Raw genomic sequence first — 71,515 nt, forward strand, 5'->3', positions numbered from 1 at the left:
TCTCGCATATACTCTCTTGTGTCGAGTGTGCGCGGACCGTGAAGAGAAGTTGCGTGCGGACAGTCCGACAGCTTGCAGCCCGATTCACTCAACATGTCTTCATCACGGTATCTTCAAATCTTGTGGATTTAATCAAATTTCATCAACTTTAAGATTATTTGGGTTTCTTCTCTGATCTGAAATTAAGCAGTGGGTTTCAAAATCTGATTGGTGGGATTGTTAGTTCCTCTCAATATCAATGCTATGCAAAATTTTCAACTTATTTGGCTGGGTATTATCTGCAAAACCATCAAATTGAACCCTTGTGGCGGCTAGGGTTCTTGGAGTCGCCCCTGGTCGGTCGCGGACCGTCCGCCTGGTGGATGCGGACCGTCCGGGCCTCTGGCGCGGACCGTCCGACCCCCTAGCGCGGACCGTCCGGACCCTGACAGAGTGTTACCATTCCATTCCTTCTTATAAGTGGCGATTGGTATCAAATATTTATCTCTGGTTGTCTGTCACCTTGTTGCAGTGGTTTTGGTGGTCTCCGCAAGAAACTTGCAGGACGCTTTAAATCAAAGCGCCCTCGTGGCAATGATGATGATTATACGCCGACCACTGATTCAGAGGCCCAATCCTCAGCTGGGGGCACTGAATCCATGGATGCTGAAGATTTTCTTCATGTTCATCCTGATTATCCCATTGATATCCAAGGATGGACTTATCCCAAGCGGCGATTTTCTACGGCTGAGTACTGCTCTAGACGAACTGTGAACCAATATGCTCTGCCATCAGATACCAATATTCAGTTTTTCCACACTCAGCTGCAGTTTGACGTCTTTTGGGGCACCCTGGTGGATACCAACTTCCATAAGCATCAGGTGATTGACTGGTCCTTCTTGCTCAGTCAATCAGTCATGGAGGGTCTTATCCCCAAATTTGAAACATGTGGGTTATACCAGTTTATGGGGCAGCGCACCGATGTCAATGAAATGGCAGTTAAGCAATTCTTGGCTACCTCAGAGATTGATATTGCAGAAGAAACTATCACCTGGATGACTGGCTTCAAGCGGTATTCTGCTTCTTTTGCTGACTTTGCCGCTGCCAATAGTCTGAACTATGGCACTATTTCTGCTGGGGTGGATCTATATACTGAAGATAACTTTGAGGATTTTGTGCAGTTTTATGAGCCAGCCAGGCTCGGTATACCCAGGAGATTTGGAGAAACAGCAGGACTCAGACATCATCCTGCTGTCATCAACAAGATTGCCAGAGTCACCATTCTTCCCAAGAGTGGTGATAAGAGTAAAATTCGAGATAAGTTCTGGAACATAATTCATCACATTATGAATGGAGAAGTTATGAACATTGTTCTTTTCATGATGAGGCAGCTTAATGATTTAAAGATGGACAAGAATCAAAACTTGGCATATGCTCCATACATTATGGCTCTTATCAAATCCAAGACAAGATTTGAGGGCCCATGTGAGATTGTCCACACTCCATTCCGGCCATTTAAGAATGAGATAGGGTTTCTAACCAGGCCACTCACTCCATTCCCAGATGATGAGGAAGACCCTGGCTATGAGGGTGGAGCAGCGCCTAATGTTGAGGAACAGCAGATGCCTCCTCCTCCACCTCCTCCTCAGCCTCAGCACTATTGGGAGCCTGCTCCAGGATATTTTGATTCTTATTTTCACAACATGCAGCAAGGGCTGGAGGCTCGTATTGATACTCGATTTGAGGGGTTGATGTCACATGTGGATCACCGCCTCGATGACATGCAGTCTCGCTTTGACAACAACTGTGATGTGCTCAACTCTGAATTTTCTGACCTTCGTGATCACATTCACACCAATGTCACTGATCCCATCATGTCAAGGCTGAATAATATGCAACAAAGCTTTCAAGACAACATGGGTGCTCTCTCCAGTCAGTTTGATAATCTTTCTACAACTGACAACATGCATGATATCAGTCAGAGGCAGCAGCAGCTCCAGCAGGACTTTGCCCAGTTCTCCTCCCTGTTTGACACCTTCAGCACTCATTGTTACAACATGCATCCTCCGCCGAATGATCAGTAAAGTCTCTCCTTTGTGGCAATTGATGCCAAAGGGGGAGAGAAGTGATGAGAAGTTGTCAGGCGTCTCCTTCAGGGGGAGTTGGTGGCTCTATGTGGACACTAAGACCATGCATATGCATTTTATCTTTTTTGTGCCGTTTTAGTTTATGTCTTATGCATTTGGAACTTGGTTCGACCTATTAACTCTATGTCGTATGTCTGTGGATTATTATCTGTAATATTCTGTGGGGTGAACTATGTTTTAGTTCAAATTACTCTGTGTGTGGTTAATCGAGATGTGATTATAATTGCTGCGCTCACTCTACGAATCATCGCTTGTATGTCTCGATAACCATGTTTGTAGGAAAGTCTCCATCAAGCTCCAATATATTATGTGTGTTATATCTTCAACTTCAAATAATCCTGCACACACTTAGGGGGAGCCTTTCTTGCATACTGAGTTTCTATTGGAATTTATCTATCTTTTGGACAGAACTTCAATTCAAGATAAGTCCTATGAAACTCATCTCCAAAATCTATTTTATACCTTAGGTATGAGAGAGATTTGGAGAAACTAAACTTCTCTTTAATATACTATGTGGTGTTGTCATCAATTACCAAAAAGGGGGAGATTGTGAATCATCTAGGCCTCTTTAGTAATGTTTTGGTAATTAATGACAACTACTTGTGGACTAACGATTCTTGGAGAAATAAGAATGCAGGGTTGGACCACATAGAACAGGAAATGTTGAAGAGTCATACGCATTGGTTGTGGATCAGATGAAGGCAAAGGTATAATATAGGTTTTACTTTTGCCGGTCTTGAGGAGTTTAGAGAAGATACCTGACCGGATTAGTAGGCTAGATAGCCGTACTATTAAGAGGGGTCAATGACTTAGATCTGTGTAAAACTTAGTGCCTCATAGAGCATCAAGTAGTTGCATTTACATGAGGACTAACAGCGCGTCTCATTTCGTGAGTTAAAAGTTCATTCAAAAGCATGTTTGAAATTTGAGAAGTATTGGTCGCGCGGACTGTCCGGCCCTTGGGGGCGGACCGTCCGCGATCCTCCAGAGGGTCCGAAGTCTGACCATTTGGGTTGGAACTGTGTTCTATTGCACTGCGGACCGTCCGGGATTTATAGCCGGACCGTCCGCAGTCCTGACCAGAAGAAGGTAGCTTCGGGTCAGTCCCTGAATTATAGGCGGACGGTCCGCCTGTGAGGGGCGGACGGTCCGCATGTGTCTATCTCGTTTTTGGACAGGAACTGTGTGTTTTTATTGAGCTGTACTACGGACGGTCCGGGAGACCAGTCCGGACAGTACTGTCTCAGGTCGCGGACGGTCCGGGATTTATAGCCGGACGGTCCGCGTGTGTTAACTCCGTTTGATCCGAGGCTTAGGGGTTTGAAGTTGCCTGGTCGCGGACGGTCCGACCTTGAAGGGCGGACTGTCCGGACCCACCTTTTGAGACGACTCTGACATGTTCCAACGGTCATTATAGCCGTTATGGTGTACGGCGGACCGTCCGGCCCTAGGGCGCGGACGGTCCGCGCATGCGCAGAACTGCCCTCCTTTGTGCATAACGGTTGGTTTTAGATGGGGGCCTATAAATAGAAGGGTAGCTCGTGTGTGAGAGCTCTCTTGGCCATTCCTTGCACACATTGAGCTCATTTGTGATCCTCCAACTCACTCTCTCACACTCTTTGCTTGAGATTGCATTCTAGTGAGAGATTGAGGGTTCCTAGTGCATTTGCATCATTTGGTGATTCTTGAGGCACTAGGTGGTACACCGAGCAAGCGTCGTTGGCTTGTTACTCTTGGAGGTTGCCGCCTCCTAGACGGCTCGGGTGATTGTCTCCGTCGAGCTCTTCAAGAAGATTGTGGAGAAGCCGCGGTGTTGATTGTGAGGGGTTCGCGCCTACCTCGCCGGAGCGGCAAAGGTGACATTAGTGAAATCGAGGTATTGAGTGATTTCTTGTCCACTTGGCTCAAAGATCAAGTCGTGTCTTGATAGAGGAGCAAGTGAGAGCTTGAAGTCCACCTCAACGTGGATTAGGGGTGATCGGCAAATCATCGATACCACGGGATAAATTTCGGTGTCTATTCCTTCTAGCATTACTTATTGCCTTGCAATTGATTAGTGTTTTGCTTATAGTTCTTCAAGTATTCAATCTCCGTAGTTGTCTTTCATACATTGTTTACTTATTGACACTAGTAAATTTATTCTCCTTGTTGTATTGATTAAATTTACTTAGTATTGTTGTTTTTAGTCAAAACCGTCTATTCACCCCCCCTCTAGCCGGTGTCCTAGATCCTACACTTGTATTGAATGCTAGCTCTTGTAAGTAGTTGGAAGGTGGAAAACTTGGATGACTTGAATGTGGGGGTGGTTGGGGTATTTATAGCCCCAACCACCAAACTAGTCGTTTGGTGGAGGCTGCTGTCGCATGGCGCACCGGACAGTCCGGTGCGCCATCGGACACTGTCCGGTGCGCCACCGGACACTGTCCGGTGCGCCAGCCACGTCACCAGGCCGTTGGGTTCCGACCGTTGGAGCTCTGACTTGTGGGCCCGCCTGGTTGTCCGGTGGCGCACCAGACAAGTCCTGTAGACTGTCCGGTGTGCCACCCGCGCGTGCTCTGTCCTCTGCGCGCGCAGGCGCGCATTTATTGTGTTGCAGTCGACCATTGCGCGCGAAGTAGCCGTTGCTCCGCTGGCTCATCGGACAGTCCGGTGTGCACCGGACATGTCCGGTGAATTATAGCGGAGCGGATTCCCGAAGCTGGCGAGTTCAGAGTCGCTCTCTCCTGGGGCACCGGACAGTCCGGTGAATTATAGCGAAGCGCCTTTGAGAATTCCTGAAGGTGAAGAGTTCAGCTTGGAGTCCCCTGGTGCACTGGACACTGTCCGGTGGTGCACCGGACACTGTCTGGTGGCACACCGGACAGTCCGGTGTGCCATACCAGGGTGCCTTCGGTTATCCCTTGCTCTCTTTGTTCGAACCCTTTTCTTGGTCTTTTTATTGGCTTATTGTGAACCTTTGGCACCTGTAGAACTTATAGACTAGAGCAAACTAGTTAGTCCAATTATTTGTGTTGGGCAATTCAACCACCAAAATCAATTAGGAAATAGGTGTAAGCTTAATTCCCTTTCAAGGAGTATACAAAACTAAGTCCTTGCTTGTAAAGAGTATTGCTTTCAAATAATGCGGAATTGATAGATCAATACTACTAATAAGTCTATAAGAATAAAGCAATAGGACTTAGATGAGAAGAGCAATAACACAAGTTCTTTCTTGCAATGTGTTGCTTCACTAAATGAGAATTTAACTTAAAGCAACACCAAATAAAATTAGTAAAGAGTAGTGCAAGAAAAACTTAGAAAGGGAAAGAACAAACAAATCACAAGCAATAAGCACACGAGACACGGGTGATTTGTTTTACCGAGGTTCGTCCCTCGAAGGCCTAGTCCCCGTTGAGGAGTCCACTAAGGACGGGTCTTTTTCAACCCTTTCCCTCTCTCCACCGATCACTCAAGATCGGCGAGCTCTTCTTCTTCTTAAGGATCACTTAAGACCCCACAAGGATCACAACACTCTTTGGTGTCTCTTGCTTAGCTTTTACAAGCCTCCAAAACTTTGGAGGAAGTTCAATGGGAGTCAAAACTCCACGCGCAAATGAACACAAATATGTAGCACACACTTCTCTCAAGGAATCTCACAAGGCACTAGTGCTAAACTCAAATGAGTAGCTCTCTCTTGCTTGCTTTCTCTTTTGTGGCACTTGTGATGGTTGTAGTGGTCTAAATCTTGTGTATAGGATGGATCAATGAATATATGTGGTTGGGAGGGCTTGAGTATGTCAACTAGATGACTTGGAATGTTGATTGGGCTCCCACTATTAAAGTGGCCGGTTGGGGTGGTATTTATAGCCACCAACCAAATGTAGCCGTTGGAGAAGGCTGCTGGCGATGGGCGCACCGGACAGTGTCCGGTGCGCCGACACGTCATCCTGTCGTTAGGTCTTGGAGCTGGTCGACCGTTGGAGGCTCTGTCTTCATGTGGCACCGGACAGTCCAGTGCCCCTCTGACCGCTGCTCTGACTTCTGTCGTGGTACTGTTCATCCGTCAGAGTCGACCGTTGCGCGCAGATAGCCGTTGCTCCGCTGGTGCACCGGACAGTCCGGTGAATTATAGCGGAGCTGCGCCTGGGAAACCCGAAGGTGAAGAGTTTGAGCTGATTCACCCTGGTGCACTGGACTGTCCGGTGCGCCAGACCAGGGCAGACTTCGGTTTGCTTTTTGCTCCTTTCTTTTGAGACCTAACTTGTTCTTTTGATTGGTTTGTGTTGAACCTTTGGCACCTGTAGAATGTATAATCTTGAACAAACTAGTTAGTCCAATTATTTGTGTTGGGCAATTCAACCACCAAAATCAATTAGGGAAAGGTTTGGCCCTATTTCCCTTTCATCCACCAATGAAAGCATCCAGGATATCCGTCAGAGGCAACAACAGCTCCAGAATGACTTCGGGCAGTTCTCCTCTCTCTTCGACACTTTCAGCACCCATTACTACAGCATGTACCCTCCACCTGGTGATCAGTGAGACCCCTCCTTTGTGGCAATTGATGCCAAAGGGGGAGAGAAGATAAGAGAAGTTGGGGAAGAGAGGTTGGGGATGTCATATTCAGGGGAGCTCATGTGGACATTGAGACTTTGCATATGCATGTTTACCTTTTGAACTTATGCATTTAGTGAACTTTGTCTTATGTTTGTGGACAAATGTTTGTAATATTTTGTGGATTGAACTATGTTTGTTAAATCTTATGTTTCTATTAGTTCGAAATATTCAGTGAATGGTTGATCAAGGAGTGATTAAATTTGTTGCGCTTATTTTACATATTACTTCTTGTATGCCTCGATAACCATGATTGTAGGAAGATCTCCATCAAAACTCTGATCGATTATGTGCGTCATATCTTCAACTAGAAATATCATGCACACATATAGGGGGAGCTATTCCTACACTCTGAGTTTTGTTGAGACTTATCTATCTCTCGGACGGAACTTCAAATCAAGATAAGTCTTACGAAACTCATCTCTAAAATCCTTCTTATACCTAAGGTATGAGGAAGATTTGAAAATCAAAACTTCTCTTGAATAAAATGTGTAGTGTTGTCATCAATTACTAAAAAGGGGGAGATTATGAATCGTCTAGGCCCCTTAGTGATGTTTTGGTAGTTAATGACAACTATTTGTGGACTAACGGTTCTTGGAGAAATAAGAATGCAGGTTGGACCACACAGAACAGAAAATCTTGGAGACTTATAAGCATTGGTTGTGGATCAAGTAAAGGCAAAGGTATAACATAGGTTTTTGTTTTTGCTAGTCTCCTGGAGTTTAGAGAAGATACTTGACCAGATTAGTAGGCTATATGGCCATACTATTAAGAGGGGTCAATGACTTTGGTATGTGTAAAACTTAGTGTCTCATAGAGCATCTAGTGGTTGCATTTGCATGAGGTCTAACAACGCTTCCAGTTTCGAGAGTTAAAAATCTTTTTGAAAGCGTGATGGAAAAGGTGGTAAGTCATGGGTTCAGCGGACCGTCCGGGTGGCCGGACCGTCTGCGATCTATCCAGAGGGATCCAAAGTATGTTCACTTTGAACTGGTCCTGCATGTTTGTACTGCGGACCGTCCGCAGTCCTGACCAGAGAGGGTTGCCTTCTGCACAGTCCCTGTATAATTGTGTGGACTGTCCGGCTGGGGTCGACAGACCGTCCGCAGGTGCCAAATTGGTTTGGGCAGGGACTGTGTGTTTTTGGGTGTTTGTATTACAGACTGTCCAGGGCCTAAGCCCAAACAGCACTGACTCCCATTCGCAGACTGTTCGGCCTTGTATGGCGGACAGTCCGCGTATGCTGTCTCAATATAGTCAGGGCTCTGGTGCTCCATGCTGCCAGGTGTCAGACGGTCCGGCCAAGGTTGGCGGACTGTCTGGATCTCGCTTTTCTGACAACTCTGACATATTTCAAACGGGAAAACTAGATGTTACTTGTACGGCGGACCGTCCATCCTAAGGGCGCAGACCGTCAGCGTGTGCGCAGAAACTATGCTAGTTGTGCATAACGATTAGAATTTTGAGGTGGACTATAAATAGAAGGGGAGCTCGTGTGTGAGGGTTACCTTGGCCATTCCTTGCACACATTGAGCTCATTTGTGATCCTCCCACTCATTCTCTCACACTCCTTGCTTGAGATTGCATTCTAGTGTGAGATTGAGAGTTCCTAGTGCATTTGCATCCATTGGTGATTCTTGAGACACTAGGTGGTACACTGAGCAAGCATCATCGACTTGTTACTCTTGGAGGTTGCCGCCTCCTAGACGGCTCGGGTGTTGTCTCCGTCGAGCTCTCCAAGAAGATTGTGGAGAAGCTGCGGTGTCGATTGTGAGGGGTTCGCGCCTACCTCACCGGAGCGGCAAAGGCGACACTAGTAGAAACGAGGTATTGAGTGATTTCTTGTCCACTTGGCTCAAAGATCAAGTCGTGGCTTGATAGAGGAGCAAGTGAGAGCTTGAAGTCCACCTCAACGTGGATTAGGGGTGATCGGCAAATCACCGATACCACGGGATAAAATCCGGTGTCTTTCTCTTCTCGCATTACTTATTACCGTGCAAGTAATTAGTATTTCACATATTGTCTTTCTCGTATACAATTACCATAGTTGTTTCTCATAGATTGCTTACTTGTTGTCACTGGAGAATTTATACCTCTTGTCATATTGATTAAATTTCTCAAGTGTTTTTTATTTTAGTCAAAATCGTCTATTCACCCCCTCTGGCCGGTGTCCTAGATGCTACAACTGATCACCGATCATTGCGAGCAAGTGCATGGGGATGCCCCACCGGTGCAATTTACAATGAATGTAACATTCATAACATGGATTACTACTTAGCATGTGACATTTATTCTAACTGGTCGACCTTTGTCAATATAGTGTGGCAACATTTAACACACAAGATCCCTCTTAATCTTGCATCGTCTCAACGACATTTAAGCCAAAAGGGTTCCTAATGAATCACTAGCTCTTATACTGATTGAAAGGAACGTGAACATCTAGGAGGGAGTGATATAGGACTTATATTTCTCGCACTAATCTAGATCTCTAATTTTACCTCCTAAACAAAATCTATGCAAACAACCAAACAAGCTAGTGAAAATAAGGTTTTGTCTAAGTGTTGCTATCTTTACCGCAGAACGGAGCTATGCAACTTATGTTCTAGTCCTACCAAATAGCCTATAGTCTAGGCTAGGAATGGTAAAGCACATAGCTAAAGGAAGAAATATAAATGCAGAAGCTTAAATGAGATAAAGATGCAAACTCCTATTGATGTGCTAGTATTTTTACCAATGTACCAAGAACCACACAAGGTTCTTACTGATCCTCGTTGGTGCCCATACGTAAAGGAAGCTTATGCGAGGGCTAAAACATCGGGCAGATAATTACATAGATAGCCACATGCCTTCTTCTACATGCAAGTGGTGATCCACTTTTGGCCTCTCTTGCATGCTCCTCTCTGTCTTCACTATTGAGCTTATGGCTTAAATGTTGTGGACCTTGTTCCCTCCGGTATACGGTTGTGGTCACACCACAAACGCGATTGGTATCGTCTCACAAAACTCTTGGTCCGCTCGGTATAATTACAATGACTCACGCAAGAGCCGCTGGTTATGTAGGTGTTTAACCTCACTTTAATCAACTATGAACAAACCTAGAGCAAGCTTTATGCAACGGTCTAACTAACCTAATTACTTCGCGAAGCACCTATGCTAATCATAATGTGATTCTATTAAGCACTTAGGTGTTTTGAGCTATGGAACGTGTCGGAGAGGGAATTCTCCAGCTGGGTGGCGGAACGCACCCGCCCTAAATCCTAAGATGAGGAGGGGCCTAAGCATTTTGCCTGTTAGGTGGAAACGGGAAGAACACAAGAACACACAAGGGTTTAGAGTGGTTCAGGCCGCCGGAGCGTAATACACTACTCCACTGTGTGATGTATTGAGCTTGAGAGCTTGTATGAACTTGTGAGTTTGAGTGAGTGTGTGAGCCTAAGTTGGGTCTGAGTCTGCCTACCTTGCAACGCTGTGTGCCCTCCCTTTTATAGCTCAAGGGGGGCACGTACAAGGATAATGAGCCCCGACATGTGGGCCCAGGGACAAATGGAAGGAAGCAACTAATGCTTGTAATGCCAGGGTGAATTCCGAGCGCCATAATGTCCGTAGCGCCTACAGTGTTGATATGACGCCGCAGCTTCCTCGGTACGCGCGCATCATGATGAGTGCAGCGCATGCGGCAGCATGGGCGTATTACCTGGCAATGGAATGGACAGGCACGCTGCCTGTAAGATGGCCTGGTCGTCGTCCGTCAGCAGAGTGGACAAGGCACATTTAATGCTGAGGCGGTACATCGCCTGCTAGTGGAGTGACAGGGCTCATTAAATGCTGAGGCGACACATCGCCTGCCAGTGGAATGGACAGGCGCGCGGCTTATCCGCAATAAATGCAGAGGCCGCGTGGCCCAGAGGCCTTACGTCAGGCTCCGCTCGCTGGCTTACGTCACGGGCAGTGGGCCACGTGGCAGCATCGGGACTCCGCCTGAGCGGGGAGCAAAAGCGTACATGGCATGGTCCGGACACACGTCGGTCCGGACCCCGCCTTATCTTGAACAAGGTCCGGGTACACTTTGTCCCAGAATCTCGGGACCTTGCCATGAGTGGCCCGGACCCTGCACAGGGGGGGTCCAAGACCTGTCCCAAGGGTCCGGGCACGCCTGTGGAGGTTCAGGACCTTACCTGGAGGTCCGGTCCGTACGTACAGGGGTCCGACACTTTCCCATGGGGGTCCGGACCCACTGTTGATATCCTGGAGTATACCGTCTTCTCTGGCCACGTGGCGACCCGAGAGCCGTCCACGTGGTGGGGTCAGGTGTTGTTCATCACGCGACTAGAGATAGCCGCGTGGGCACCGTGTCTTCATGTTGTAGTAAGGGGTACCCCTGTTTCAAGGTACCGACAGAACGATGTCTCAACATACACAAAGTTTATCACCTCTGCACACTTGAGAATGGTTGGTTGGGAGAGTATATATAGAGCCCCAACCTTGAAAGATTCATTGAAAGGAAGTAGACTTTTCTATGTCACACCGAACTGCCTCGGTGCACCATCTATGTACACCAGACCGGGTTCGACGTCCTTCTACATTAGCTAGTCGTTATTGTTCTGGTATCTTTCTCTGCTACACACCAAAGTCTGATGCCTGCCACGTTAGTTGATCGTTGGGGCTATCCATTGTCAATCTTTGAGCCTCTAGGGTCCATTATATCAATAGGATCGGGTGTTGTTCACACGCTCTCTACGCGTTCAATCTGTTGTTTAAGTTCGTTCTAGCTTCGAACCGTCCGGTGCACCGGGTTACTGCACAGTTTTTGTATTCTTCGTGTTTCTCCGCTTGGGCTTTTTCTTGTCTCGTGTCTTGGACTATTGCATTAGGGTTGGTAAAAAACCCGTAACCTGAACCCGGTATACCCAAACCCAAAATACCCAAAACTTGAATTTTGTTCGGGAATTTAGGGTAGCAACTTGCAAAACCTGAATTTGTTTTGGGCAATTAAGATATCATAATCGGGTACCCGAAATACCTGAATTACCCGAACTTTCATGTGTCATGTACTCATGTCATTCTTAATTATTAATTTGTACATCTTTAATTATGTGTAAGTGTGTGAGAGCACCTAGAGGGGGGTGAATAGGTGATCCTGTAAAAATCAAACACTAAATAGCCACAAACTTGATTATCAAGGTGTTAGTGTAGTCAAGTGGCTAAGAAACGTTCTCGTGCGAACAAATCAATCACAATAAGCAGCACACGAGACACGTGTTTTTTATCCCGTGGTTCGGCCAAGTAACACTTGCCTACTTCCACGTTGTGGTGTCCCAATGGACGAGGGTTGCACTCAACCCCTTTCAAGCGATCCAATGATCAACTTGAATACCACGACTTTCTTTCTTAGTCTTTCTCCCGTTTGCGATGAATCTCCACAACTTGGAGCCTCTCGCCCTTACAATAATGATCACAAAAGAAGCACAGAGTAAGGGAGGGGAGAGCAACACACACAAGACTCAAATCCACAGCACAACCACGCACACAAGTCATAACTTGAGCTCAAAGTACAACACACGGAGTTCGCAACTCAAATGGAGCTCAAATCGCTAACACAGAGAATCAATTGCGTGGGAGCGGAGTCTGGATGCTTTAGAATACTCAAAGAATGCTTGGGTGTCTCCTCCATGCGCCTAAGGGTCCCTTATATAGCCCCAAGGTAGCTAGGAGACGTTGAAGACAATCTTGAAAGGCTAATCTTGCCTTCTGTCGTGTGGTGCACCAGACAGTCACTGTAGCTGTCCGGTGCCCGATGGCCTTCCAAATAAGGCGCAGTCGACCACTGCAGCTGTGCACACCGGACAGTCCGGTGCCCCCTGTCGATCGTTGGTGCGGGCCACGCGTCGCCCGTGGATTGCGCGACCGACCGTCGCGCTGGCGACTGTTGGCTCACCGGACAGTCCGGTGAATTATAGTCGTACGCCGCTGATCTTTTCCCGAGAGCGGCCTTTTCATCGAAGACCAGCCTGGCGCACCGGACTGTCCGGTGGTGCCAGACTGAGCTGAGTTTTGGCTGCACCGAGCCAAGTCTTTTCGGTTTCTTTTCTTATTATTTTCTCACTGTTTCTAGCACTTAGATAACTTCATTAGTACTCAAAAACAATTGTACTAAGTCTAGAAACATACCTCATGCCTTGATTTGCACTTTTTCAATCTTTGGCACATTAGGACTTAAAGAATATGTGTTGGATACTTAATCACCAAAACATTATAGAAATGGCTCAAAGACACATTTCCCTTTAAATCCCCCCTTTTTGGTGATTTATGCCAACACAACCAAAAGCAACCAAAAGAAGTGCAACATCAATGCAAATGAGGACCAAATTGTTTTTGACTATCATTTGGCATATTTAGATCATACTTTGCCACCACTTGGTTTGTTTTTGCAAATCAAATTCATTTTCCTATCTCTAAGTCAAACACGCTTGTTTGGGCACAAGGAGAGATATTCCAAGAGAAAAATTGATCAAGTGCAAAAAAACTCCCCCTTTTTCCCATAATCAAAATTCTCCCCCACAAGAGACCAAATTTTGCAATAAGAGTATTTTGGACAAATCAAAATTTCTAACTCTATTGTTTTCAAAATTCACAAGTGGTAGCTGATCCATTTGCTTTGGCTTTAATTTCTCCCCCTTTGGCATTAAGCACCAAAACGAGATCATTCTTGGCCCTTTAACCCCATTGCCTCACCAAAAATGTCAATTAAAAGCAAAAAGGCAATAAGAGCATAAGGATGAACTTGGAAGTGAGTACACTAATACTCGAGTGCAGTGGAAGTCTTTGCATCGTCCAAGTTCACCTTTCCCTTTCAATGCACCTTTCACACTACATCAAGTATACTCAAACAAATAGATTAGTTTCAAAGGGTCAAGTTGTAGCACATTTCCCCCTAAATATGTGCATCATTCACACATGGACTTGTGAGGTCCGGGGATCCCTTGCACAACTTGAGCACCATAAATAAGCAACAAATCACATAAATGCATAAAGTAACATGATCAAAGGCATAGAATACATGTATGCTATAGATTAATCCAAGTTACGCGAATCTAAGACATTTAGCTCACTATGCAACCTACAAAAGGTTTTCTCATCCAATGGCTTGGTAAAGATATCAGCTAGCTGGTTCTCGATGCTAATATGGTACACCTCGATATCTCCCTTTTACTGGTGGTCTCTCAGAAAGTGATGCCGGATGTCTATGTGCTTAGTGCGGTTGTGTTCAACAGGATTATTCGCCATGCGGATAGCACTCTCATTGTCACATAGGAGTGGGACTTTGCTCAGATTGTAGCCAAAGTCCTTGAGGGTTTGCCTCATCCAAAGTAGTTGCGCGCAACACTGTCCTGTGGCAACATACTCGGCCTCAGCGGTGGATAGGGCAACTGATGTTTGTTTCTTTGAACTCCAAGACACCAGGGACCTTCCTAGGAATTGGCACGTCCCTAATGTACTCTTCCTATCAACTTTGCATCCAGCATAATCGGAGTCTAAATATCCAATCAAGTCAAAGGTAGACCCCTTTGGATACCAGATCTCGAAGCAAGGCGTAGAAACTAAATATCTAAGAATTCGCTTAACGGCCACAAGGTGACATTCCCTAGGGTCGAATTGATATCTAGCACACATGCATACGCTAAGCATAATGTTCGGTCTACTAGCACATAAATAAAGTAATGACCCTATCATAGACCGGTATGCCTTTTGATCAACGGACTTACCTCCTTTGTTGAGGTCGACATGCTCGTCGGTTCCCATCGGTGTCTTCGCGGGCTTGGCGTCCTTCATCCCAAACCTCTTGAGAAGATCTTGAGTGTACTTCGTTTGGGAGAGGAAGGTGTCGTCCTTGAGTTGCTTCACTTGGAACCTAAGGAAGTAGGTCAACTCGCCCATCATCGACATCTCAAACTTTTGTGTCATCACCCTGCTAAACTCCTCATAAGACTTTTGGTTAGTAGAACCAAATATTATGTCATCGACATAAATTTGGCGCACAAAAAGATCACCATCACAAGTCTTAGTGAAAAGAGTGGGATCGGCTTTCAAGACCTTGAAAGCATTAGCAATTAAGAAATCTCTAAGGCATTCATACCATGCTCTTGGGGCTTGCTTAAGTCCATAGAGCGCCTTAGAGAGCTTGAACACATGGTCGGGGTACCTGTCATCCTCAAAGTCAGGGGGTCATTCCACGTATACCTCCTCCTTGATTGGCCCGTTGAGGAAAACGCTCTTCACATCCATTTGAAACAACCTGGAAGAGTGGTGAGCGGCATAGACTAACAATATTCGAATAGACTCTAGCCTAGCCACAGGAGCAAAAGTCTCCTCGAAATCCAAACCTGCGACTTGGGCATAACCTTTTGCCACAAGTCGAGCCTTGTTTCTTGTCACCACCCCGTGCTCGTCTTGCTTGTTGCGGAACACCCACTTGGTTCCCATAACATTTTGCTTTGGACGTGGCACGAGGCTCCAAACTTCATTTCTCTTGAAGTTGTTGAGCTCTTCCTACATGGCCAACACCCAGTCTGGATCTTGCAAGGCCTCTTTTACTCTGAAAGGCTCAATAGAAGAGACAAACGAGTAATGCTCACAAAAATTAGCTAAACGTGAGTGAGTTGTTACTCCCTTGCTTATGCCACCCAGAATCTGATCGACGGGGTGATTTCTTAGGATCATCGCTCGGACTTGAGTTGGAGGGGCCAGTGGTGCTTCTTCCTCCATAACTTGTTCTTCTTGTGCTCCCCCTTGATCACGCGCCTCTTCTTGAGGAACCTGTCCATCATCTTGAGTTGGGGGATGCACCATTGTAGAGGAAGATGGTTGATCTTGCTCATGTTGTTCCTATGGTCGCACCTCTCCTATCGACATTGTGCGCATTGCGGCCGTCAGAACATCATCTTCATCTATGTCATCAAGATCAACTTGCTCTCTTGGAGAGCCATTAGTCTCATCAAATACAACGTCGCTAGAGACTTCAACCAAACCTGATGATTTGTTGAAGACTCTATACACCTTTGTATTTGAGTCATACCCTAGTAAAAACCCTTCTACTGCCTTGGGAGCAAACTTAGAATGTCTACCTTTCTTCACCAATATGTAACATTTGCTCCCAAATACACGAAAGTAAGAAACGTTGGGTTTGTTACCGGTAAGGAGTTCATACGAGGTCTTCTTGAGAAGGCGATGTAGGTAGAGCCGGTTTATGGCGTGGCAAGCTGTGTTCACAGCTTCTGACCAAAACCGCTCGGGCGTCTTGAATTCTCCAAGCATCGTTCTCAACATGTCGATAAGCGTCCTGTTTTTCCTATCTACCACACCGTTTTGCTGTGGTGTGTAGGGAGCGGAGAACTCGTGCTTGACGCCTTCTTCCTTAAGATACTCCTGTACTTGCAGATTCTTGAACTCGGACCCGTTGTCGCTTCGTATCTTTTTCACCTTGAGCTCAAATTCGTTTTGAGCCCTCCTTAGAAAGCGCTTTAGGGTCCCTTGGGTTTCTGATTTATCGTGCAAAAAGAACACCCAAGTGAAGCGGTAAAAATCATCAACAATTACAAGACCATACTTACTTCCCCCGATGCTAAGGTATGCAACGGGTCCGAAGAGGTCCATGTGAAAAGCTCCAGTGGTCTTGATGTTGTCATCCCATTCTTGCTGTGATGAGTGTTTCCCACCTATTTCCCTACCTGACAAGCTGCACGAGGTCTATCTTTTTCGAAACAAACATTGGTTAGTCCTAACACATGTTCTCCCTTTAGAAGTTTATGAAGGTTCTTCATCCCAACATGTGCTAGACAGCGATGCCACAACCAGCCCATACTAGTCTTAGCTATTAAGCATGCATCTAGATCGGCCTCCTCTTTCGAAAAAATCAACTAAGTAGAGTTTGCCGTCTAATACACCCTTAAACGCTAATGAACCATCACTCCTTCTAAAGACAGATACATCAACATTTGTAAACAAACAATTGTAGCCCATGTGACACAATTGACTTACAGACAGGAGGTTGTACCCTAATGACTCTACTAAAAATACATTTGAAATAGAGTGTTCGCTTGTGATGGCTATCTTTCACAAACCTTTGACCTTGCCTTGGTTCCCATCTCCAAAAATAATCGTATCCTGGGAATCCTTGTTCTTGCCGTAGGAGGTGAAAATGTTCTTCTCCCCCATCATGTGGTTTGTGCATCCGCTGTCGATTATCCAGCTAGATCCCCCGGATGCATAAACCTGCAGGGCAAATTAAGCTTGGGTTTTAGGTACCCAACTCTTGTTGGGTCCTACAAGGTTAGTCACAATAGCCTTTGGAACCCAAATACAAGTCTTGTCTCCCTTGCGCGCATTTGGATCCCAACTTTCTAGCAACTACTTTTTCATTCTTACATAAAAGCGCAAATGATGTATTGCAAGCATGGTAAATGGTAGAAGGTTCATTACACATTCTCCTAGCCACATGAGGCACAACATTACTTTTCCTAGGCCTACTTCTACCATGCACAAAAGTAGAGCTAGAGGCAAACATAGCATGTGAATTAAAGGCATCATGATCATAACTCCTATTATAACGATCATTCCTAGAAAATTTTCTATCATAAATGTAGGCATGACATTTTTTAGAACTACTAGCCATAGGAGCCTTCCCTTTCTCCTTGTTGAGAACGGGAGCCTTTTGGCTTGTTAAGTTCTTGGTTTCCTTTCGAAAACCAAGTCCATCCTTAATAAAGGGGTGTCTACCAATAGTGTAGGCATCCCTAGCAAATTTTAATTTATCAAAATCAATTTTGCAAGTCGTAAGTTGAGCATTAAGACTTGTCACCTCATCATTTAGTTTAGCAATAGAAATAAGGTGTTCATCACAAGAATTAACATCAAGGTCCTTGCATCTATTGCAAATAACAACATGCTCTACACATGAACTAGATTTATTAGCTTCCTCTAGCTTAGCATTTAAATCATCATTCAAAATCTTTAAACTAGATATAGATTCATGGCAAGCAGATAATTCAGAAGACAACATTTCATTTCTTTTAATTTCTAGAGCAAGAGATTTTTGAACACTAACAAATTTATCATGTTCTTCATACAAAATATCCTCTTGCTTTTCCAGAAGTCTATCTTTTTCATTTAGAGCATCAATTAATTCGTTGATTTTTTCTACTTTAGTTCTATCTAATCCTTTAAATAGACTAGAGTAATCTACTTCATCATCGGAGGAATCCTCATCATTAAAAGTAGAGTACTTAGGGGAATCTCGAACACTTACCTTCTTCTCCTTGGCCATGAGGCAAGTGTTGCGTTCGTTGGGGAAGAGCGAAGACTTGTTGAAGGCCGAGGCTGCCAGTCCTTCATCATTGGAGTCGGATGAAGAGCAGTCTGTATCCCATTCTTTTCCAAGGTGTGCCTCGCCCTTCACCTTCTTGTAAACCTTCTTCTTCTCCCTCTTCCCATACTTTTCATGTTCCTGGTCATTATCATTATCGGGGCATTGAGCTATAAAATGACCAGTCTTACCGCATTTGAAGCAGAAGCGCTTTCCCTTTGTTTTATTCTTGGAGGAGGTATTCTTTGTGTCCTTTGAGTGCGGCCTTGAAGCGCTTGATGATAAGCGCCATCTCATCTTCATTGAGTCCGACAGCCTCCACTTGAGCTACCTTGCTTGGTAGCGCCTCCTTGCTGCTTGTTGCTTTGAGAGCAACAGGCTGCAACTCGTAGATGGGTAGTGGACCGTTCAAGGCGTCATCCACGTATCGTGCCTCCTTTACCATCATGCGCCCGCTCACGAATATTCCGAGTATCTCCTCGGGTGTCATCTTGGTGTACCTAGGGTTTTCACGAATAAGATTGACAAGATGGGAGTCAACTATCGTGAAAGACCTTAGCATGAGTCGGACGACGTCGTGGTCCGTCCATCTTGTGCTTCCATAGCTTCTAATCTTGTTCATGAGGGTCTTGAGCCTGTTGTAGGTCTGAGTTGGCTTCTCTCCCATGATCATTGCAAATCTTCCCAGCTCACCTCCCACCAACTCCATTTTGGTGATCATGGTGGCGTCGTTTCCCTCATGAGATATCTTGAGGGTGTCCCATATTTGCTTGGCGTTGTCCAAGCCACTCACCTTATTATATTCATCCCTGCAAAGTGAAGCTAGCAAGACAGTAGTAGCTTGTGCATTTTTATGAATTTGCTCATTTATGAAAACGGGATTCTCAATACTATCAAAATGCATTCCGTTTTCAACAATCTCCCAAATACTAGGACGGAGAGAAAATAAGTGACTACGCATTTTGTGACTCCAAAAAGAGTAGTATTCTCCATCAAAGTGTGGAGGTTTCCCAAGTGGAATTGATAGCAAATGAGATTAGAATTGAATGGAATACGAGAATAATCAAATGAATAGTTTTGATTAACCGATTTCTTCTTTGACGAGGAGTCATCGTCGTCGTCGTGTGGTGAAGAAGACGAGGCATCACTGTCGTAGTAGATGATTTTCTTGATGCGCCTCTTCTTCTTCCCGTCTCTTTTCTTGTGACTCGAGCCTGAGTTGGTTGGCTTGTCGTCTTTAGGCTCGTTGAGGAAGGACTCCTTTTCCTTGTCATTGACCACCGTCCCCTTCCCCTTAGGATCCATCTCTTCGGGTGGTTAGTCCCTTAGATGAAGAGTACGACTCTGATACCAATTGAGAGCACCTAGAGGGGGTGTGAATAGGTGAACTTGTAAAAATAAACATTAAATAGCCACAAACTTGATTATCAAGGTGTTAGTGTAGTCAAGTGGCTAAGAAACGTTCTCGTGCGAACAAAGCAATCACAATAAGCAGCACACGAGACACATGATTTTTATCCCGTGGTTCGACCAAGTAACACTTGCCTACTTCCATGTTGTGGCGTCCCAATGGACGAGGGTTGCACTCAACCCATTTCAAGCGATCCAATGATCAACTTGAATACCACGACTTTCTTTCTTAGTCTTTCTCCTGTTTGCGAGGAATCTCCACAACTTGGAGCCTCTCGCCCTTACAATAATGATCACAAAAGAAGCACAGAGTAAGGGAGGGGAGAGCAACACACACAAGACTCAAATCCACAGCACAACCACGCACACAAGTCACAACTTGAGCTCAAAGTACAACACATAGAGTTCGCAACTCAAATGGAGCTCAAATCGCTAACACAGAGAATCAATTGCGTGGGAGCGGAGTCTGGATGCTTTAGAATACTCAAAGAATGCTTGAGTGTCTCCTCCATGCGCCTAGGGGTCCCTTTTATAGCCCCAAGGCAGCTAGGAGCCGTTAAAGACAATTTTGGAAGGCTAATCTTGCCTTCTGTCGTGTGGTGCACCGAACAGTCCGGTGCACCACCGAACAGTCACTGTAACTGACCAGTGCGCGATTGCCTTCCAAATAAGGCGCAGTCGATCGTTGCAGCTTCGGGCTCGATGGCGCACCGGACATTGTCCGGTGCACACCAGATAGTCCGGTGCCCCCTGCCGACCGTTGGTGTGGGCCACGCGTCGCACGCGGATTGCGCGACCGACCGTTGTGCTAGCGACCGTTGGCTCACCGGACAGTCCGATGAATTATAGCCATACGTCGCTGATCTTTTCCCGAGAGTAGCCTTTTCACCGGAGACCAGCCTGGCGCACCGGACACTGTCCGGTGCACCAGACTGAGCTGAGTTTTGGCTGCATCGAGCTAAGTCTTTTCGGTTTCTTTTCTTCTTCTTTTCTCACTGTTTCTAGCACTTAGATAACTTCATTAGTACTCAAAAACAGATGTACTAAGTCTAGAAACATACCTTATGCCTTGATTTGCACTTTTTCAATCTTTGGCACATTGGGACTTAAAGAATATGTGTTGGACACTTAATCACCAAAATATTATAGAAATGGCCCAAAGACACATTTCCCTTTCAGTGTGCATGACTTGTGATTGTAGATTGCTTATGTTTTTATGTCCATGTATATCATTATTCAAACTGTATTTTTATACTGATTTAATAGGATGTATGTGTTTTTATGAAGCTGACACAACAGTTCGGGAATACCCGAACCCAAAATTCTGGGTACCAAAATTTTGGGTATTGTATAACTCGTTGTAATTTCGGGTATCGATTTTCAAAACCCAAAATTTTAAATACCCGAATTAACTGACCCGAAATTTTCAGGTAACCTGAATGTCCACCCCTATCTTGCATGATGTTGTTAAATCTGTAATTAGTCTTATAATGTGTTCTTTGATATGTTGCTCCCTTAATGCCTTAGTCCAAGTCCATTCTGCATAATTTGATCTATAAACATAGACACTAGCAAAAACATTAGTCCAAAAGATTATGTTGACCATTAAACACCATTAAACAAATAGACCGTAATCCATTTTCCTTACAATTAACATGCACGATATGATAATTGAGGACGAGTGCAACACATAGTTGTCGTACTCGTATGATAACAACGACAACAACATAGACCTCTTCCAAGTGACACATAAGACCAATCTAAGTTCATTTCCACACACCATCGACCTAGGGATGGGGCCATATTTGCTAGACTAACACAAGGCTTAATAGAGCATGTTTGGCACTTGTGTGATGACTAGTAGAGTGATTGCGTGAATCATGCATCGGTTGCATATGTATTTGTCATGTTAATGTACTGATAAATAAATTACTTATGTGCTCAATCATTACATTCTTAGAACACAAACATGTTGCAATTCTTAACATAACAACTACCAAGAGTATTTCACACCCTTATAAAAGTAGGACAATAGTTCAAATAGCAATATATTCTAATAACAACCACCATGTACCATACAACAACAAACTAAAATCGTCTATCAAGACGTAGCACACAAACATTAGCTTGAATGATGCTTTTCACTTGTTGTTTGTCGTCCACCTTTTCATTATCTCATGTCGCATGGCTTCATAAGAATGTTGGTTCTACAACATATTGGTTCTACCTCCCTCTCTTCTTTCCTCGCCTTGATGGCTAGCCGCTCCACTATTTTCACATGTCGGTGAATGTTGTTAGCCTTCACCTTTTGTAGACATATGATAGAACCATCAACCTCACTGAATTCTCCCAAACTTATGTTATTACCATACTCATCACCGACGATGGTGAGGAAGTGATGGTAGACTACTCCCACATCTCCATAACAGACTCACCCCGGTCACAGTTCATGATTTTTTTTCTAATGCATCGACTAGGTTTTGTGAGAACTCTATTGATAGTTCATGTCCAATTTAGAGGTCACCTACCCACTGCCAACATGTAGAGTCAAACCTCCATGCCATCCAACAATAGCCTATGGAATCTGTACATGTCTTCATGCAAAGATTCTATCTGGTGAGAAACACCCACGGGCAAAGTTATATGATGGTTGGCGGGTGCACATGCACCCCAAAAATCCAAAATAGTTATAATGGTCAATTTTTTACCATATAAGCACCACACACATCTCGTCTTTATGCATCCACAAGAGAGGTGCACCCCCTTATATTCGCTTTAGCTTCGCCTCTAAAAACTGAAAGGGAAATGTGCTATTGATCCATTTCTACCTATTTTGGTGATTAAGTGCTAAACACACCATATTGTAATAACCACTTTGATATGAGAATGAGTACATGTGCATAAAAGGAAAATTGAAGATCAAGTCCATATAAGCTGGATCGAAGGGCCAAAAGTGCAGCTTTGGACAAATCAACACAAACACAAGGTTTAATTGTCTGGATAAGTTGCACACACCCTAGTCTATGTTTCTAGCAGTTTGTTTTGCCTACTAACTCAATTATGCGAGAAAAAAGCTTTTTGGACTTAGTTTTGGGCATATTGCAAACCCTGGTGAAAAGGTATGTTTCAGTGTCTGGTGGTACCAGGGTCCGGCGGACGAGGCGAGCACGAAGGCGGTCGAGGAGTCACCAATTTGTAACCGCCAGGGGTTCGGTTAGGGTCGTCAGCTGGATCCCGCCATGCTCGCCGGGTTGTTGCGCCGGTCAGCGCGACCATGACGGCATGGGGGGAAAACGGGTACACCATAATCCCGGACCCACTCGCAGCGGCACACCATGCATGGTGAGCGGCGTCTGGCCAACGGGCCCGCGACGTCAACGAGCGCAGATGAAGGAAGCTCACTGGAAGGGCGTCCCCACTTGTCGGCGCAAGGATTCCGCAGCCAACGTGCGCGTAGGATGGTGACCCATGAGACCCACACTGCAGTGGCACAGGGGGTTTGGGCTACGCGATAACAGTGGTTGAAGCGGGCCGAATTTCCTCGTGCGGCCTAGTTAGGCTAAAATTCTCCTTTCTTTTATTCTATTTGAATTCCCCTTTACAAATTTGAATTTGGTATTCAATTTCCAATTCCTATTTAAATTCAAAGTTCATGGCAAATTTGTCTTCACATTTATATGTTGAGTTCTTTAGAACATAGTATGGATAAATTTTATTTATTTATAAATTTATTCTGTTTTGCATAGTATTTTCTCTCTTGATTTATATATATTATTTTCAATTTTTTAAAGTGCACCTTTTGAGTTAACTTCAAATCCTCAACTCAATTATTATATATTATTATTTTATTAAATACACAAACAAAATAAGACCCAACATGATGCATAAGTTGTTCATGTGTCTTTTGTTGATTATCTCCTTTTAAAAGTGAGTGTTCTCATATGATAGTATGTAGAAGCCATAATACACAAAAGTGTTATCCCTGTTTTCTAGGGTGGATCGCTGTCTCTCATCCTACCTCCATAATTGCTCCAAGCGCGCGCAAAATAAAGCCGAACCAGAATAGCCCCAAATATTCATCCAACACGACGAGTCTTAAAATAACAGGACGAAGTTCACTAATGGACAGGCCTTACTTATCCAAGCGCGCGCTCACCGAGTCCACGCTTTTACGAGGAAAGATCACGCGTCCAACGCGCCGTCGAAAATTCGTCTAATCGTTGAAAGACGCAAAAATGTCGTAAAATTTGGCGCAGCCCGTGCGCCAAGTGTGCACGACGGCGACAGTTCGAGGTGGCTCCATGTGCTCCCATCCTTTTGCCATCGGGGGCTGGGCCCCTGGGGTCGGCGGCGTCGGCCTGGCCTTGCCTTTTGCCCTCTGGATCACGCCAGCCAGGCAAATTCTGGCGAAAATGCGAAGAGAAAAAGAAGCGAAACACGCAGGAAAACAGCTCGTGGTTGCTGAAAACCCCGTATAATTGGGAAAACCAGGGGCCACTGGTGGTGGTGGTCTCCCTCACTTGACTCCTCAGCTACCACCCCCGTCTCCCCCCTCCATGTGGGCGGCCTCGAGCTCTGCTTAAATCACAGCTGTGTTCGTTTGTTGGGTGATCCGCCCCCCTGTCGGATTCTTTCACCTCCGAGCTCTGGGACAGGGAGATCTGTGGTGTCGCAGCCTCGCCTTTGTTGTACGCGCGCGTGTGGGCACTCAGCAGTGAGCTCCCGTCTTCCCCAGCCTCATCCCCCCCCCCCCCCCCCCCCCCCCCCCCCCCCCCCCCCCCCCCCTCTTTCTTGCTGGATCTGGCTCGCAAGATCCGACCTTTCGTGCCTACCTTGGCTAAAGTTTCTCGCTTGGTTGGCTCGTGTTGACTGCTGAGAGGATGCAGCACGACCAGAAGAAGAAGGTCACAGTCTTCTCTCTGATTTCGTGGTGGTCTTGTTTGCCCCCCTTGCCTTTCCGGATCGAAATCTTGGTGTTTAGGGTTCTCTGTCAACTCTTACAGCTTCGTGTATGTATTTGGTGTGTTGCAAGCTTCGTCCTCGCTGTGGTTTTTCGTTGCTTTAGTGATCAGAGCAGTTTTGCATCTAGAAATCTCCGTGGTGTCTGCTGTAGCCGTTTTCTTTTCTGATCCGTGGAGGATTAAATTTATTCCCTGAAAACGAAATACTCCTTGGCACCCACGAAGCTGTCAGCCTTTGTTTTGTCCCAACTCGCCAGTTGCCAAGCTTGTCATAGTACAAGACCTCTATTCTTAGCGTCGCATTTGTCCAGACTGACTCATTTGGTGTTTTTTGTGGCGATGCAGGCACCTTCAGAAATGGATTTTTTCACAGAGTACGGCGAGGGGAGCAGGTACAAGATAGAAGAGGTCATAGGGAAAGGCAGTTACGGTGTGGTTTGCTCTGCCTTGGACACTCATACTGGTGAAAAGGTCGCCATAAAGAAGATAAATGACATCTTTGAGCATGTGTCTGATGCGACAAGGATACTTCGGGAAATCAAGTTGCTTAGACTCCTGCGGCATCCGGATATCGTGGAAATAAAGCATATTCTACTTCCTCCATCAAGGAGGGAATTCAGGGATATTTACGTTGTGTTTGAACTTATGGAGTCTGATTTGCACCAAGTTATAAAGGCTAATGATGACTTGACCCCAGAGCATTATCAGTTCTTCTTGTATCAGTTGCTTCGAGGTTTGAAATACATACACACAGGTAATTGATTTGCTTTCACATGAAATACGATTCTTTCAGTACTATATTTTAATACTACCTCCGTTCACAAATATATGACATCGTTGATTATTTTTTTTGAAAACTTTGACCACTTTCTTATTCGAAATATTTATTCAAAAATGTTAAATTTTAAGTCAAACACAAACTATTTTAAATGATAAAACAAATTACAAAAAAAGAAATAAATGATAACTCATTATTTTTTTAATAAGACGAGTGGTCAAAGTTTTTTAAAAAGTCAACGATGTCATATATTTATGAACAAAGGGAGTAGATGATAGCCTGTTATATAGTCTAGTTTTCTACTCCCTCCGTCTCGAAGTAGTAGTCGTTTTAGCTCTAAATTTTTGTGTCCATATTCATATGGATGATTATGAACCTAGACATATATATAGAACACATACATTAATTATTGTATGAATACATTGAAAACGTAAAACGAATTTTAATTTGGAACGGAGGGAGCACATGTGCAAGAAAAAAGTATGATGAACTTGCCACTCTCTGCCACCATTGGAGTGGTATAAATGTAACCTGGCCGCTGTCTAAACTACGTGCTTGTAGCTGTTATGTTAGTGTGAACATTTGTCGGGACAAAGTTGAAAACTAATCATTTCTTCAGAAACTATACTCTCAACAATCAAGAGGACCACATAAGATCGTAGATTACTTTGATACACATCAAATCTATTCATTTTATTTTCTAACTTTTTAAAGGAAGATCTTTCTTTGTTGCAGTCAAGTATTCAATGGACAGCCTTTTGATATTGACTTGGAATTTTAAGTAAACAAAATGATGTTTTGCACCTGATTTGGACCAAATCAAGGTTCACTGTAGGTTGTACTTGTTTGAAACTAAGAGATTGCTGATTCATAACCTCAGCCTAGCTATGTGCTTAATTCAGATATTAACATTGTTTTGCTTGTTTTGAGATATGAAAGTATAGAGGTAGACTGCGTAGACATGTAATATTCGTTATCTGTTAGCCATACTATGCCTCAGGCATAACCTCTCTTTTACGGTGGTCATACATCACATGTTTGTGATCAATAATCATTTTACAACTCATTTTTTATGCTAATACTTTTTTTGGATAATGTAGGTAATCAATAATTTATTTTCCGTTTCAGCGATAATAGAATGGTTCTCATATGATCTCCTGTGTAAACAGTTATATCTAAAATTATTTTGCATGGAATTGTATTTTTATATAGAAAAAGGCTGAAAAAGCAAATATGGAACTAAGGGTTCAACAGTAAAAGCAGCCAACAGCCCAGCAGCATCCCTTGCTAAGTACATGTCACATAGTCATAGACTAATACATATGGAAAAATTGTTCCCGGTTGATTTTCTTTAGGGGCTTCTCTTCTTACTGTTTTCCAGTGAGTTCTGTTAGTGGCAGTGGCACTAACATGCCTGATATGACTGATGCATCTTTCAATAGCTTATTGCAGCAAATGTATTCCATCGAGATCTCAAACCAAAAAATATTCTGGCAAATGCTGATTGTAAGCTCAAAATATGTGATTTTGGCCTAGCAAGAGTAGCTTTCAGTGATACTCCAACCGCGATCTTTTGGACAGTATGCCATCTTTTCAACCAGTATACTTTTCAATTCTTGTACCTAGTCTGGCTTTGTAGAATCGGCTAATTTCTTAATCTGTTTTTAGGATTATGTTGCAACTAGGTGGTACCGAGCACCGGAGCTGTGTGGATCATTTTTCTCAAAGGTTAGTGGTCTTCTGAACATATTTAAATTTGATGTCAATCATGAGACAAGAAAGATGTTCATCATTTCTTTTCATTTTTGCTGTTCCAATAGTCTAATTTAATGTGGTTAGTACTCCATCCGTTCTCAAATATTTGTCATGGTTCACTTTTTCCCACAACTCCCGCCATTTGTCTTATTCCAAAAACCCTGTAAATTACTCCATTTCAAAATATAGACCATTTGATTTTTTGACCCTAATATTTTTTGTCTTTATTTTGATATAGTTTATCATATAATATATTTTAAGCATGACTTGAATGTTTCTATATATTTGCAATTTTTTAATAAGACGGGTGAGTCAAACTTGGTGTCGAAAAAGTCAGATGACCTATAGTTTGGAACGGAGGGAGTATCACTCATTTTATTGTGATTTGCTCTATCATTTAAAGGCAGTGGCAAATGTTTAAAGTTTTGGGAAAAAGTCAACAGTGGCAAATATTTAAGAACAGAGAGAGTAGTTACTTTCCAAGAATGCTTCAGTTCTGACCAGGAAAACAAACATCCATACATTTCTTCAGTTGAACTATCAGCTATAAAAGATTGGCATCCAGATATTAGTTAGTTTATATTCAACCAGTACTAGACCGACAACTGAAGACAAGTTCCTTCACCGTTCATAGTTATTGAGATTGCTGCACTTAGCTTCGGATCATTCACTGTTCAAATGAAACATTAGACTGTTCATTGTTTTAATGGTGCTTCAATGCCATTCTGTATTAAAGACTACCTAGCTCTGTATCTGGTGCCTACTTTCTTTCTTGGCTCATTGGCTGAAAGCTGAAACGATAGTTGAGTTTGATGAACCTAAAGATTAAACAGCCATAGAAAACAAAGAGGGTATAATCCTTTCATGTCTAGGATGTATAAGTCCAACATATTAATTCAACACAATTTTGTACATGGTTCTTAAGGTGGTAAGACAAGGCACGTCGAGCGCCACCTTCTGGACGCCTACAAACACCAAAATGGATAACGCCACAAAAAATTCAGAAGCAAACAGTACCTATTGGCAGTTCTTAGCATTCAATTCCATAATAATAAGTTGAGTGCTACTAGAGCACTAGCGCCCAACACAAAATAGCAAAATAACAAATATGAAATGTTTCATCTCTCAATAGATAGAAACTAGTCTCTAATGACATAATATGGCATCAAACAACAGGCAAGAGATTGTGTCCTCTGTTTTTATGCAACCCAAATAAACAAAGCATGTCCATCTTTAAAAAGCAGAGGAAGTGGGAGGCGAGAGGACCAGAGGCATATCCGGTTGGAGGTTTGCTGAGAGCCTAGGAGGAATCGGTTGTGACCCTGGCAAAGTTGTGTAACAAGTTGGTGGGAACTCACTGCCTGGTGGGGAAGGGGCCGCGTGGGGACATGTCGGTGGGGAAGGGTTTGCACCGCCCAATGAAGAAGGCGCAGTGGCTTGCGTCCAGGTCTCCTCTTGCTTTCTTTTCCCCTTTCCCTCCGCAGTCGTCTAATTCTGCTTGCGTCCTCTCTCGGCTGCAGAAGGCATGTTCGTGGCTTATTTCCTCTCTCAGGGCCAATCTGATGCGTGAAGTGTTTGCTGGATGCCAAACAGGACAAGGCGGATACCCAGGACGTCAAAGGCAGACACCATATGGGATCAAGTCATGGTGACCTTGATGACCAGACTTTGGGTTTGTTTGGTTCAACTTTTTTTCTGACGAGCTTTTATGAGAATCCAGATTCTTGGAGAATTTGGCTGTGGGGAGAATCTGAACATCGTGGGGGCTTACGTGCAGAGGAAGATGAATAGGTCTATAGGGTTTATAATCTAGGAAGTGACAGATTCCTCCCATTGCGACGACTCGGTGGATTATGGGACTGTTTGGTTCGCTGCCTAATTTACCACATTTTGCCACACTTTTGTGCCTAAGGTTAGTTCTTCAATTCGATCGACTAACCTGAGGCAAAGTGTGGCATAGTTAGCCACAAACCAAACAGGCCCTATGTATTCATGTTGATTTGGAGGATTTTCACCAAAGCGATTCTTATAGAAGCGGACTGAGAAGCGAAACGTTTGGCTGCTAGAAACCAATTCTGACGGTTAGAATCTGATTTTAAGATGAAACAAACACCCCATTTTTTCGTCGCCAGGACGCCTTGGTGATGCCTTAAGAACCATGATTTTGTAGTTGGACATAACCACCTTGATTGACCACCTTATAATCCAAACTTTTCCCAGAAAAGAAAAACAAAATTCATTGTTAGTGACACACGCGTTCATGAATCGGGACTGAACTTTCACTCTTGTGTCATTCTTAGTTTACACATTTCATCACCTGATGAGTTAATATCGTGTGGTTTTAGATCTCGTACTATAGCATGCTCTTTTGTTCATAAGAAGCTTCACTCTTGTATAATTGCCTTGTATAGTTTGTTCGATATCTGAGGAATACTGTTGAACATTGTGTTTTTTTACAGTATACACCAGCGATAGATATATGGAGTATTGGTTGTATATTTGCGGAACTATTAACTGGAAAACCGCTTTTCCCGGGGAAAAATGTGGTACATCAACTTGATATAATTACAGATCTCATGGGAACACCTTCTCCAGAAGCAATATCGAGGGTAGGTACAGTTTAGCATCAATTTGTTTATTATATTGCTATGAAAATGATCTAATGCTTCTAGCTATATGTAATTACCCTGTAGATTCGTAATGAGAAGGCCAGGCGCTACTTGAGTAATATGAGGCGGAAAAAGCCCATACCTTTTACACAGAAGTTCCCAAATGCAGATCCACTTGCATTAGGTTTGTTAGAGCGAATGCTAGCTTTTGAGCCAAAAGACAGGCCAAGTGCTGAAGAGGTGATTTTACTGACAGTCTTTTAGTACATGTTCTCAACTTCTCATGCACAAGCTGATGTCTTATACACATTGCCAGGCTCTTGCTCATCCTTATTTTAAGAATATAGCCAATGTGGATAGAGAGCCTTCTGCACAAGCTGTCACAAAGCTCGAATTTGAGTTCGAGAGACGGAGAGTCACTAAAGATGACATAAGGGAACTTATATATAGAGAAATTCTTGAGTATCATCCAAAGATGTTGAAAGAATTTATTGAGGGAACTGAGTCAAGTGGTTTCATGTACCCAAGGTGTGTACCTATGTTGCTGTTTTCATTATTTAACATCTTTTGACCGAAAAGTGCCAAATTTAGTCCGAGACAGTTTTGTCATACCTGTTATATATGTTGCTGTTGTGTATATCCCCTGTATTTTTTTTGTAATCAGAGGGGTTTTCTGCATATTGTACTTCTTGCCCCTTGGAAAAATAATTTGCTTCTGAACCCCTGCTCCACCCATACACAACGGCACCGTAGCCTATTTGATAACGACCGCGACTAGGGCCAGGACAAATGAGAGGACTTTTTTAATCCTAAACCCTAAAAACAACGGAGTGGATTTTTTAACCCACGGGGAGTCGAACTCAGGACCTGACGAGTGTTATTCAGACCACCTAGCCAACTCAGCTAGAGGCCCTTTCGCTGGGCTTGAAATACAATTGAGTTGCACATCTAACAAGTAACAACATTTTTTAGTAACCCTGCTACTATGCTTGTTTTGAACATTTATCTTTCTTACTCGATTATCTCTGCAGGTTCATGAATTGAATAATCATTTTTTTGCATATTATTGACTGCTCTGTTGACGTCAAGCATGAGATAAATGGTTTTGCTTGGTTTGCATTGAGTAACGATTGCTTATTTTGTTTTGTGGAATGATGTTGATTGGTTAACCGATAAAACACTAAGGCCCCGTTTGTTTCCTTTCATTTCGAGGAACTGGAATCTTACTAATGGAATAGGCTATTTTTTTTAGAATATGACATTCCACCACTTTCCAAAGTTATCATATAAGCCTACCTCAAATTCATGGGGTGAGAGATGGAAATTGATTCTATAGATTTACATGCTATTTTTCCATGTACAACTTATAACACATTCTTCTACTTGCGCCTCTATAACATAAATGTAGTATATAACTATATCTCTCATATGATTAAGGATAATATACAAATATATTATATATATAAATATATAAACTTAATTAGTTTTATCTAAATTATAATTATTAAAATGGAATTCAATTCCAACGAAACAAACGGGCCCTTATAAATTTGAGACTAAATTTTCATAGAACTGAATTGAGTTGTTCTATTATGTTTTCAGTGCAGTAGATAATTTTAAAAAGCAGTTTGCATACCTTGAGGAACATTATGCCAAGGGATCTACGGGAACTCCACCTGAGAGGCAACATAACTCATTGCCACGGTTAGATATCACTCTTGTTTCTGTCCTCAACTGACAACAGTTTGACCCACGATAGAGTATCTGTTTTCTGACTGTAAACTTGTGTATTATAACAGGCCTTCTGTTGTCTATTCAGACAACCAATCACAAAGCACGGCCAATATAACAGAGGATCTTTCCAAGTGTATAATCAGAGAAAATGCACAGAAGTCACAGCAATATAATGCTTCAGTTGCAAATAAATTTCCATCCCATGTTCCTCAAGGTAAACACCTGTGATTCCGAAGAGGTCATTGCGGTTAGCTGTACAAACTGATTTGTTGTTACCGTACCTCAATCTAGTAAATAGTACTCCCTCCGTTCCAAAATAGTATTCATTTTAGTTCTTGATTTTTATGTCTATATTCAACTAGATGTTGATGAATGTAGACACATATATAGAATACATACACCAAATATTGTATGAATCTATTAAAAAGTCAAAATGAATTTTATTTTGGGACTGAGGGAGTATACAAATACTTTTGTTGGATTCAGTGACAAGCTGCATCCATATAATAGTATTTCAGCGAAACAAACCATTTTTTGGAGAATGTAGTTAACTGACGTGCTGTTGCTGACAACATTATTCTAAAAACACTGATTTGTTATATGGATGGTTGCGAATAACATTATTGTCAAAATGGTTTGTTTGGCTGAAATTTTATTTCACGGATGCATGTTCCACTGAAATAAACTGATATATTATGCATCCTGTATGAACTGATGTGTTGTTGCTGATAACATGTTAAGAAGTGGAACAATTTTGCAACTCTGAACAGGCAGTTTACGTTAGCTGTTATAAACTGATGTGTTGTTAGTTGTTACTGTACCTCAGCCCAATTATCTTCTGTTTTTCTTCATTAACGTTCTGTTATTTTGGAGAACGGATACCTGGCATATATACTAGACTTGCTTTATGCATGCTGATTGCTGACAGGTGCTGCTGCAAGGCCTGGTAAAGCAGTTGGTTCGGTGCTGCAGTACAACCTCTCTCAAGCATCTGCTGCTGAGCAATATGAGCAGCGAAGGGTTGCTAGGCACCCAGCAGTTGCCCCAAACAACATCCCTTCTGGAAGCTCATACCCCAGAAGAAATCAGACCTGCAAGAGCGAGACAGGCGACACTGAGAGGATGGACGTGAACCAAGCTGGGCAGCCGAAGTCCTATGCAGCAAACAAACTACCTGCAACTGTTGATGGTCGCGGCGGCCATTGGTAGATCTCCGCGTTGTGTAACACGTTATCAGCATCTGTTACTTGTGCTAAGCGCTACATTATTCTGACAAATTCAGAAATGTAGTTCTGTACAGATCCGTATTCTTTCCCCGGATTCCTAAGTACTGTAGAACGGTGCTCGAAATCGCTGGGTTTCCACCTCCTGTCGCTATTCATTCACTGAAAGATCTGCTGGCTGGTGGAGATTTGTCAGACTGAAGTATACTGGAAGCTCACTGGCAGCAGCGGGAACTCAAGCAAGCAGAGTTCTTGACTGACGTTGTCATTTGTTCTTCAGCCTGGTAGGTCTAACGAGCTGAATACTGTTAGTTCCTGTGAATCATCTACACGTCAGGTGCAGAATTCTGTTGAGCTAGCTAGGAGGTGCAAGCATGTTGTACGCTGAATATCAAAGTCATTGATCCTTTACTCATGTTATCTTGGTTAAACGTGAGATATATGCTAGCGTGTAGTATCCCTGTTTCCCAACAATATACTTACTCACCACATTGTTCACGTATAGCTGATACTCAAAACAATGAACATGACGAGGAGAAACCACAATATAGTTGTCAAGAACAGACGAACTAGAAACATGATGATACTTGTTCATTGCAGTGTTCACGACAATGAAATCATTTGCATCCCAATATAGAACAGTACTAACACTTAGCAACCATATATTGTCTTCAATGGGATATATGTCCATATGCATCTTAGGATAAGCTAAACGACAAATAACAACTAGTACATATTATTGATGTCCGTCCACTATTGAGGAAGGATATCTCTATGGTGATAACCATGTATTGTCTTGAGATAATGGACAATATCTTAGGATAAACTAAGAGCCTACCGTTGCTTGCCTAGGCCGGGTGAAGCACCATAGAGGCCAATATCATTGATATCATGTCACTGCTTGCAACTGGTGCGCTCCTACCTATGGAAGAACTTCTGTGCATGGCTATAGATCTGCACTACTGGCATCACTATATTGATTAGTACGTGATTTGTTCGTGAGACTATATTTTATAATATTATTTAAAATATCCCTAGTCTTATGTCATTATGTGGGACGATAATGATTTTATAGACTAACACATGTATTGATTGAAGGTCATGTTTCAGGAATCATTGATATAGAGATATCAAATTAATAATATGGATGCATGATAAAGTTTATGTTGATGGATACAATAGAGATGTTGTTGCTATTGTTGCGATATTGATCAACAACGAACTTGAATAGCATGAGTGAACGTGTTGCTGCTATTGCTGGTAGTATGTACGACTACTTCCACTACAAATCATCATGCTCTTCTTTCGTTGTTATGTGTCTAGTGGTAATCATCTATGATCCTTTTACTCATGTTATCTTGGTTAAACATGATAAATATGCTAATGTGTAGTATCCATGTTTCCCAACAATATACTTACTCATTACATTGTTCACGTATAGTTGACACTCAAAACAATGAATCCGGCCACCGGAGCATTGACTCAGCAGTCAGCACATCATCAACACGGGAGGGACATACTGGTTCCAACGCCGGTAGACATCGGTGACGTGTGAGCCGACAGTACTGATCCGACTTCAATGCAGGGCGACTAGTCGATAGGCATGTGGACCAACCGGTCATAGTCATAGGACATCATGAGATATTATTGTTAAATAATGATGAGCCCTCAACTACATAAAAGCAGTGATGAAACCCGACTAAGAATTGCTTTCGATGAGTAGATCCAGGAGATTCGAAATAAAATTAATACTCTAACATAATTAACTTTGGAACTTAGTTGATCCACAAGGTCATGTTCAAACATTGATCCTCAGATGATATGGATAGAAATGTTCACATCCATAAGACACGATTGATGGTCATGTTTCAGGAATCATTGATATAGAGATATCAAATTAATAATATGGATGTATGATAAAGTTTATGTTGATGGATATGATGGAGATGCTGTTGCTACTATTGCTGAGTGTACTGTTGATCAGCAACGAACTTAAATAGCATGAGTGATTGAACGTGTTGCTGCTATTGCTGGTACACGAGGATGTACGACTACTTCCACTACATCATCATGCTCTTCTTTCGCTGTTGTATGTCTAGTGGTAATTAATCATTTATGATCCTTTACTCATGTTATTTTGGTTAAACGTGATAAATATGCTAGTGTGTAGTATCCATGTTTCCCAAACAATATACTTACTCACCACATTGTTCACGTATAGTTGACACTCAAAACAATGAACATGACGAGGAGAAACCACAGTATAGTTGTCAAGAACAGACGAACTAGAGACATGATGATACTAGTTCATTGCATTGTTCACCACAATGAAATCATTTGCATCTCAATATAGAACACAGTACTACCACTTAGGCACTTAGCAACTATATATATATTGTCTTCAATGGGATATATGTCCCTATGCATCTTAGGATAAACTAAACGACAAATAACAACTAGTACATGTTATTGATGTCCGTCCACTGCCGAGGAAGGATATCTTTATAGTATAATGGACAATATCTTGAGATAAACTAAGAGCCGTTATTTGTCTAGGGCTCAGCATATCATAGAGGCCAATATCATTTGATATCATGGCGTTGCTTCCAGCTGCAGGTGCGCTCCTACCTACGGAAGAACTTCTGTGCATGGCTATAGATCTGCATTGGCGTCTTAGTGGGGACGAAGTCCCTAGAGATGTACATCCAGTTACCACGACCATACATGTTCAGGCCACGGAGGAAATTCCTGCGTTGGTACATTGGGGTTAGGATATGAGAATATAAATATCGTCAGTCGTCACATCATATATCTCGAAAAGCACTTAAAAAACTTGAGGATATTCGCGGTAATCAATATTCTCCGCCACATGCTTATTAATAACTTTACTAGTAATTAACAATGAAATATGTGACAACTAGAATTTCAAAAACAGTAGAAATAAAGAGAATCAATGACCTGTGCTCCTCCCTGGTCCAAAACCTCCCAGTGTATTTCATCTGTGGTTGTTCCTCCACTGGCATCCCAAAATTGTCGTCGTCCAACACAAGTCCGTCATCTCCCACCTCAGGCGGTGTATTTATCATCTCCATCGTGAGGTCAACATACAAGCCAATTACCTCGTGCTTGCCCTTCCATGGGAACCTTGCTTGGAGCTCGTCCACGATGTCGCTGTGCTTCTTGTTGCTTGCGTCGTCGTCGCTAGCTAAGTTGCTGCTGGTGTTGCGGCTAGCGATGAGTGATTTTGCCATCTTGATCTCGGAGACACTCCACTCGCTACTGAACATGGGATCCATGGGGGGTGTGAGGGTTGTTGAGTACGAGAGGAGCAGTGGACCCTGGCTTTTCTGGATGGGAAGAATGGCAAATCACAAGGCCCGGTATTTATACTCCTGTTGGTGAATCTCTTTGTCCTGGTTTCAATTAATTTAATAGCTTGTTTTGGTGTGAAATCAAACAATGAATCTCTAATGATATAGTCAAAGATACCAGATCATATATATGTTTCATATCTAAGAGATATAGTCTAATTTTCAAGTTATTTATTACAAAAAAATTCAGCATCCTTCAATGGCTCAGATCAAGCTAGGAAGCCAGGAAGGTGAGTTATCAGCAACGGCCTACCATATAGTATATACACAAGCTGATCACATACAGATCCAAGTCGCGTTAACAAAGTGCCCATAGTTTTCATTAAAGAGAGCCACTTCTCAGACCAATATTCGCATGTAATCCAATGCAAGTCAGGTCGGCCATTAAATTTGTCCTGCAGTCCATACCGTACGTCACTAAGGTCACACGTGTGGATGGCCATACCCATACCATACCACCGTTTTATTCTTCAGCACATAGGTAGGCAGAAAACTAGTCCCCCTAGTTTAGCTACTAACAGTTGACTCAATCACTCAATCATCAGTGGCGACTGGTGATAAGATTTTATGACTTCCAGCTTTAACTACAGACGACATATATATCATGTGTTGCTGCTACATTTATTGCTGCGAACTGTTCAGATCGTATATGCAAAAAATATTTTCTCACTTATTATAATATAGGGAGAATTACATGCCGCACCCCTGCATGGCACACAACCTCAGATTTCACCTTAGCAATGAAAATTCCTCAGTTCTACCCTTGTATTCGGAGCAACGCATCACTAAACCTCTCACCGTCAGCAGTTACCGTTTGCCGTCACCTGCAGTTGGGCCCCACACGCCACATCCCAAAATCCCCAATCGAACAACAGAATCCATCGCAAAAAGGGAGGCACGCGGCGCTGCCCCTGCCGTGGCTCCAGACGCCCTCGGCCACGCGGCTGCTCCTCACCCGGAGCCCGGTAGACATCGCGGCCGCTGGTGGTCGTCGTGGAGGCGCACGGCGCTGCCCCTGACGTGGCTCCAGGCGCCCTGGGCCACGCGGTCGCCGTCCCCTGTCATGGCTCCAGAGTGCTTCGGGAATCGCCGTTGCTCACCGGTAAACACTGCTGCTGGTCGCCGTCCCCTATAGAAGTGCTCCCCTCTGGAATCGTCGCTGCTCACCTTGGCCTGCTAGGCGCGCGGCGCAGCTGCTCCTGTCGTGGCCCTCGGGACGAGCCGCTGCTCACCATGGCCTGCTAGGCGCGCGGCGCAGCTGCTCTCCAGAAGCTGCCCCGCGGAGCTCGCTCGTCGGCCACGCGACCCTCCTCGCCCTCGGCTGCGAACCTCCTCACTTTGGAGCTGCTTGAGCATATGGAGGCCTTTCTCTCACCTCCCGACGCTGCTCGAGAGGATGTACCGAGCCATCGCACAGGGTGAGTGGTGGTGATCCTGATCCCTTTCCTATGGTCACAGTGGTCCCCTTTGTATTTGGCATGTTCTGTCTTGTTTTCTAGTGCCATCCAAGAATGAACTTGTTTATTGGGATCCCTTTGTTTAGTGAACAATACCCTACTTAATAGGATGGTTAGGACTAATACTTCTCTTTTTTGTGTCAAATAGGATGGATCTTCGTGGTGCGAGTGATGATGATTATGATTTTGCGAATGATGATGAGAGTTCATATCCGGAGTTTGTTCAAACTTGGGATACTCGTGGTGCGAATGAGCCTAACATGCTTGCTCAATTTGATGACACCGATGAAGAAGAGAGAGAGGAGAACATTGCTGTGTTGGTGCCTGAGAATGCAGATGATATGGACATGCCGGTGATTGATTATGATAGAGAGAATCCTTGTATGGATGAAGGCAGTTGTTTTCCAACAATAGAAGTGTCGGCGTTTCGAGGCCGGGGGGTCCCTGGGCCGACGAGTGAATGTCGCTGCGTGCCCCAGCCCAGATGGGTCGAGCGCGAGGGCGAGCGCGAAGGGGGGAGAGCGAGGCGGCCGGAGACCGGCGTGAGAGAGGTGGGAATCCCGCGGCCTTCGTGTTCGTCCCGCGCCCAGGTCGGGTGCGCTTGCAGTAGGGGGTTACAAGCGTCCACGCGGGAGAGGGAGCGAGCGGCCCCAAGCGAGCGCCTGTCTCGTCCTCGTCCCCGCGCGGCCAACCCTCTCTAAGAGGGCCCTGGTCCTTCCTTTTATAGGCGTAAGGAGAGGATCCAGGTGTACAATGGGGGGTGTAGCAGAGTGCTACGTGTCTAGCGGAGGAGAGCTAGCGCCCTAAGTACATGCCGTTGTGGCAGCCGGAGAGATTTTGGCACCCAGCTGGTGTGATGTCGTGGCCGTCGGAGGAGCGATGGAGCCTGGCGGAGGTGAAAGGGAAATGTGCCCTTGGGCCATTTCTAAGTATTTTGGTGATTGAGTGCCAACACAAGTATTTAAATGTGAATTCATGCTTATGGATGGACAAAGTGCAAAACAAGAGCAAAGGTATGTTTCTAAGTATTAGTACATTGGTTTTGTGTACTAATATACTTGTCTAAGTATTAGAAACAGAAAGAAGAAGAAAAGAGAAGAGTTGGCTGTGTACAGCCAAAAGGCTGTTTCGGTTTGGGGCACCGGACTGTCCGGTGGTGCACCGGACAGTGTCCGGTGCGCCAGGCTGCCTCGAGCGAAGTGGCCGCTCTCGGGAATTCGCCGACGGCGTACGGCTATAATTCACCGGACTGTCCGGTGTGCACCGGACTGTCCGGTGAGCCAACGGTCGGCCGGGACAACGGTCGGCCGCGTGATCTGCGCGGGACACGTGGCCGAGCCAACGGCTAGAAGACGACACCGAACTGTCCGGTGTGCACCGGACATGTCCGGTGCGCCAACGGCTCCAAGTCTGCCAACGGTCGGCTTCGCTATTTAAGGAAGGAAATCGGGCACCGGACAGTGTCCGGTGTGCACCGGACTGTCCGGTGCACCCGACGACAGAAGGCAAGAAAGGCATTCCAGATTTGCTCTCAACGGCTCCTAGCTGCCTTGGGGCTATAAAAGGGACCCCTAGGCGCATGGAGGAGATAACCAAGCAACCTTAGAACATTCTTGATCATCCACACTCAGTCTTTGCGCATTCGTTTGTCATTCTCAGTGATTCGAGCTCCGTTCTAGTGAGAACTTTGAGATAGTCTTTTGAGCTCGATTCTTGGCCGTGTGTGTGCGCATTTTGCTGTGGATTTGTGTGTGTTGCTTCCCTCCCTTACTCTGTATTTCTTTGTGAATCTCAAGTGTAAGGGCGAGAGACTCCAGGTTGTGGAGATTCCTCACAAACGGGATATTGAAAGGAAAAGCAAAACACTGTGGTATTCAAGTTGGTCTTTGGACTGCTTGAGAGGGGTTGATTGCAACCCTCGTCCGTTGGGATGCCACAACGTGGAGTAGGCAAGCGTTGGTCTTGGCCGAACCACGGGATAAACCACTGTGTCACCTTTGTGTTTGATCTCTTGTGGTATTGTGTTTTGTTGAGACTCCTCTCTAGCCACTTGGCGATTATTGTGCTAACACTTAACAAGTTTTTGTGGCTATAAGTTTAAGTTTCCCAGGATCACCTATTCACCCCCCCTCTAGGTGCTCTCAATTGGTATCAGAGCCGTTCTCTTCAAGAAAGGGACTAACCGCCCGAAGAGATGGATCCTAAAGGCAAGGGGATGGTGATCAACGACAAGGAGAAGGAGTCCTTCGTCAACGAGACCAATGATGACAAGCCCACCGACTCAGGCTCGGGCCACAAAAGAAAAGACGGGAGGAAGAAGAAGACAAGGCGCATCAAGGAAATTGTCTACTACGACAGCGATGAATCTTCCTCCTCCCAAAAGGACGACGATGACTACGATAGACGAAAGACGGTTAACTCAAACTTTTCTTTCGATTATTCGCGCATCCCGCATAGTTCAAATGCTCAATTGCTCCCCATTCCACTTAGCAAGCCCCCTCACTTTGATGGAGAGGATTACGGATTTTGGAGCCACAAAATGCGTACTCACCTGTTTTCTCTCCATCCAAGCATTTGGGAGATTGTGGAAAGTGGAATGAAATTTGATAGCTCAGATAGCCCTGTGTTTATTAATGAACAGATTCATAAAAATGCACAAGCTACTACTGTGTTGCTAGCTTCTTTGTGCAGGGACGAGTATCACAAGGTGAGCGGCTTGGACAATGCCAAGCAGATCTGGGACACCCTCAAGATCTCTCATGAGGGAAACGGCGTCACCTTGCTCACCAAAATGGAGTTGGTGGAGGGCGAGCTTGGACGGTTCGCGATGATAAGGGGCGAGGAGCCGACACAAACATACAACCGGCTCAAGACCCTTATCAACAAAATAAGGAGCTACGGGAGCACGCGATGGACGGACCACAACGTCGTCCGCCTAATGCTAAGGTCCTTTACCGTTCTTGATCCTCATTTGGTGAATAATATTCGTGAGAATCCCAGGTACACCAAAATGTCGCCCGAAGAAGTCCTTGGAAAATTCGTAAGTGGGCGAATGATGATCAAGGAGGCAAGGTACGTGGACGACGCCTTGAATGGACCGATCAACGAGCCGCAACCTCTTGCTCTCAAAGCAACAAGAAGCAAGGAGGCGCTACCTAGCAAGGTGGCACAGTTTGAGGCGGCCGGACTTAATGATGAAGAGATGGCTCTCATCATCAAAAGATTCAAGACGGTGCTTAAAGGTCGCAAGGGACAACCAAGCAAGACCAAAGCCAAGGGGAAGCGCTCATGCTTCAAATGCGGTAAGCTTGGTCATTTTATTGCTAACTGTCTCGACAATGATAGTGATCAGGATCAAGGGAACAAGAGGGAGAAAAAGAAGAACTATAAGAAGGCAAAGGGCGAGGCTCATCTTGGCAAGGAGTGGGATTCGGACTGCTCTTCGTCCGACTCCGACAATGAAGGACTCGCCGCCACCGCCTTCAACAAGTCATCCCTCTTCCCCAACGAGCGTCACACTTGCCTCATGGCAAGGGAGAAGAAAGTAAGCACTCATAACACTAGTACTTATGCTTCTTCAAGTGAGGATGAGTCTAGTGATGATGATGAGATAGATTACTCATGCTTATTCAAGGGATTAGATAGAACCAAGGTAGACAAAATTAATGAATTAATTGATGCCTTGAATGATAGGAATATACTCTTAGAAAAGCAAGAGGATTTGTTGTATGAAGAGCATGATAAATTTGTAGAAGCTCAGAAATCTCTTGCTCTAGAAATTAAAAGGAATGAAATGCTTTCCAGTGAATTATCTTCTTGTCATGAAACTATTGCTAAGTTAAAAGGTTTTAATGATGATTTAAATGCTAAAGTAGAAGTAGCCTGTAAATCTAATTCTTGTGTAGAGATTGTTGAAACTTGCAATAGGTGTAAAGATTTTGACATTGATGCTTGTAGTGAACACCTAGTTTCAATTTCCGAACTTAATGATGAATTGGCTAGTCTTAATGCCCAACTTAAGACTAGCAAAAGCGAATTTGATAAATTAAAATTTGCAAGGGATGCCTACACAATTGGTAGACACCCCTCAATTAAGGATGGACTTGGCTACAGGAGGGAAGCCAAGAACTTGACAAGCCATAAGGCTCCTATCTCCGCCAAGGAGAAAGGGAAGGCTCCTATGGTTAGTAGTGCTAAAAAGAACCATGCTTTTATGTACCATGATAGGAGACAAACTAGAAATGCTTATAGGAGTTATAATGCTTTTGATGATTTTGAGTCTCATGCTATGTTTGCTTCTAGTTCTTCCTATGTGCATGATAGAAATATTGGTAGGAGAAATGTTGTTCATAATATGTCTAGGAAAAATGTTGTCAATGTTCCTAGAGAAGTTATGAAAGGTCCCTCTACAATTTATCGTGCCTTAAATGCTTCCTTTGCTATTTGTAGAAAGGATAGGAAAATAGTTGCTAGAAAATTAGGGGCAAGATGCAAGGGAGACAAAACTTGCATTTGGGTCCCTAAGGATATTTGTGCTAACCTTGTAGGACCCAACATGAGTTGGGTACCTAAGACCCAAGCCTAAATTTGCCTTGCAGGTTTATGCATCCGGGGGTTCAAGCTGGATTATCGACAGCGGATGCACAAACCATATGACGGGGGAGAAGAAGATGTTCACCTCCTATGTCAAGAATAAAGATTCCCAAGATTCAATTATATTCGGTGATGGGAATCAAGGCATGGTAAAAGGGTTAGGTAAAATTGCAATTTCTAATGAGCACTCTATCTCTAATGTGTTTTTAGTTGAGTCTCTTGGCTACAATTTGCTATCTGTTAGCCAACTATGCAATATGGGATATAATTGTCTTTTTACAAATGTAGATGTGTCTGTCTTTAGAAGAAGTGATGGTTCACTAGCATTTAAGGGTGTATTAGACGGCAAACTTTATTTAGTTGATTTTGCAAAAGAGGAGGCCGGTCTAGATGCATGCTTAATTGCTAAGACTGGCATGGGCTGGCTGTGGCATCGCCGCTTAGCACATGTGGGGATGAAGAACCTTCACAAGCTTCTAAAGGGAGAACACGTGATAGGTTTGACTAATGTGCATTTCGAAAAAGATAGACCTTGTGCAGCTTGTCAAGCAGGTAAACAAGTGGGAGGAGCGCATCACAGCAAGAATGTGATGACCACGTCAAGACCCCTGGAGTTACTACATATGGACCTCTTCGGACCCGTCGCCTATCTAAGCATAGGAGGAAGTAAGTATGGTCTAGTTATTGTTGATGACTTTTCCCGCTTCACTTGGGTATTCTTTTTGCAGGATAAATCTGAAACCCAAGGGACCCTCAAGCGCTTCCTAAGGAGAGCTCAAAATGAGTTTGAGCTCAAGGTGAAGAAGATAAGGAGCGACAACGGGTCCGAGTTCAAGAACCTTCAAGTGGAGGAGTTCCTTGAGGAGGAAGGGATCAAGCACGAGTTCTCCGCTCCCTACACACCACAGCAAAATGGTGTGGTAGAGAGGAAGAACAGGACACTCATTGATATGGCAAGGACGATGCTTGGAGAGTTCAAGACCCCCGAGTGCTTTTGGTCGGAAGCCGTGAACACGGCTTGTCGCCATCAACAGGGTCTACCTTCACCGCCTCCTCAAGAAGACGTCGTATGAGCTTCTAACCGGTAACAAACCCAATGTATCTTACTTTCGTGTATTTGGGAGCAAATGCTACATTCTAGTGAAGAAGGGTAGAAATTCTAAGTTCGCTCCCAAAGCTGTAGAAGGGTTTTTGTTAGGTTATGACTCAAATACAAAGGCGTATAGAGTCTTCAACAAATCATCGGGTTTGGTTGAAGTCTCTAGCGACGTTGTATTTGATGAGACTAATGGCTCTCCAAGAGAGCAAGTTGTTGGTTGTGATGATGTAGATGAAGAAGATGTTCCGACGGCTGCTATACGAACCATGGCGATTGGAGAAGTGCGGCCACAGGAACAAGATGAACGAGATCAACCTTCTTCCTCAACAACGGTGCATCCCCCAACTCAAGACGATGAACAGGTTCATCAACAAGAGGCGTGTGATCAAGGGGGAGCACAAGATGATCATGTGATGGAGGAAGAAGCACAACCGGCACCTCCAACCCAAGTTCGAGCGGTGATTCAAAGGGATCATCCCGTCGACCAAATTTTGGGTGACATTAGCAAGGGAGTAACTACTCGATCTCGATTAGTTAATTTTTGTGAGCATTACTCCTTTGTCTCTTCTATTGAGCCTTTCAGGGTAGAAGAGGCCTTGCTAGATCCGGACTGGGTGTTAGCCATGCAGGAGGAACTCAACAACTTCAAGCGAAATGAAGTTTGGACACTGGTGCCTCGTCCCAAGCAAAACGTTGTGGGAACCAAGTGGGTATTCCGCAACAAACAGGACGAGCACGGGGTGGTGACGAGGAACAAGGCTCGACTTGTGGCAAAAGGTTATGCCCAAGTCGCAGGTTTGGACTTTGAGGAGACTTTTGCTCCTGTGGCTAGGCTAGAATCAATTCGTATCTTGCTAGCATATGCCGCTCACCATTCTTTCAGGTTGTACCAAATGGATGTGAAGAGCGCGTTCCTCAACGGGCCGATCAAGGAGGAGGTGTACGTAGAGCAACCCCCTGGCTTCGAGGATGAACGGTACCCCGACCACGTGTGTAAGCTCTCTAAGGCGCTCTATAGACTTAAGCAAGCCCCAAGAGCATGGTATGAATGCCTTAGAGACTTTTTAATTGCTAACACTTTCAAGGTTGGGAAAGCCGATCCAACTCTTTTTACTAAGACTTGCGATGGTGATCTTTTTGTGTGCCAAATTTATGTCGATGACATAATATTTGGTTCTACTAACCAAAAGTCTTGTGAAGAGTTTAGCAGGGTGATGACGCAGAAATTCGAGATGTCGATGATGGGCGAGTTGAACTACTTCCTTGGGTTCCAAGTGAAGCAACTCAAGGACGGCACCTTCATCTCCCAAACAAAGTACACGCAAGATTTGCTAAAGAGGTTTGGGATGAAGGACGCCAAGCCCGCAAAGACGCCGATGGGAACCGACGGACACACCGACCTCAACAAAGGAGGTAAGTCCGTTGATCAAAAAGCATACCGGTCCATGATAGGTTCTTTGCTTTATTTATGTGCTAGTAGACCGGATATTATGCTTAGCGTATGCATGTGTGCTAGATTTCAATCTGATCCTAAGGAGTGTCACTTAGTGGCGGTGAAGCGAATTCTAAGATATTTGGTTGCTACGCCTTGCTTCGGGCTCTGGTATCCAAAAGGGTCTACCTTTGACTTGGTTGGATACTCAGATTCCGACTATGCTGGATGTAAGGTCGATAGGAAGAGTACATCAGGGACGTGCCAATTCTTAGGAAGGTCCCTGGTGTCATGGAACTCTAAGAAACAAACCACCGTTGCCCTATCCACCGCTGAGGCCGAGTATGTTGCCGCAGGACAGTGTTGCGCGCAACTACTTTGGATGAGGCAAACCCTCCGAGACTTTGGCTACAATCTGAGCAAAGTCCCACTCCTATGTGATAATGAGAGTGCTATCCGCATGGCGGAAAATCCTGTTGAACACAGCCGCACAAAGCACATAGACATCCGGCATCACTTTTTGAGAGACCACCAGCAAAAGGGAGATATCGAAGTGTTTCATGTTAGCACCGAGAACCAGCTAGCCGATATCTTTACCAAGCCTCTAGATGAGAAGACCTTTTGCAGGCTGCGTAGTGAGCTAAATGTCTTAGATTCGCGGAACTTGGATTGAATTGTAGCATACATATGTTTTTGATCATGTTCATTCTGCATTTTGTTGTTTATTGTGGTGCTCAAGTTGTACAAACATTCCCTGGACCTCACAAGTCCTTGTGTAAGTGATGCACATATTTAGGGGGAGTTGTGTTACAACTTGACCCTTTGAGACTAACCATATGCTTGAGTTTACTTGATTTAGTCTCGAAGGAGAATTGAAAGGGAAAAGGTGGACTTGGACCATGAAAGACTTCCACTGCACTCCGATGAGAGGGTAACTTATTCCAAGTTCATCTCATAAACTCTTATTGCCTATTTTGCTCTTAATTGAAGAATTTGGTGAGGCAATGGGGTTACTGGGCCAAGATTGATCCCGTTTTGGTGCTTGATGCCAAAGGGGGAGAAAATAAAGGCCAAAGCAATAGATGGATCAGCTACCACTTGAGAAATTTTGAAAATAGTAGAATAGAGCTTTTGGTTTGTCAAAACTCGTGCATTGTCTCTTTTGTCAAAAATTGGCCTCTTATGGGGAGAAGTGTTGATTATGGGAAATAGGGGGAGTTTTTGAAATCTTTGATCAATCTCTTTTGGAATGACTCTCTTTATGCTTCAACATGTGTGTTTGACTTAGAGATAGAGATTTGAGATTGATTTGCAAAAACAAACCAAGTGGTGGCAAAGGATGATCCATATATGCCAAAAATGAATCAAAATAAATTTGAGTTTTATTTGAAGTGATTTTGCACTTATTCTAGTTGCTTTATGTTGTGTTGGCATAAATCACCAAAAAGGGGGAGATTGAAAGGGAAATGTGCCCTTGGGCCATTTCTAAGTATTTTGGTGATTGAGTGCCAACACAAGTATTTAAATGTGAATTCATGCTTATGGATGGACAAAGTGCAAAACAAGAGCAAAGGTATGTTTCTAAGTCTTAGTACATTGGTTTTGTGTATTAATATACTTGTCTAAGTATTAGAAACAGAAAGAAGAAGAAAAGAGAAGAGTTGGCTGTGTACAGCCAAAAGGCTGTTTCGGTTTGGGGCACCGGACTGTCCGGTGGTGCACCGGACAGTGTCCGGTGCGCCAGGCTGCCTCGAGCGAAGTGGCCGCTCTCGGGAATTCACCGACGGCGTACGGCTATAATTCACCGGACTGTCCGGTGTGCACCGGACTGTCCGGTGAGCCAACGGTCGGCCGGGACAACGGTCGGCCGCGTGATCTGCGCGGGACACGTGGCCGAGCCAACGGCTAGAAGACGGCACCGGACTGTCCGGTGTGCACCGGACATGTCCGGTGCGCCAACGGCTCCAAGTCTGCCAACGGTCGGCTTCGCTATTTAAGGAAGGAAATCGGGCACCGGACAGTGTCCGGTGTGCACCGGACTGTCCGGTGCACCCGACGACAGAAGGCAAGAAAGGCATTCCAGATTTGCTCTCAACGGCTCCTAGCTGCCTTGGGGCTATAAAAGGGACCCCTAGGCGCATGGAGGAGATAACCAAGCAACCTTAGAACATTCTTGATCATCCACACTCAGTCTTTGCGCATTCGTTTGTCATTCTCAGTGATTCGAGCTCCGTTCTAGTGAGAACTTTGAGATAGTCTTTTGAGCTCGATTCTTGGCCGTGTGTGTGCGCATTTTGCTGTGGATTTGTGTGTGTTGCTTCCCTCCCTTACTCCGTATTTCTTTGTGAATCTCAAGTGTAAGGGCGAGAGACTCCAAGTTGTGGATATTCCTCACAAACGGGATATTGAAAGGAAAAGCAAAACACTGTGGTATTCAAGTTGGTCTTTGAAATGCTTGAGAGGGGTTGATTGCAACCCTCGTCCGTTGGGACGCCACAACGTGGAGTAGGCAAGCGTTGGTCTTGGCCGAACCACGGGATAAACCACTGTGTCACCTTTGTGTTTGATCTCTTGTGGTATTGTGTTTTGTTGAGACTCCTCTCTAGCCACTTGGCGATTATTGTGCTAACACTTAACAAGTTTTTGTGGCTATAAGTTTAAGTTTCCCAGGATCACCTATTCACCCCCCCCCTCTAGGTGCTCTCAGGAGGGACAGCTGTCGGAGCGGTTGAGTCCTTGCTGACGTCCTCTTGCTTCCGTAAGGGGGATGAGAGCCGTCGTCGTCACAGAGTATGCAGGGCGCCATCATTGCCTATCTGGCGGAGCGAGCCAGATGGGACACCGGTCTTGTTTCCTGCGGCTCGAGTCAGCTCGGGGTAGGGCGATGATGGCGCCTCCTGTTGACGTGGCTGGTCTGCGCCCTAGGTTGGGCGATGTGGAAGCTCCTCCGAAGCCGAGGTCGAGTCTGTCTTCCGTGGCTGAGGTCGAGTCCGAGCCCCTGGGTCGGGCGAGGCGGAGGCCGTCGGCTGAGGCCAGGGCGGAGTCCGAGCCCTGGGGTCGGGCGAAGCGGAGTTCGTCGTCTTCTGGGGCTGAGCCCGAGTCCGAGTCCTGGGTTGGGCGGAGCGAAGTTCGTCGCCTTCCGGGGCTGAGCCCGAGTCCGAGCCCTGGGTCGGGCGGAGCGGAGTTCGCCGTCTTCCGGGACTTAGCCCGAGTCCGAGCCCTAGGTCGGGCGGAGCGGAGTTCGCCGTCTTCTGGGACTTAGCCCGAGTCCGAGCCCTGGGTCGGGTGGAGCGGAGTTCGCCGTCTTCCAGGACTTAGCCCGAGTCCGAGCCCTGGGTCGGGCGAAGCGGAGCTTCCTATGGTGCCTTCGACCGGGCCTGACTGCCTGTCAGTCTCACTCTGTCAAGTGGCACCGCAGTCGGAGTGGCGCAGGCGGCGCTGTCCTTCTGTCAGGCCGGTCAGTGGAGCAGCGAAGTGACGGCGGTCACTTCGTCTCTGCCGGCTGGGGGGTGCGCGTCAGGATAAAGGTGTCAGGCCACCTTTGCATTAAATGCTCCTGCGATTTGGTCGGTTGGTGCGGTGATTTGGTCAGGGTTGCTTCTTAGCGAAGGCAGGGCCTCGGGCGAGCCGGAAATATGTTCGTCGTTGGAGGGGGGCCTCGGGCGAGACAGAAATCCTCTGGGGTAGGCTGCCCTTGTCCGAGGCTAGGCTCGGGCGAGGCGTGATCGAGTCGCTCGAATGGACTGATCCCTGACCTAATCGCACCCATCAGGCCTTTGCAGCTTTATGCTGATGGGAGTTACCAGCTGAGAATTAGGAGCCTTGAGGGTACCCCTAATTATGGTCCCCGACAGTAGCCCCCGAGCCTCGAAGGGAGTGTTAGCACTCGCTTGGAGGCTGTCGTCGCACTTTTTTGCAAGGGGACCAGCCTTTCTCGGTTGCGTTTTGTTCCGGTGGGTGCGCGTGAGCGCACCCGCCGGGTGTAGCCCCAGAGGCCTCGGAGGAGTGGTTTCACTCATTCGAGGTCTTAATGCCTTGCGTAATGCTTCGGCTGGTCTGGTTGTTCCCTCATGCGAGCTGGCCGTAGCCCGGGTGTACGGTCGGGTCCCAAGTTCTCGGGCTGGTATGTTGACGCTGTCAACGGTTCGGCCGGAGCCGGGTTTGCGAGAGTAGCCCCCGAGCCTCTGCACAGGGCAAGAGGGCGATCAGGGACAGACTCGGCTTTTTTACATACGCCCCTGCGTCGCCTTTCCGCAAGGAGGAGGGGGGGAAAGCGCCATGTTGCCCTCGACGGGCGCCGAACATGGTGTCTCCGGTGAGCTGCAAGCGGGTAATCCGAGTCGACGTCCGTGCCCCATTCGTTAGGGGTCGGCTAGGGGCCCAGAGGCACGCCCAAAAGTACCTGCGGGTGATCTGCCGGACCCGGTCCCCTGGCGACGGGGTCCGAGGGCTCGATGCCTCCCTCTGATGGGATTCCGTTACAAGATCGTTCCCGTTGGTCTCGGAAATGTCCTAGGGTACCTCGGGAGCGTAGCCCGAGCCTTGGTTATGTATCGAACGTACCCATGGTCATCCCTCGCTAGGCATCTGAGGCGGCTGTGAACCCTTCGGGGGCCAGCCTTCGAACCCCTGATCAGTAATGGGCGCGGAGCCCGAATAGGCTGAGGCGACCGTGGAACCCTTCCGAGGGGCCGGCCTTCGAACCTCTGACCAGTAGTGGGGGTAGGGCCCACGCGATCTGAGGCGGCTGTCGAACCCTTCCGGGGGGCCAGCCTTCGAACCTCTGATTAGTAGGGAGGCTCAGAGCCTGGTTCCTTCACGGGGAAGGATCCTTTTCGGGGTATCCCCCTTTCCCGGTCCCTGTTGCAAGAGAGAGAAAGAGGAAAAAGGAAAAAGGAAAAGGATACAAAATCGAACGACACAGCGTACCTTTTTTGAGGCGGTTATTATGGCGAAGGCGAAGCGTCGCCTGCTTCTCCTGCCAGAGGCGCCGCCTGTCCCACCGCAGAGTTAATGCGACGGGGCGAGTGGTTCGCGGGGCAGCCGTTGCGCGTGCGAGCCGTCTGGGGAACGGCTGTTTCGTTTTGCATTTTCGAATCCCGCGTCCGGTCCGGGCGGAACGTTTGAACCGATCTCGCCTTGGTCTTTATATACCCGGGTGAGGGTCTGGTGATGGTTCTTCGCTCTGCCTCCTGCCTCCCTCTTAGGTTTTTGCGACCCGAGAGACTTAGCCAGAGAAGAGGAAACTGCCCTCCCTGCCTCTTGCGCCGCCACCCCTTCCGCTTGGTGATGGCTGACCGGGTGACTATCATCTCGCCGCGTGACCCATGGCCTTTTCCACGGTGACGGCGAGTGATCTGGAGGATCTTGTTGGCGAGGGTTTACTTCGCCCTCTCACCGACGAGCAGCGACCGGAATGGATTCCCCCTGTGGGCGGAGCCGCTCCGTCCCCACCGCCGAGGTACATCGTGAGCTTCGTCTCCTTCCACGAGCGGGGATTTGGTGTGCCAGCGAGCCGCTTCATGCGGGCGATCCTGCACCACTACGGGGTGGAGTTGCACAACCTCAGCCCCAACTCCATCTCGCAGGTCGCCATCTTCGTAGCGGTGTGCGAGGGGTACTTGGGGATCGCCCCCCATTGGGATTTGTGGACCCATCTCTTTTTCGTGGAGCTTTTTGCCTCACCGACGGGGGAGAGGAAGGTCCGCGCAGCGGTGCGGGCCGGCGGCTGCACCCTCTTGCTGAGGCAGTCGCGGGCGTCACTGTATATTCTCGCCATCCTCGCGTCCTCGAACAAGGGGTGGCAGCGCCGGTGGTTCTACCTCCGAAATGACGGTGAGTTGCTCCCGCCGTTCTCCCAGTGGGTAGTCACCACCGCCACCGATGCTTGGCGCTACGGGACCCCGCACGAAAGACAAAAGAACCTCGAACCCCTTCTTCAGGCCTTGGAGGCGTTGCGGAAGGGGGGACTCACCGCTGCGGGAGTGATTGCCGCCATCCACCGTCGGAGGGTGCTTCCCTTGGCGGAGCGACAGCTGTCGCTTTGGGAGATGACACCGGAGGCTGACTTGGAGGGCTCGCGGATGTCCTCTGATCCTCTTCCCTTCGATGTCCTCTACGGGCGGGTGTCCGTCGCGTTGGGGAAGCTGGACCCCAACGCCTTCTCCCAGCTTTTGATGCGCCCAGACCAAGGGTGCGTGACTTTGGTGAGTGTCTGCTTCTCTCTTTCTCCTGCGTCGGGTTGCCCCTGGTTCTTACGATTGGGATTTTTCCCCCTTCTTCAGGAGGTGGGGTGGCACAAGCCTTCCCTGCCACGGGTCCCGCAGGATGCGGTGGACCGAGCAGCGCGGTGGGTCGCCGCGGAGGAGAAGAAGAAAAAGAAGGACGCGGAGAAGGCCCGGGCCCGCGAGCGGAGGCGGGCTCGAGACGCCTTGGAAAAGCTTCATCGCCGGCAGGAGAGGGAGGGGCTCCCAAGGGAGCCGTCGCCGGAAACGCCCGACGACGACGATGATGATGAAGATGATGACGAGGAGGACGACATGGTCGCCCGCCTAGGCCTCAGCCCCGGCTTGGGGTTTGGCCAGGAGCCGTCAAGCCAGCCCCCGAGCGGGCTGATGCCGTCAGTCCCCGGAGTCGGGACGTCGGGGTCCCGGCCCGAGGGGCGGGGGCAACCTGAGAGGGTACCTGACCCCTCGGCTGGAGGAGCTGAGGCAACCCCGGGGGGCCAGGCCAGGGCGTCCGCTCCCAGAGAGCCGCCGCTCGCGCCGGCAGCGCAGGGGAGCGACCCTCAGGTCGCCGTGACAGTGCCTGGGCAGTCCGCCCCCCGGGCGTCCAGGGCGTTCAAAGCAAGGGTGGTGCCGAAGTTGCCGGCGAAGCGGACCTCGGCGGTGGTTCCGGGGGTCGAGATCCAAGAGACCTCCCCCCAGGCACGATTGATCATGGTCCGGAGCGGGTAAGTATCTCGGAATGTCTTCGTCCTGGCTTTTCATTCATATGTCCCGGCCGTGATTTTTCTTTTTCCCTCAGCAAGCGCAGCCATGGCCTGACCGACCTGGCACCCCGGAAGGCCCTTAAGACGACGCCGGCCTGCGCGGCCAGCGCCGCTTCGGGCCTTGCCGTTCAGCCGACCTTCTCGCAAGGTGCTCCGCAGCAGGGGGCCCAGGCGGCACCAGTCACCGTGGAGCGGGTTCCCGAGGCTGGCTCTTCTGCTGAGGCGGCCATTGTGATTGGGGAGGCGGCTGACGCGGACGTGGCCCCGTGCCCACCGGACGTGCCGGCCATGTCGGCGCCTACCGCTACTGAAGTCGCCGCCGTCCCAGTTGGGGGGCGACCGGTCGCCGCCGACGTTGAGACGGCTAAGGCGTCGGCGCTCGGTGCCTCGGAAGAGGGGGGCGTGGAGACGCGATCCGTCCCGCCGGGCGGCAGCCTCGTCGCTGTGCGGCGGAGCTCCGAGGGCCGGCGCGAGCTGCTCCGGTTCCGGACTCGTGAGGCTTCGAATCCCGTCTTCGTTCTCGACGATGAACGGGAGGACCAGTCCTGGGATGAGCTCCGCGAGTGTGCCGAAGCAACGGTGGGGTCGCTCCGGTCGTCGCTGGAGGTTTTCTGCAGGGACGTCCCCAAAATCCTCCAGGTAACGGTTTCAAGAATACCTTTTTCTTTTGTGACCAAGGCGTCTTTCGTGACGCCCCGCCTCCTTCCCTCAGGATCTGGCAGATCGGAGCGCCGCCAAGTCGTCGTTCATCCGCCACGAGGTCGATGTCTGGGGCTCGCTGCGATCCCTGAGGACCTCGCTCGCCGGGGCTACTGCGCGCCTCTCTCAGCAGGGTGCCGAGGTAGCAGACCTTCAGTTGCTCTGCACCGATCTGAGAGCCGAGGCGGCAGCGGCGCGCGCGGAGGCGGTCACGGCGCGCGCTGAAGCGCAACGACAGTAGTCGGAGTTCGACCAGGTCGTCAAGGAGCGGGACCAATCTCGGGGCCGGGCTGCCGAGGCCGAAGGCCGGGCCGAAACCCTTGCGACCGACTTAGCCGTAGCCCAGGTTGCAGCCTCGGAGCAGCGTGCCCGAGCCGGAGGTACGCCTTGGCCATCCTTGGTTTTCGTTCCTGCTTGTGTTTGAGATCTTTCTTCTGGCTGTTCGCAGAGCTCGAGTCCGCCCTTGATGAGTCCGCCAAGGCGCTTGCCAAGGCGCTTGCCGGGGCGGCCGAGCAGAGGGAGGCCGACCACGCGGCCATGTCCGAGGCCGTCTCGGACGTTTACCGGGTCCTTGGCTCCGGCGACGTCCCCTCAGGAAGCTCCCCTCAAAGTCGCCTTCAAGCCTTGAGCGATCATGTGCGCGGCAGACTCCGCGAGGCGCTACACCACGGCGTCAGGCGGGCCTTCGCCGTGCTCGCTTCCCACTACGTTGTGGACCTGGAGCGGGTTAGCGAGGGGTATTGCCTTCCCGACGAAGATGAAGCCGCCCTGGCAGAAGTCCAGCGGCTCGATGCGGTCGCCGCGGGTCCGAGCGCAGTGCTGGCGACCACCTTCGAGGCGGAGATCCTCCCACCTGCGCCGTCGCCGGAAGCCGAGATGGGCTTTGCCGAAGGTGGGGACAGAGCTGAAGGCGCGGCTCCTTCCCAAGGCGACGCCTAACTCTGTTGGAACAAATTCTGTTGGATGCGCGTGTGTCTTTCTGCGGCCGCTGAGGCCTGAACACTTTGTTACCGTTGCATGAAGTCGTACTCCTTTTCCTTTTATTTTGCGTGTCCGGCTTTGCCTGTTAGTAACAGGGTGGCTTCCCCAAGTAGGGGTCACTTTTCGTGGCGGGTGACGAGTGAGGTGTCCCTAACCCGGAGGCATAGGAGTCCCTCGGCTCAGTCGGCCTTGCCACTTACATGCACCCACATTCGCTCCTGGGGCCCTGCTTCTGACATAGCTGGGGGAACGCAAAAGCCTTTTTGATCAAAAATTTTGGATGCGGAGAGGTTCCCCAATCCTGACGCAGAGGGGTTCCCCCCTTTTTAGCCCCCGAGGGAGGGTCGGGCTCTGCCGAGGCGAGGCTGACCCTTCCTTGACGACTAAGACTTGTGTGGGAGCGAGGTATACGAACAACTTGAAAACATCTTAAGGGTAGAAGCGACGTAGCTGTCGGATGTTCCAAGCGTTGCCGTGGACCTCGCCTTGACTGTTGGCCAGCTTGTACGTTCCGGGCTTCAGAACTTTGGCGATGACAAGCGGCCTTTCCCGGGGGTGCGTGTAGCCCCGGGTGCCCCCAACAAGGGCTCGGGGTGCTGTGCGATGGTCGCGATCTTCTCCGGGTTGGCTTCGATGCCCCGCTTGGAGACGATGAACCCCAAGACCATGCCCTGGGGCACCCCGAAGACCCACCTTTCGGGGTTGAGCTTGACGCCTTTCGCCTCTTTGATGGACTTTGCCGCCATTAGCTTGTGGATCTCCTCGCCTACGGCTCTGCGCTCCTCCCCGTCGAATCGGCGCAGAGGCTGCTTGACAGGTCGGGCTCCGGCTCGAATGTCCAGCGATTGCTCGGCGACATCCCTCGGTATGCCAGGCATGTCCGAGGGACTCCATGCGAAGACGTCGGCGTTCGCGCGGAGGAAGTCGACGAGCACTGCTTCCTATTTGGGTTCGATCCCGGAGCCGACCCGGATCTGCTTGGAGGCGTCGCCGCTGGGGTCGAGGGGGACAGCCTTAACCGTCTCCACTGGCTCGAAGTTGCCGGCGTGACGTTTCACGTCTGGCACCTCCTTAGAGAGGCTTTCCAGGTCGGCGATGAGGGCCTCGGACTCGGCGAGGGCCTCGGCGTACTCCACGCACTCCACGTCGCATTCGAACGCGTGTTTGTACGTGGGGCCGACGGTGATGACCCCGTTGGGGCCCGGCATCTTGAGCTTCAGGTAGGTGTAGTTGGGGACGGCCATGAACTTCGCGTAGCATGGTCTTCCCAGTACCGCGTGGTAGGTTCCTCGGAACCCGACCACCTCGAACGTCAGGGTCTCCCTTCGGAAGTTGGAGGGTGTTCCGAAGCAGACGGGAAGGTCGAGTTGTCCGAGGGGCTGGACGCGCTTCTCGGGAATGATCCCATGGAAGGGCGCAGCGCCTGCTCGGACGGAGGACAGATCGACATGCAGGAGCCCGAGGGTCTCGGCGTAGATGATGTTGAGGCTGCTGCCTCCGTCCATGAGGACCTTGGTGAGCCTGACGTCGCCGATGACAGGGTCGACGACGAGCGTGCATTTCCCCGGGCTCGGCACGTGGTCGGGGTGGTTGAAAGGGAAATGTGCCCTTGGGCCATTTCTAAGTATTTTGGTGATTTAGTGTCTAACACAAGTGCTAAAATGTAAAATGGTGGACAAAGTACAAATCAAGGTTAAAGGTGTGTTTCTCAGACTTAGTACATTGTTTTATGGACTAATGTATTGTGTCTAAGTGCTGGAAACAGGAAAAATCCAATTGAAATTGTCTTGGCTCGAGCAGCCAAGGCTCTGCTCAGTCTGGGAGCACCGGACTGTCCGGTGGTGCACCGGACAGTGTCCGGTGCGCCAGGCTGGCTCGAGCAAAATGGCTGCTCTCGGGACTTCGACGGCGGTGTACGGCTATAATTCACCGGACTGTCCGGTGTGCACCGGACTGTCCGGTGAGCCAACGGTCGGCCGCGCGATCTGCGCGGGACACGTGGCCGAGCCAACGGCTAGAAGGGGGCACCAGACTGTCCGGTGTGCACCGGACATGTCCGGTGAGCCAACGGCTCTCTGGCGGCCAACGGTCGGCTGCGCCAGTTAAGGAAAGAAATCGGGCACCGGACAGTGTCCGGTGTGCACCGGACTGTCCGGTGCGCCAGTCGACAGAAGGCAAGATCGGCCTTCCTAGATTGCTCTCAACGGCTCCTAGCTGCCTTGGGGCTATAAAAGGGACCCCTAGGTGCATGGAGGAGTACACCAAGCATTCTTACAACATTCCTAAGCACCAAGACATCGATTCCGCGCCTTTGATTCTTTGCGATAGCAATTAGAGCTCTAGTTGAGTGGTGAACTCTTTGAGTTGTGTTGAGAGCTCTCTTTGCGACTTGTGTGCGTGGTGTTGCTGTGATTTCTTGTCTTGAGTGCGTTGCTAATCCCTCCCTTGCTCTGTGTTTCTTTGTGATCTTAAAGTGTAAGGGCGAGAGGCTCCAAGTTGTGGAGATTCCTCGCAAACGGGATTGAGTAAAAGCAAGCAAAACACCGTGGTATTCAAGTGGGTCTTTGGACCGCTTGAGAGGGGTTGATTGCAACCCTCGTCCGTTGGGACGCCACAACGTGGAGTAGGCAAGCGTTGGTCTTGGCCGAACCACGGGATAACCACCGTGCCATCTCTGTGATTGATCCTTGTTGGTTATTGTGTTTTGTTGAGGATTCTTCTCTAGCCACTTGGCAATTATTGTGCTAACGATTAACCAAGTTTTGTGGCTTAAGTTTTCAAGTTTCACAGGATCACCTATTCACCCCCCCCCTCTAGGTGCTCTCAATTGGTACCAAAGCCGTTTTCTTCACAAAGGGACTAACCGCCCGAAGAGATGGATCCTAAGGGGAAGGGAATCATGATCAATGACAAAGAGAAGGAATCCTTCGTCAACGAGCCGAAGGACGACAAGCCTACCGACTCCGGCTCGGGCCATAGACGGAAGGAAGGGAAGAAGAAGAAGACGAGGCGCATCAAGGAGATCGTCTATTACGACGACAGCGATGAGTCTACTTCTTCCCAAAAGGACGACGACCACAACGACTACGAGAGAAGGAAACCGGTTAATTCGAACTTTTCTTTTGACTACTCTTGTATTCCGCAAAGTTCAAATTCACATTTGCTCTCCATTCCACTCGGCAAGCCCCCACACTTTGATGGGGAGGACTACGGATTTTGGAGCCACAAAATGCGTAGTCACCTATTCTCTCTCCATCCTAGTATATGGGAGATTGTAGAGAGTGGAATGCACTTTGATAGTTCGGATAGTCCCATGTTCATTAATGAACAAATTCATAAGAATGCACAAGCTACTACTGTTCTTCTAGCTTCATTGTGCAGGGATGAATACCACAAAGTGAGCGGCTTGGATAACGCCAAGCAGATCTGGGACACCCTCAAGATTTCTCATGAAGGGAACGACGTCACCTTGCTCACCAAGATGGAGTTGGTGGAGGGCGAGCTTGGGTGGTTCGCGATGATAAGGGGCGAGGAGCCAACTCAAACATACAACCGGCTCAAGACCCTTATCAACAAAATAAGGAGCTACAGAAGCACGCGATGGACGGACCACGACGTCGTCCGACTGATGCTAAGGTCCTTTACCGTTCTTGATCCTCATTTGGTGAATAATATTCGTGAGAATCCCAGGTACACCAAAATGTCGCCCGAAGAAGTCCTTGGAAAATTCGTTAGCGGGCGAATGATGATCAAGGAGGCGAGGTACGTGGACGACACCTTGAATGGTCCAATCAACGAGCCGCAACCCCTTGCTCTCAAGGCAACAAGAAGCAAGGAGGCGCTACCTAGTAAGGTGGCACAAATTGAGGCAGCCGGACTTAATGATGAAGAGATGGCCCTCATCATCAAAAGATTCAAGACGGCGCTTAAAGGTCGCAAGGGACAGCCAAGCAAGACCAAAGCCAAAGGGAAACGCTCATGCTTCAAATGTGGTAAGCTTGGTCATTTTATTGCTAACTGTCCCGACAATGATAGTGATCAGGACCAAGGGGACAAGAGGGAGAAGAAGAAGAATTATAAGAAGGCAAAGGGTGAGGCTCATCTTGGCAAGGAGTGGGATTCGGACTGCTCCTCGTCCGACTCCGGCAACGAAGGACTTGCCGCCACCGCCTTCAACAAGTCATCCCTCTTTCCCAACGAGCGTCACACATGCCTTATGGCAAGGGAGAAGAAGGTATGTACTCGAGACTCTACTTATGCTTCTTCAAGTGAAGACGAATCTAGTGATGAGGAAATAGATTACTCTAGCTTGTTTAAGGGATTGGATAGAAATAAAATTGATAAAATCAATGAATTGATTGATGCCTTGAATGAAAAGGATAGGCTTTTAGAAAAGCAAGAGGATTTGTTGTATGAAGAACATGACAAATTTGTAGAAGCACAAAAATCTCATGCTCTAGAAGTTAAAAGAAATGAAATGCTTTCATGTGAATTATCTTCTTGCCATGAGACAATTTCTAACTTAAGGAGCATTAATGATGATTTGAATGCCAAGTTAGAAATAGCTAGTAAATCAACATCTTGTGTAGAAAATGATGTTATTTGCAATAGGTGTAAAGATTTTGATATTGATGCTTGTAGTGAACACATAGCCTCTATTGCAAAATTAAATGATAAAATTGCTAGTCTTAACGCCCAACTTAAGATTAGCAAAAGTGAATTTGACAAATTAAAATTTGCAAGGGATGCCTACACAATTGGTAGACACCCCTAAATTAAGGATGGTCTTGGCTTCAAGAGGGAAGTCAAGAACTTAACAAGCCATAAGGCTTCCATCTCCACAAAGGAGAAAGGGAAGGCCCCTATGGCAAGTAATACTAAAAAGAACCATGCCTTCATGTACCATGATAGAAAATTTTGTAGAAATGTTCATGATGATAGGAGTTGTCATGCTTATAATGCTTTTGACTCTCATGCCATGTTTGCTTCTAGTTCTTCCTATATGCATGGTAGAAATGTGTTTAGAAGAAATGTTGTTCATCATATGCCTAGGAGAAATGTTGTCAATACTCCTAGGAAAGTTAATGAACCTTCTACAATTTATCAAGCATGTGATGCTTCATTTACAATTTGTAGAAAGGATAGGAAGATAGTTGCTAGGAAATTAGGGGCAAAATGCAAGGGTGATAAAACTTGCATTTGGGTCCCTAAGACAATTGTGACTAACCTTGTAGGACCCAACAAGAGTTGGGTACCTAAGTCCCAAGCCTAAATTTGCCTTGCAGGTTTATGCATCCGGGGTTTCAAGCTGGATTATCGACAGCGGATGCACAAACCATATGACGGGGGAGAAGAAAATGTTCACCGCCTACGTCAAAAACAAGGATTCCCAAGATTCAATAATATTCGGTGATGGGAATCAAGGCAAGGTAAAAGGATTAGGTAAAATTGCTATTTCAAATGAGCACTCTATCTCTAATGTGTTTTTAGTTGAGTCTCTTGGATATAACTTGCTATCTGTTAGTCAATTATGCAATATGGGATATAATTGTCTATTTACAAATGTAGATGTGTCTGTCTTTAAAAGAAGTGATGGTTCACTAGTTTTTAAGGGTGTATTAGACGACAAACTTTATTTAGTTGATTTTGCAAAAGAGGAGGCCGGTCTAGATGCATGCTTAATTGCTAAGACTAGCATGGGCTGGCTGTGGCATCGCCGCTTAGCACATGTGGGGATGAAGAACCTTCACAAGCTTCTAAAGGGAGAACACGTGATAGGTCTAACCAATGTTACTTTCGAAAAAGATAGACCTTGTGCAGCTTGTCAAGCAGGTAAACAAGTGGGAGGAGCGCATCACAGCAAAAATGTGATGACCACATCAAGACCCCTGGAGCTGCTACATATGGACCTCTTCGGACCAGTCGCCTATCTAAGCATAGGAGGAAGTAAGTATGGTCTAGTTATTGTTGATGACTTTTTCCGCTTCACTTGGGTGTTCTTTTTGCAGGATAAGTTTGAAACCTAAGGGACCCTCAAGCGCTTCCTAAGGAGAGCTCAAAATGAGTTTGAGCTCAAGGTGAAGAAGATAAGGAGCGACAACGGGTCCGAATTCAAGAACCTTCAAGTGGAGGAGTTCCTTGAGGAAGAAGGGATCAAGCACGAGTTCTCCGCTCCCTACACACCACAACAAAATGGTGTGGTAGAAAGGAAGAACAGGACACTCATCGATATGGCGAGGACGATGCTAGGAGAGTTCAAGACCCCCGAGTGCTTTTGGTCGGAAGCCGTGAACACGGCTTGCCACGCCATCAACAGGGTCTACCTTCATCGCCTCCTCAAGAAGACGTCATATGAGCTTCTAACCGGTAACAAACCCAATGTATCGTACTTTCGTGTATTTGGGAGTAAATGCTACATTCTAGTGAAGAAGGGTAGGAATTCCAAATTTGCTCCCAAGGCTGTAGAAGGGTTTTTATTAGGTTATGACTCAAATACAAAGGCGTATAGGGTCTTCAACAAATCATCGGGTTTAGTTGAAGTCTCTAGCGACGTTGTATTTGATGAGACTAATGGCTCTCCAAGAGAGCAAGTTGTTGATCTTGATGATGTAGATGAAGAAGACGTTCCAACGGCCGCGATACGCACCATGGCGATTGGAGATGTACGGCCTCAGGAACATTTGGAGCAAGATCAACCTTCTTCCTCAACTATGGTGCATCCCCCAACCCAAGATGACGAACAGGTATCTCAAGTGGAGGCGCATGATCAAGGGGGAGCACAGGATGTTCAAGTCGAAGAGGAAGAAGCATCACATGCACCTCCAACCCAAGTTCGAGCGACGATCCAAAGGGATCATCCAGTCGATCAAATTTTGGGTGATATCAGCAAGGGAGTAACTACTCGTTCAAGATTAGTTAATTTTTGTGAGCATTACTCCTTTGTCTCTTCTATTGAGCCTTTCAGGGTAGAAGAGGCCTTGCTAGATCCGGACTGGGTGTTGGCCATGCAGGAGGAACTCAACAACTTCAAGCGCAATGAAGTTTGGACACTGGTGCCTCGCCCCAAGCAAAATGTTGTGGGAACCAAGTGGGTGTTCCGCAACAAATAGGACGAGCACGGAGTAGTGACAAGGAACAAGGCTCGACTTGTGGCAAAAGGTTATGCCCAAGTCGCAGGTTTGGACTTTGAGGAGACATTCGCTCCTGTGGCTAGGCTAGAATCAATTTGTATCTTGCTAGCATATGCCGCTCACCACTCTTTCATATTGTTCCAAATGGATGTGAAGAGCGCTTTCCTCAACGGGCCAATCAAGGAGGAGGTGTACGTAGAGCAACCCCCTGGCTTCAAAGATGAACGGTACCCCGACCACATGTGTAAGCTCTCTAAGGCGCTCTATGGACTTAAGCAAGCCCCAAGAGCATGGTATGAATGACTTAGAGATTTCTTAATTGCTAATGCTTTCAAGGTTGGGAAAGCCGATCCAACTCTTTTCACTAAGACTTGTGACGGTGATCTTTTTGTATGCCAAATTTATGTCGATGACATAATATTTGGTTCTACTAATAAAAAGTCTTGTGAAGAGTTTAGCAGGGTGATGACGCAGAAATTCGAGATGTCAATGATGGGCGAGTTGAACTACTTCCTTGGGTTCCAAGTGAAGCAACTCAATGACGGCACCTTCATCTCTCAAACGAAGTACACGCAAGACTTGCTGAAGCGGTTTGGGATGAAGGACGCCAAGCCCACAAAGACTCCTATGGGGACCGACGGACACACCGACCTCAACAAAGGAGGTAAGTCCGTTGATCAAAAGGCATACCGGTCAATGATAGGGTCTTTACTTTATTTATGTGCTAGTAGACCGGATATTATGCTAAGCGTATGCATGTGTGCTAGATTTCAATCCGATCCTAAGGAGCGTCACTTAGTGGCAGTGAAGCGAATCCTTAGATATTTAGTTGCTACGCCTTGCTTCGGGCTCTGGTATCCAAAGGGGTCTACCTTTGATCTAATTGGATATTCAGATTCCGACTATGCTGGATGTAAGGTCGATAGGAAGAGTACATCGGGGACGTGCCAATTCTTAGGAAGGTCCCTGGTGTCATGGAATTCTAAGAAACAAACCTCCGTTGCCCTATCCACCGCTGAGGCCGAGTATGTTGCCGCAGGACAGTGTTGCTCGCAACTACTTTGGATGAGGCAAACCCTCAGGGACTTTGGCTATAATCTGAGCAAAGTCCCACTCCTATGTGATAATGAGAGTGCTATCCGCATGGCGGAAAATCCTGTTGAACACAGCCGCACAAAGCACATAGACATCCGACATCACTTTTTGAGAGACCACCAGCAAAAGGGAGATATCGAAGTGTTTCATGTTAGCACCGAGAACCAGCTAGCCGATATCTTCACTAAGCCTTTAGATGAAAAGACCTTTTGCAGGCTGCGTAGTGAGCTAAATGTCCTAGATTCGCGGAACTTGGATTGAATTGTAGCATACATGTGTTTATGCCTTTGATCATGTTCATTCTGCATTTTGTTGCTTATTGTGGTGCTCAAGTTGTACAAACACTCCCTGGACCTCACAAGTCCTTTTTGCAAATGATGCACATATTTAGGGGGAGCTGTGCTACAGCTTGACCCTTTGAAACTAACCATGTATTTGAGTTTGGTTGTTTTAGCCTCAAAGGAGGATTGAAAGGGAAAAGGTGGACTTGGACCATGCAAGACTTCCACTGCACTCCGATGAAAAGAGTAACTTTTCCAAGTTCATCTTTATACTCTTATTGCCTTTGTGTTCTCATTTGATGATTTTTGGTGAGGCAATGGGGTTAAAGGGCCAAGATTGATCCCGTTTTGGTGCTTGATGCCAAAGGGGGAGAAAATAAAGGCCAAAGCAATAGATGGATCAGCTACCACTTGAGAAATTTTGAAAATAGTAGATTAGAGCTTTTTGGTTTGTCAAAACTCTTTTATTGTCTCTTATGTCAAAAGTTGGCCTCTTGTGGGGAGTTTTTGGAATCCTTGATCAAATTTCTTTGGAAAACCTCTCTTTATGTCTCTACAAGTGGTTTTGACTTAGAGATAGGAATTTGAGTTTGATTTGCAAAAACAAACCAAGTGGTGGCATAGAGTGATCCATATATGTCAAATTTGAATCAAAATAATTTGAGTTCTTATTTGAAATGACATTGCACTTGTTCTAGTTGTTTTATGTTGTGTTGGCATAAATCACCAAAAAGGGGGAGATTGAAAGGGAAATGTGCCCTTGGGCCATTTCTAAGTATTTTGGTGATTTAGTGTCTAACACAAGTGCTAAAATGTAAAATGGTGGACAAAGTACAAATCAAGGATAAAGGTGTGTTTCTCAGACTTAGTATATTGTTTTATGGACTAATGTATTGTGTCTAAGTGCTGGAAACAGGAAAAATCCAATTGAAATTGTCTTGGCTCGAGCAGCCAAGGCTCTGCTCAGTCTGGGAGCACCGGACTGTCCGGTGGTGCACCGAACAGTGTCCGGTGGTGCACCGGACAGTGTCCGGTGCGCCAGGCTGGCTCGAGCAAAATGGCTGCTCTCGGGACTTCGACGGCGGTGTACGGCTATAATTCACCGGACTGTCCGGTGAGCCAACAGTCGGCCGAGCCAACGGTCGGCCGCGCGATCTGCGCGGGACACGTGGCCGAGCCAACGGCTAGAAGGGGGCACCGGACTGTCCGGTGCGCCAACGACTCTCTGGCGGCCAACGGTCGGCTGCGCCAGTTAAGGAAAGAAATCGGGCACCGGACAGTGTCCGGTGTGCACCGGACTGTCCGGTGCGCCAGTCGACAGAAGGCAAGATTGGCCTTCCTAGATTGCTCTCAACGGCTCCTAGCTGCCTTGGGGCTATAAAAGGGACCCCTAGGCGCATGGATGAGTACACCAAGCATTCTTACAACATTCCTAAGCACCAAGACATCGATTCCGCGCCTTTGATTCTTTGCGATAGCAATTAGAGCTCTAGTTGAGTGGTGAACTCTTTGAGTTGTGTTGAGAGCTCTCTTTGCGACTTGTGTGCGTGGTGTTGCTGTGATTTCTTGTCTTGAGTGCGTTGCTAATCCCTCCCTTGCTCTGTGTTTCTTTGTGATCTTAAAGTGTAAGGGCGAGAGGCTCCAAGTTGTGGAGATTCCTCGCAAACGGGATTGAGTAAAAGCAAGCAAAACACCGTGGTATTCAAGTGGGTCTTTGGACCGCTTGAGAGGGGTTGATTGCAACCCTCATCCATTGGGACGCCACAACGTGGAGTAGGCAAGCGTTGGTCTTGGCCGAACCACGGGATAACCATCGTGCCATCTCTGTGATTGATCCTTGTTGGTTATTGTGTTTTGTTGAGGATTCCTCTCTAGCCACTTGGCAATTATTGTGCTAACGATTAACCAAGTTTTGTGGCTTAAGTTTTCAAGTTTCACAGGATCACCTATTCACCCCCCTCCTCTAGGTGCTCTCAGTGGTCGGCTTGGTCGAAGGTGATGGGCTTGTCGGACCAGTCTAGGTAGACTGGCGCCGCCACCTTCACCGCGCAGACCTCCCGGCGCTCTTGCTTGCGGTGGCGAGTCGAGGTATTCGCCGCTTGCCCACCGTAGATCATGAAGCAGTCGCGGACCTCGAGGAACTCTCCTGCTTGGTGATCTTCCTTCTTGTCGTCGTCGCGGGCCCTGCCACCCTCCGCGGGTGGCCCGGCCCTGTGGAAGTGGCGCCGAAGCATGACGCACTCCTCAAGGGTGTGCTTGACGGGCCCCTGGTGATAGGGGCACGGCTCCTTGAGCATTTTGTCGAAGAGGTTGGCACCTCTGGGGGGTTTCCGAGGGTTCTTGTACTCGGCGGCGGCGACAAGGTCCGCGTCGGCGGCGTCGCGTTTCGCTTGCGACTTCTTCTTGCCTTTCTTCTTGGCGCCTTCCGATGGGCGGCCCTGGGGCTGCTTGTCTTTCGGGAAGATAGCCTCGACCGCTTCCTGGCCGGAGGCGAACTTGGTGGCGATGTCCATCAGCTCGCTCGCCCTGGTGGGGGTCTTGCGACCCAGCTTGCTTACCAGGTCGCGGCAGGTGGTGCCGGCAAGGAACGCGCCGATGACATCCGAGTCGGTGATGTTGGGCAGCTCGGTGCGCTGCTTCGAGAATCGCCGGATGTAGTCCCGGAGGGACTCTCCCGGCTGCTGTCGGCAGCTTCGGAGATCCCAGGAATTCCCAGGACGCACGTACATGCCCTGGAAATTGCCGGCGAAGGCTTGGACTAGGTCGTCCCAGTTGGAGATCTACCCCGGAGGCAGGTGCTCCAACCAGGCGCGAGCGGTGTCGGAGAGGAACAGGGGGAGGTTGCGGATGATGAGGTTGTCATCGTCCGTTCCACCCAGTTGGCAGGCCAGACGGTAGTCCGCGAGCCACAGTTCCGGTCTCGTCTCCCCCGAGTACTTTGTGATAGTAGTCGGGGGTCGGAACCGGGTCGGGAACGGTGCCCGTCGGATGGCCCGGCTGAAGGCCTGCGGACCGGGCGGTTCGGGCGAGGGACTCCGATCCTCCCCGCTGTCATAGCGTCCCCCACGCCTGGGGTGGTGGCCTCGGCGCACCCTCTCGTCGAGGTGGGCCCGACGGTCGCGGTGATGGTGCTCGTTGCCGAGGCGGCCCGGGGCCGCATGCGCGGTGTTGCGCGTGCGCCCGGTGTAGACCGAGGCTTCCCGCATGAATCGGGAAGTCGCGGCATGAGGTTCCGAGGGGTATCCCTGCCTTCGGGAGGCAGAGCTCTCGGCCCGTCGGACCGCGGCGCCTTCCAGGAGATTCTTGAGTTCCCCCTGGATTCGCCGGCCCTCGGTGGTTGATGGCTCCGGCATCGCGCGGAGAAGCATCGCTGCTGCAGCCAGGTTCTGGCCGACCCCACTAGATGCGGGTGGCGGCCTGACCCTAACGTCGTCGGCGACGCGGTGCTGGAAGCCCTGGGGCAGATGACGTATTTCTCCGGCCGGGGGTTGGCCCGCCCATGCCTGCCCGACGTCCCGGCGGATCGGCTCAAGCGCCCCTGCTCCCTCATCGAGCCTGGCCTGCACCCCGCGGATTTGCACGAGCTATGGGTCATGGCCCCCCGCCTGAACGGGGACCACAGCTAGCTCCCGTGGGATGTCAACGCAGGGCACTGGCCTAGGGAGATCACCGTCCTCCGGCATGCCGAGATGATTGCCTTCGGAGGGACCCCCTAGATCGATGTGGAAACATTCGCGGCTTGGGCCGCAGTCCTCGTCGCCGAGGCTGCGGCTACCGTCGAAACAGTCGAAGAGGCAGTAGTCACATGCGGTCATGAAGTCCCGCATGGCACTGGGGTTGCCAAGTCCAGAGAAATCCCAACAGATGTTGGGCTCGTCGTCTTCCTCGGACCCAGAGGGCCCGTAGGTCGAGACGTCCGTCAGCCGGTCCCAAGGCGACCGCATGCGAAACCCCAGAGGGTTTGGACTCGCCTCTACGAGAGCGCCCGCCAAAGCGAGGTCGCTAGGCGGGTTGAGGCTGAATCCAAATGACGTGGGATGGGAATCGGTCGGTACCTCTTGGTCGACGAGCGGCGATAAAGTCACGTCAAGGACTGACTGCGCCGTCGTCTCAGGTACGAGGGTGACGTCCAGCAAGCTTTCCGCGAGCGTGCTGGCGTCGTCCGCTTGCTCGGGATTGGCGCGTCGCGGGGAGACGGCGCTCGTCTTCGTCTCAAGCGTGAAGTCGATACCCGGTGCGCCCCTCGTTGGGGTGCCGGCACTGTCGACTCGCTCGACAGCCGACGAGGCGCTGCCTCCTGCTTGGCCTTGGTCGCCCTGTCTTCCCCTCCGTCGGCGGGGGAAAGGGCAGGATGAGCTCGAGGGTTGTTCTTCCACCACGCGGGGAAGACGTCGTTGATTCCGCCGCCGGCGGGCGGGCTGTCGGCCGCCATTGTCGTTGTCGCGCGGCGGTGGAAGGAGTATCATGTCGTAGCTGCTGTCGAGGGACATGAACTCAAGACTCCCGAAACGGAGCACCGTCCCGGGTTGGAGAGGTTGCTGGAGACTGCCCATCTGGAGCTTGACGGGAAGCTGTTCGTCAACACGCAGCAGGCCCCTACCTGGCGCGCCAACTGTCGGCGTTTCGAGGCCGGGGGGTCCCTGGGCCGACGAGTGAATGTCGCCGCGTGCCCCAGCCCAGATGGGTCGAGCGCGAGGGCGAGTGCGAAGGGGGGAGAGCGAGGCGGCCGGAGACCGACGTGAGAGAGGTGGGAATCTCGCGGCCTTTGTGTTCGTCCCGCGCCCAGGTCGGGTGCGCTTGCAGTAGGGGGTTACAAGCGTCCACGCGGGAGAGGGAGCGAGCGGCCCCAAGCGAGCGCCTGTCTCGTCCTCGTCCCCGCGCGGCCAACCCTCTCTAAGAGGGCCCTGGTCCTTCCTTTTATAGGCGTAAGGAGAGGATCCAGGTGTACAATGGGGGGTGTAGCAGAGTGCTACGTGTCTAGCAGAGGAGAGCTAGCGCCCTAAGTACATGCCGTTGTGGCAGCCGGAGAGATTTTGGCACCCAGCTGGTGTGATGTCGTGGCCGTCGGAGGAGCGATGGAGCCTGGCGGAGGGACAGCTGTCGGAGCGGTTGAGTCCTTGCTGACGTCCTCTTGCTTTCGTAAGGGGGCTGAGAGCCGCCGTCGTCACAGAGTATGCGGGGCGCCATCATTGCCTATCTGGCGGAGCGAGCCAGATGGGACACCGGTCTTGTTTCCTGCGGCCCGAGTCAGCTCGGGGTAGGGCGATGACGGCGCCTCCTGTTGACGTGGCTGGTCTGCGCCCTAGGTTGGGCGATGTGGAAGCTCCTCCGAAGCCGAGGTCAAGTCTGTCTTCTATGGCCGAGGTCGAGTCCGAGCCCCTGGGTCGGGCGAGGCGGAGGCCGTCGGCTGAGGCCAGGGCGGAGTCCGAGCCCTGGGGTCGGGCGAAGCGGAGTTCGTCGTCTTCTGGGGCTGAGCCCGAGTCCGAGTCCTGGGTCGGGCGGAGCGGAGTTCGTCGCCTTCCGGGGCTTAGCCCGAGTCCGAGCCCTGGGTCGGGCGGAGCGGAGTTCGCCGTCTTCCGGGACTTAGCCCGAGTCCGAGCCCTGGGTCGGGCGGAGCGGAGTTCGCCGTCTTCCGGGACTTAGCCCGAGTCCGAGCCCTGGGTCGGGCGGAGCGGAGTTCGCCGTCTTCCAGGACTTAGCCCGAGTCCGAGCCCTGGGTCGGGCGAAGCGGAGCTTCCTGTGGTGCCTTCGACCGGGCCTGACTGCCTGTCAGTCTCACTCTGTCAAGTGGCACCGCAGTCGGAGTGGCGCAGGTGGCGCTGTCCTTCTGTCATGCCGGTCAGTGGAGCAGCGAAGTGACGGCGGTCACTTCGGCTCTGCCGGCTGGGGGGCGCGCGTCAGGATAAAGGTGTCAGGCCACCTTTGCATTAAATGCTCCTGCGGTTTGGTCGGTTGGTGCGGTGATTTGGTCAGGGTTGCTTCTTAGCGAAGGCAGGGCCTCGGGCGAGCCGGAAATATGTTCGCCGTTGGAGGGGGGCCTCGGGCGAGACGGAAATCCTCCGGGGTCGGCTGCCCTTGTCCGAGGCTAGGCTCGGGCGAGGCGTGATCGAGTCGCTCGAATGGACTGATCCCTGACCTAATCGCACCCATCAGGCCTTTGCAGCTTTATGCTGATGGGGGTTACCAGCTGAGAATTAGGAGCCTTGAGGGTACCCCTAATTATGGTCCCCGACAAGAAGATTGTAGGAATGCCCTTGCAACATATTGCATCAAGGGTGAGTATGACTTTGTGATTGACCATAGTGAGCCAGACAGGTATACTGTGCATTGTGCATTCTCTCGGTGTAAGTGGAGGATGCATGCCTCTAATATGAGAAATAGCAAAGTTATTCAAGTCAAGGTTAACCCCTTTCCGCATACTTGTCCAAGTGAAGTAAGGAAAGGGTCACAAAAGGCATCCAAGGCTAGGTGGTGTTGTGATAAAATGTTACAGTGGGTGGCAGAGAATCCTTCAATTGGTCCAGCTGCATTGATAAAGAAGCTCAAAGAGAAATATAACATTACAGTGCCTTACATGAGGGTATTCTATGGAAAGGAAATGGATCTTAACAAAATTAATGGTCCATGGAAGGATAGTTTTGCATTGTTGTACTCTTTCAAATCCGAAGTGGAGAAGGCTTCTCCAGGAAGTGTTGTGGAGATTGACAGGCATACAGTGGAGTACATAGTGAAAGGCCAAACTATGAGCAAAGAATGCTTTCGGAGGGTCTTTGTCTCATTTAAAGCTTGTTGGAAGGGCTTCCTAGAAGGTTGTAGGCCTTATTTGGCGGTGGATGCAACTGTTCTTACTGGGAGATTTAAAGGACAGTTAGTAGCTGCTTGTGCAATTGATGGACACAATTGGTTGTTTCCGGTTGCTTATGGTGTGATAGAGTCAGAAAATGCAGAGAGCTGGACATGGTTTTTGAATAATTTGTGCCAAGTTATTGGGTTTCCAAATGGATTGACCATACACACTGATGCTTGTAAAGGTTTGGAAGATGCGGTTGATAAGGCGTTTCCTGGAGTGGAACACAGGGAATGCATGAGACACCTAGCTGGAAACTTTACAAAAAAGTTTAAAGGAGATCTATTGAGTAAGCACTTATGGCCAGCAGCATACACATGTTGCATGGATGAATACAATGAACACGTGAGTGAATTGTACAAGAAGGCAGGTATGCAGGCATGGATGGCACAACATCACAATAGGGTGTGGTCAAGGAGCAAGTTCAATGAACACTGCAAGGTTGATTATTTGACCATCAATTTGGCAGAGTCTTTCAATTCTTTGATAAAGGAAGTCAAAGGGTTGTACGTGGTTGATGTGTTGGACAAGATTAGGCGGATTCTTATAGCAAAGTTTTCGTTGCGCCGAAGAATTGCAACAGAAAAATTTAGAGACCACCTAATAATTCCACGAGTGATGAAGACATTGCATGTGAACACTAGAGGGCTGAGAATGGACTTGCTTATGCTACGACCTTATTTTGCATAGGTGACAGTATTTGAGAAGGAGAAGGAGTTGAGGTATTCTGTGGACTTGCAAAGGAGAACTTGTACTTGTAGCCTATGGCAGATTCGTGGGTTGCCGTGCAATCATGCTCTTCTCTTCATCACCTCTTTGCCTAATGTTCACATTGATTCGTATGTACATGAGTACTACTATGCTTCCAAGTTTCATGCCGCATATGCCACAGATTTGCCTTCTCTAGCGTCAAAGCATCAATGGCCGAAGGTGGATCCAGGTTTCATGCTTCATCCTCCAGTTATGAAAAGAGCGGCAGGAAGACCAAGAAAGACTAGAATAAGATCAAGTGTTGAGGGTTTAGGTGGACTTGGGCCTAGGAAAAGGAGATGTAAAAGATGTGGAGGAGCAGGTCATATTGCCAAGAATTGTAAAAATGCAGTTGATCCATCTTTTGGAGAAGATGTGGTGGTTGTGCCCTCTAGTCTTGGCTTGCAAGATGTACCCTCTCATGTTGAGCTGGAGGTTGTGCCCTTTAGTCTTGGCTTGCAAGATGTACCCTCTCATGTTGAGTTGGAGGTTGTGCCCTCTAGTCTTGGCTTGCAAGATGTACCCTCTCATGTTGAGTTGGAGGTTGGACCATCTAATGTTGATATGCAAATTGTGCCCTGTCATGTTGAGTTGGAGGTTGGACCACCTAGTGTTGATATGCAAGATGGGCCATCTAGGTATGTATATTCCCGATCTTGTTGAGTTTTCACTCTTGTTTCACACATTTTATTGAGTTTTCATTCTTGTTTCTTTTGTAGGGAAAAGGCTACACCGAAGGAGAAGACTAGGAAGAGAAAAGCGACGACACCTACAAGGAAAAAGAAAGTGACAACACCTACACTTACCAAACGAGTACCTAAGCCAAGGGTTATCATGAACTTGTAGGAAAATTGTGAAACTTGGACTTGTATGTTGGAGACTTGTGTCTATGTTCATTTTGTGAAACTTGGACTTGTATGTTGGAGACTTGTGTCTATGTTCATTTTGTGAAACTTGGACTTGTATGTTGGAGACTTGTGTCTATGTTCATTTTGTGAAACTTGGACTTGTATGTTGGAGACTTGTGTCTATGTTCATTTTGTGAAACTTGGACTTGTATGTTGGAGACTTGTGTCTATGTTCATTTTGTGAAACTTGGACTTGTATGTTGGATGTGATGAAACTATATAGGAGATGTGCCCATTTGTGAACCATGTCTACACGAATTTTCACGAAATCCTTTGAAATTTTTATGTTAACCTTACATGACCATAATATGGAGCCACACCAAATTTCACGATTTTTTGAACATGTTTGGTATTTATTTATTTATTTTCAACTATACCTTTAAATTATGTAATATGGTGAATAATTCAAAAAAACATTAAGTTTTCGCGTGACTTAGGCTTCTACGTGTTAAAGGAACATGTATGACAAATCTTATGTCAAAATAAGAAAAAACTTTTTGAGAGTAGTACAAACTACTAACTTCATGTAGGATGTGATGAAACTATATAGGAGATGTGCCCATTTGTGAACCATGCCTACACGAATTTTCACGAAATCCTTTGAAATTTTTATGTTAACCTTCCATGACCATAATATGGAGCCACACCAAATTTCACGATTTTTTGAACATGTTTGGTATTTATTTATTTATTTTCAACTATACCTTGAAATTATGTAATATGGTGAATAATTCAAAAAAAACATTAAGTTTTCGCGTGACTTAGGCTTCTACGTGTTAAAGGAACATGTGTGACAAATCTTATGTCAAAATAAGAAAAAACTTTTTGAGAGTAGTACAAACTACTAACTTCATGTAGGATGTGATGAAACTAGGAGATGTGCCCATTTGTGAACCATGTCTACACGAATTTTCACGAAATCCTTTGAAATTTTTATGTTAACCTTCCATGACCATAATATGGAGCCACATCAAATTTCACGATTTTTTGAACATGTTTGGTATTTATTTACTTATTGTCAACTATACCTTTAAATTATGTAATATGGTGAATAATTCAAAAAAACATTAAGTTTTCGCGTGACTTAGGCTTCTACGTGTTAAAGGAACATGTGTGACAAATCTTATGTCAAAATAAGAAAAAACTTTTTGAGAGTAGTACAAACTACTAACTTCATGTAGGATGTGATGAAACTATATAGGAGATGTGCCCATTTGTGAACCATGTCTACACGAATTTTCACGAAATCCTTTGAAATTTTTATGTTAACCTTCCATGACCATAATATGGAGCCACACCAAATTTCACGATTTTTTGAACATGTTTGGTATTTATT

The 71,515-nt window shown here is 47.5% G+C and overlaps 2 protein-coding genes across 3 annotated transcripts; one reads left to right on the forward strand and one right to left on the reverse strand.

The window, feature by feature from the left end:
- Positions 1–23,895: 23,895 nt before the first annotated feature.
- Positions 23,896–32,992, forward strand: LOC103647817 (mitogen-activated protein kinase 14). 2 transcript variants are annotated; one of them, XM_020548594.2, is made up of 10 exons: positions 23,896–24,199; positions 24,792–25,200; positions 26,677–26,804; positions 26,893–26,952; positions 29,439–29,588; positions 29,673–29,828; positions 29,905–30,116; positions 31,191–31,292; positions 31,388–31,536; positions 32,251–32,992. In XM_020548594.2, exons 2-10 carry the CDS (start codon positions 24,804–24,806, stop codon positions 32,529–32,531), a joined length of 1,635 nt encoding a protein of 544 aa, XP_020404183.1. In that variant the 5' UTR covers positions 23,896–24,199; positions 24,792–24,803; the 3' UTR covers positions 32,532–32,992. The 2 variants fall into 2 exon arrangements, with proteins under 2 accessions (XP_020404183.1, XP_020404182.1); XM_020548593.3 differs by having other exon boundaries at positions 23,981–24,389.
- A 1,839-nt stretch (positions 32,993–34,831) lies between these two features.
- Positions 34,832–36,206, reverse strand: LOC103647818 (transcription factor KUA1). The gene is made up of 2 exons (XM_008672326.4): positions 35,504–36,206; positions 34,832–35,293 (listed from the first exon to the last, which is right to left on the reverse strand). The coding sequence occupies exons 1-2, from the start codon at positions 35,839–35,841 to the stop codon at positions 35,170–35,172; spliced, it is 462 nt and encodes a 153-aa protein (XP_008670548.1). The 5' UTR covers positions 35,842–36,206; the 3' UTR covers positions 34,832–35,169.
- Positions 36,207–71,515: the final 35,309 nt, after the last annotated feature.

This window comes from Zea mays, chromosome 2 (genome assembly GCF_902167145.1).
Source record: "Zea mays cultivar B73 chromosome 2, Zm-B73-REFERENCE-NAM-5.0, whole genome shotgun sequence".
Classification (NCBI taxonomy): domain Eukaryota; kingdom Viridiplantae; phylum Streptophyta; class Magnoliopsida; order Poales; family Poaceae; genus Zea; species Zea mays.

Excerpts from the sequence above, each read along its gene's own strand:
- LOC103647817 (XM_020548593.3), top strand. The coding sequence starts at position 24,366 with ATGCAGCACGACCAGAAGAAGAAG. Across the intron at positions 29,829-29,904 it reads ACAGGCCAAGTGCTGAAGAG|GCTCTTGCTCATCCTTATTT; the intron begins GTGATTTTACTG and ends ACACATTGCCAG. Across the intron at positions 30,117-31,190 it reads AGTGGTTTCATGTACCCAAG|TGCAGTAGATAATTTTAAAA; the intron begins GTGTGTACCTAT and ends TTATGTTTTCAG.
- LOC103647818 (XM_008672326.4), bottom strand. The coding sequence starts at position 35,841 with ATGGATCCCATGTTCAGTAGCGAGTGGAGTGTCTCCGAGATCAAGATG. Across the intron at positions 35,294-35,503 it reads TGGACCAGGGAGGAGCACAG|GAATTTCCTCCGTGGCCTGA; the intron begins GTCATTGATTCT and ends GTACCAACGCAG.